The 72,089-nt window shown below is 51.6% G+C and overlaps 2 protein-coding genes across 2 annotated transcripts in view; one reads left to right on the forward strand and one right to left on the reverse strand.

Annotated features, from left to right (window-relative positions):
• The first annotated feature begins 14,306 nt into the window (after positions 1-14,306).
• On the forward strand, positions 14,307-24,752 carry LOC133347610 (corticoliberin-like). The gene is made up of 4 exons (XM_061560034.1): positions 14,307-14,351; positions 15,538-15,603; positions 16,134-16,291; positions 21,328-24,752. The coding sequence occupies exon 4, from the start codon at positions 21,343-21,345 to the stop codon at positions 21,907-21,909; it is 567 nt and encodes a 188-aa protein (XP_061416018.1). The 5' UTR covers positions 14,307-14,351; positions 15,538-15,603; positions 16,134-16,291; positions 21,328-21,342; the 3' UTR covers positions 21,910-24,752.
• Positions 24,753-65,374: 40,622 nt separating this feature from the next.
• Positions 65,375-72,089, reverse strand: part of LOC133347601 (myristoylated alanine-rich C-kinase substrate-like) — a 14,735-nt gene continuing 8,020 nt past the window's right edge. Inside the window, exon 2 of the mRNA XM_061560021.1 lies at positions 65,375-67,119. Within this exon, the coding sequence (XP_061416005.1) occupies positions 66,145-67,119 (975 nt within the window). The 3' untranslated portion in view covers positions 65,375-66,144. The remainder of the gene's footprint in view (positions 67,120-72,089) is intronic.

Genomic DNA, 72,089 nt, shown 5'->3' on the forward strand with positions numbered 1-72,089 from the left:
AGACAAAGGCGGCCGTGCGTGAGTGGTGAGGGAGGGAGAGTGGTGAGGGAGGGAGAGTGGTGAGGGAGGGAGAGTGGTGAGGGAGGGACTCAGCCGCAAAACGAGTAACTGGTGTGGCGTATTAACATCGCCACTGGGGAGACAAAGGCGGCCGGCCGTGGTGGATACAAGTCCCGGGCGAAGCCGGGTAGTACAGCTAGTTTTAAATATAAACATTTTAAAAGACACGGAGGAAAAAATAGGCCTCCGTAGCCGTCATGTGTCAGACTGATTGATCGATTTTACCAATTAGTTATCCACAGCGCGTCTGACTTCCACAACAAACACAATCGTTGGTGTGTGTCTGCGTGTCTGTACGTCTCCGTGGGCGTGTGGCTGTGTGCGGGGAACGGTGGCGGAGCGGTTAGTGCGCTGCGCTGCGAACTCGGCCACGCGAGTTCGATTCCCGCTCACGGCCAACACCAAGCTGATTACCTGGTGCGATCTGTCAACGTCGCCGCTGGAGAGACAAAGGCGGCCGGGCGTGGTGCTGGCCACCCACCCCCTCGCGTGCCGTTCCGACCTTCATAGGTGCTCACTAACAGCACTTTCCCCATCAGTCTGGTTAAGGCTATACGGAGTGTATTTCTCCTTGAATGTTCCCGTGTATGTACGCCTGTGTGTGTGTGTGTGCGTTTGTATTTCTAAATAGGTTGTGTGTCTGTGTCAAAAGCGACCGAGCGTGGTGTTTGTCACACTATCCCGTCGGGCACCTCGCTCGCAAATATAACTTTTCCCCAAAAGCCGATATCGAATAAGCATCATATTATGGGTACGTATCTTTACGTCCATGTACATCTGCTTGAACAGTACGTATTTGTGTGTACATGGAGTGCAAATAAATACCACAATTTTGTATTGCGTGTGAGATTCAGGGACGTAAATATCTTCTCTTGCGTTTTTTACGCTCGCGAAGTTTTCAACTCGTTTACAGAATGTACAAATAATTTAAAAAAATCACTTAAACCCACTGGCAAACTCCACTCGGTAATGTGTGACAGCATCTGTCTCGATCTGATATGGGCTTTAAGAATCTCACATGCAGGTCGCATCACACGAGTCTGCAGAATAAGCACTCATTACAGACATTTACTAATGAGAAATATAATAAATAAATAACATATTATAGATGTGATGTCTTAGCCCTGACATTTCTTATCGCGCTATTGCTGATGGAAGCGGTGAGCCCCTTCCTGATATCATTGGGTGCCGCGGTGGCGAGATGTTAACTACCTTGCTTGGTATACAGGAGGTCGTGGGTTTCTATCACGACCCTGACGCATGTGTATTTGGAGTTTGCGTGTTCTCGCCGTGGCCGCGTGGATTTTTCTCCTGGTCCTCCAGTTTTCTCCCCCACATTTAGAATCAACGTCACGCGTTTAGAGCATTTGGCCGTTTTTAATTTCCCACATGATGGGCCACTTCGTTGAGCTATCATTTGTGGACAGGTCGCTTCTGAAATAGAGCTACATAGCTTTAGTGGGGCTTAGCTGGTGAAAGTAAGAAACAACGTTGAGTTTTCTATTGATCCTACTCTTCCATGCCGTGCAGGCAGCTCGGGAAAGGTGGGATTACCCACAACCTTCTCCCGCCACGTGCAATTTGTCGGGAGCACACCCGGGGGTGCCCATTTGTGCTGCTGGGTTGACAGGAGGTTGCAGGGATTCAAGAGGCATGCACTGTTGTTGTTTCAACTGCCGTGCCCGGAGATCGAATCCGATGACATCTGGATGGCACGGCCAGCACGCTAACTCATTAAACCGCGACAACATTTTTTTATTTTTGAACAAAGGCTTAAATGCACGGCAATGCCACCGGCTTACGTGGAGGATGCGTTCGTGAAAGTTGCTACGACGAATTTCGCAACGACGTAAATCCGAGGCGATTGACGGGGTGAGCAGTGGGCGGTGGAGGCGAAGGCTGAGGGGCGACGGATAACGAGAGAGGACGGACGATGATGCTGTCAGCGACGTAAGTGTGGGGTCAAGGCGACGCAAAATCGGGTCGTGGTATTCGTCGAGTGACCGCGTATTTGCGAAATGACGTCATACTCTGCGTACAGCGCTATAGGCTCGAGGCAGACGTGGATAAAACTAATGCCGATTCATCATGAGCATCATCATGAGCCATTGTCTATCCACTGCTGGATGAATGCCTCCCTGCAAATTAGTGACCAAGAAAGAACTCACAACGAGTCTCAAGGCCATATATTGCTTTTCTTGTTATACAATTTTTTTGAAATATATATTTAGCTAACATTAACTCCCGAGATGCCCTGCAAGCACCACACTTCACTCCTCGAGATTTGGCGATGCCAACGTCAGAAGCGGTGGTCTGTGCAGGGTATTGGGAAGACGCCAAATAGGCTGGACAGGAGACGCAACAATGAGGCCAATTTCGAGTGGTCTGGCTTGGTGTGTGTGGGAGGGCACCGGCGTGCTCGAAAGGAGAAAAAAAAAACGGACCACGCGTCTGAGAGGTGTGGTAACAGTCAGAGCCGGCTTGTCCATCGTCACACCTCGCCAGCTTCCGGGCCTACAACTATTCAACAACTTGTTTTTTTTGTATTTTACCAGGTAAGGCCCACTGAGCTCTATAACTCTTTTTCAAAAGCGACCTGGCCACAATTGATAAGCTCAACGCGAAGTGGCGTACCACCATGTGGACATGTATAGCAGCCAAATACCCTAAACGTACGTTGATTATAAATGTGGGGGGGGGGGGGGGGGGGAATTCGGAGGACTCGGAGAAGGATCCACGCGCGCAGACGGAGACCGCAAACTCCAAATATACAGCAGGCAGTCAGGGTCGAGATCGAACCCACGACTTCCCTGCATGGTTAACATTGCGCCACCTGGCAAGCACCAGCACACCCAAAAGCTTTCTACAATCCGCCGGGATTGGGCGCATTTACTGTGATTTGGTTGATAGGCGTGGGGCACTTCAGATCCCGGACGAACAAATGACGTTCTTGCATGCGTCGCACGATTTCTTATTACGACGACTACCACTGCGCTCTAAAAGATAGCCGTTGCCTCAATGGACTCATCGCCGCTCGGAGAACTCGGCGGATGACTGGTTGAGTGACTCACTGTTCTGGCTGGATGAATGCAGATTGGCAGATTTATGCTCGTCGTGGGTTATGTAATTGATTGCGAAGCTGGGTTCTGTGTCATGCCGTACTCGAGACGCATGGGCCGAGAAAGGCCCCGTGAATGGTAGCAGACGCACGACAGCTGACAGCGGGAGGACTCAGCATCACGATAAATGAAGATAGGCTGTCATTTTAACACGTAGGCTTTCGCGACCAATATTATTCATAATATAGGTTTTTGGGTCAGATCACGTTATTTATAAATGTGTCGTAACCCTCCACCACCCGACACGGCCAAACAGTAAAAAATGTGTCACGTTTTCAAAGGACAAAATAATCAGCGAAACGTCGTACTCAAATTTAAAAATGCTGTTGATTCTCTCTTCAGCACACCGGTGGGCTAAATAAGTGAATTATTTTGTCCTTTGAAAAACGTGACACATTTTTTACTGTTTGGCCGTGTCGGGTGGTGGAGGGTTATGACACATTTATAAATAACGCGATCTGACCCAAAAAACTATATTATGAATAGGCTGTCATGTTTACTGAGCCAGCCACCCATGACAACATCCCACAAACAACATCAATGCAACGTGATCAACCATATGCACCAAGACGCAGCCACCCGAACTTTACCCGACATTCCACCAGCTCTCCACTCACCCCGCCACGTCTTTCCACGTTATAAAATTGACTCCCGGTGTTAAGCTGTTCAAACAACACGTAGATAACTATTCCCAAGGAATCATGCCTGCACTCACCACACGTACTTGTGGTGAACACGCAAACAAGCATGCTCTGATTATAATATATGCATTGCAGGAAGGGTAAAATCTATTTTTATTTTTCATACTTTGATTCTGGCACTAAAAAGTCCCATGACACAATGGACTTCCAATTGAATGAAGTCGTTCCACGCAGCACGCGCCCAATGATTGTTAAACACGTCCCACGTGACGCGATCAGCAAATTAACGTTGTGTGTGTGACAGGTACACACGGAACACGCGGACACACGGAACACGTGGACACACAAACACACACAGAACACACGGACACACACACAATGAGATCGAAATCTGAATCGACTACACTGGTCAACACACTTTTTCTGGCATAAGGTATTCCAACGTTTTAAATGTAATTTTGGGGTGCTGATTCCAAATCTGGTATCAGTTTTTGTCTAACACATCAGGTTTTTGAGATATCAAATATTGCATTTTCAATAAAAACTGCTGACGAAAAATATTAAATAAATGTGGATATCTACATAAAATTTTATTATGAACACACTATCCTAAAAATGCAGCACCATATTTGAACACTAAAGCAGTCACTGACTCGCAACAACTTGCAATCATAAGTGACAGAGTTAATTTCTGGTAAAATCAATGAAAATGGGGTATGCCGATAGCATTAAAATGAGATGTGATAGAGCACATCTGAGATCATATTTGGAATCAGCACCCTGAAATTAGTCTAAAACAGCTGCAAAAGTCCAGGCCAGAAAAAAATATTTTTTTTGGTTAACCAGTGAGTTATTAACGCAGACAGTGTCAGCCGCTTCGCGCTTCACGTGGGACGTGTTGAACAATCATCAGGCGCGTGCAGCGTGGAAGGACGTAACTTGTATTTATGGGTACACCAAGAATGTGCCGGTCTGCGGATCGCGAGTGGTGGGGCAAAGTGTGGCTACTCCCACATCGCTCAACACGCCTTGTCAGGGTGGAAAGGGAGAACAATTACCCTTCAGAGCTCCCTCGAGCGGAGATGTCTTTCCTCCAGCAGTGGCGTGAGCAAAAGTTTGTATGATTATTTTAGAATTTTTATTTTCGTATTATTATTATCCATAATATTTATTTATTTATTATTGACGTGCTCCAGAGCCCAGTGCAGCTTATTTCATTTTTTTTAGTAAATGTTCTTTAAAAAATGTTGTATTCCTCACGCTTTTCAGGTTTGACTTCTTGCGTGAATGTCCACGGAGTAACAATCGAGAGTACCGTTGGGAGCTATTGAAGGCAGATGGGGACCAACGCCATGGAATTGAGTGGCGGGCGGTAGCATACCTGAGTGCTTTCACAGGGGGAGAAAAAGCGAACTTGGTAATTAAAAGCAGCTTGGCAATGTCTCTGAATGAGAATGTGTTGAACACGTGCGCGTCGCCTGCTGGTGGCACGTGGATTGGGAACACAGACAGAGGCGAAGGTAACGGGGGCGCCGAGAGCTACAACGTGTGCCAAGACACGTGTGCTTGCGGTGGCGCATGTGTAATGGCGACTTGACAAACTTCTCTTGAGATGGTACTTTATTGAAGACACGTTCACTTGACACAGGCGCGGAGACCCCCCCACTGCAACAGCCCCGAGTCTCCCGCGCATCTCCCCCTTTTATACCGACACGAGGCCACGCCCCCCTTCTCGAACCTTCTCGCTGGATCTGGACGCTCGCTCCACCGGCAGACTCCACCGTCCTCTTCTCTCGCCTGACCACACCCCCCTTCTCGATCGTTCCCGTAGCCACCAGTCCCTTCGCACTCACAACTGACTCCCCTGTCATTACCTCCCGTGGCCACCAGTCCCTTCGCACTCACAACTGACTCCCCTGTCATTACCTCCCGTGACCACCAGTCTCTTCGCACTCACAACTGACTCCCCTGTCATTACCTCCCGTGAGAACCAGTCCCTTCGCACTCACAACTGACTCCCCTGTCATTACCTCCCGTGGCCACTAGTCCACTCACACCGCATGCAGGCTCGACAGTTATTACACATGCAAACTCAAGAGCTACGGGGCCATCCATTTGGTAGCTACGCAAAAATCTGTCAAAACTTGACCCCCCCTCCCTGTATGCACGCGTACTCTTTACCCCCCCACCTGCGTACGTACGCTTGACGCATCCCCACTCCCCCGAATCCTATAGAACGGCCGATATTTAATCCACGCAGAAACGATCAAGGATTGATAATATTAACGTATTTCAGCAAACAGATAGTCCACCGCCGGACTATCTAGCTCATCTGAAGGCCAATGTAGACAAATTATCATCGAGGCTTCACCCCCGTTTCCTATGCGTACGTACATTGTCAGTAGACCCCCATTCGCAAGCGTACGCATCCATGCGTACATACTAAATGGATGGCCCCTACGGCGAATCGGGGCGACTGACTCGGGCCCCGCGTTTTAAGGGTGGGGGGGGGGGGATTGCCCGCAACCCCCATCGACGTCCCTGTATGCAGTGCTTGGTATTACACTCGAGAGTTCGAGAGATGATCACCGCGTGCCATCAGCGATCGTGAAGTGGACGTCGTCGTGTTGTCAGGGCCCGGTCCCTCCAAGGGATTGGTGGCCTTGTGGTCGAGACTGACGATTGGTGGCCTTATGATCGAGACTGACGATTGGTGGCCTTATGGTCGAGACTGACGATTGGTGGCCTTATGGTCGAGACTGACGATTGGTGGCCTTATGGTCGAGACTGACGATTGGTGGCCTTATGATCGAGACTGACGATTGGGGGCCTTATGGTCGAGACTGACGATTGGTGGCCTTATGGTCGAGACTGACGATTGGTGGCCTTATGGTCGAGACTGACGATTGGTGGCCTTATGATCGAGACTGACGATTGGTGGCCTTATGGTCGAGACTGACGATTGGTGGCCTTATGGTTGAGACTGACGATTGGTGGCCTTATGGTCGAGACTGACGATTGGTGGCCTTATGATCGAGACTGACGATTGGTGGCCTTATGGTCGAGACTGACGATTGGTGGCCTTATGGTCGAGACTGACGATTGGTGGCCTTATGATCGAGACTGACGATTGGTGGCCTTATGATCGAGACTGACGATTGGTGGCCTTATGGTCGAGACTGACGATTGGTGGCCTTATGGTCGAGACTGACGATTGGTGGCCTTATGGTCGAGACTGACGATTGGTGGGGTGGCCTTATGGTCGAGACTGACGATTGGTGGCCTTATGATCGAGACTGACGATTGGTGGCCTTATGGTCGAGACTGACGATTGGTGGCCTTATGGTCGAGACTGACGATTGGTGGCCTTATGGTCGAGACTGACGATTGGTGGCCTTATGATCGAGACTGACGATTGGTGGCATTATGATCGAGACTGACGATTGGTGGCCTTATGGTCGAGACTGACGATTGGTGGCCTTATGATCGAGACTGACGATTGGTGGCCTTATGGTCGAGACTGACGATTGGTGGCCTTATGGTCGAGACTGACGATTGGTGGCCTTATGATCGAGACTGACGATTGGTGGCCTTATGATCGAGACTGACGATTGGTGGCCTTATGGTCGAGACTGACGATTGGTGGCCTTATGATCGAGACTGACGATTGGTGGCCTTATGGTCGAGACTGACGATTGGTGGCCTTATGGTCGAGACTGACGATTGGTGGCCTTATGATCGAGACTGACGATTGGTGGCCTTATGGTCGAGACTGACGATTGGTGGCCTTATGGTCGAGACTGACGATTGGTGGCCCTATGATCGAGACTGACGATTGGTGGCCTTATGGTCGAGACTGACGATTGGTGGCCTTGTGGTCGACACTGACGACGGAGTGGCGGCCAGAGGAGGTTAAACAGGCACGGGAGTGCGTCCATCACAGAGATGGAGGAGTGCAACAAAAATGTATGGATGCGTGTTGAACTTCTTTCGCACCGTACGTAGCCCACCGTGCTAATCGGATCGCTCTCGTGCTCAGTCGCCCGCGGTGGGCTGCTACATCGAAATATCAGGAGAGAGGTGGCGACAGCAGGTGGCGAATCCACCTTCATCCAGCAGTGGATAGATCACGGCTGCTGCTGATGCTGCTGCTGATGCTGCTGCTTTCACGTCGCGAGCTTTTGAAGCGTGTTTTCACAGATAAGCGCTTCGTTTGAAGTTTAAAGCGATCAGATGGCTGCTTTTAAGTAAAGTGGTTTCTGCGTTCAAAATGTTGTTCGTAGCCTTGACACGAAACGAAAGCCCTACGGGCACAGGCTGCGTGGAACGGTGCACGGCGGACAGCGGGAACGCGCCCGCGATCGTCCGCTGGCGGATTCATCTCAGGCGGCGGGATTGTCTTCTCGTGCGCGCCGCTCTCTCCCTTACCAACCCCCTCCTTGGACTGCCACTCCGTCGCCAGTCTCAACCACCGGCCATGCATTCATCCCTCCAATCGCTCCCAACGACCGCCCACCGCCCCTACCTCACCCCCACCACCACTACCACCACCCCCACCACCACCACCACCCCCACCACCACCACCACCACCACCACCACCACCACCACCACCACCACCACCACCCCCACCACCACCACTACCACCACCACCCCCACCACCACCCCCACCACCACCCCCACCACCACCACCACCCCCACCACCACCACTACCACCCCCACCACCACCACTACCACCACCACCACCCCCACCACCCACCCCACCACCACCACCACCACCACCACCACCCCCACCACCACCACCACCACCCCACCACCACCACCCCCACCACCACCACCCCACCCCCACCACCACCACCACCACTACCACCACCACCCCACCACCACCCCCACCACCACCACCCCCACCAACACCACTACCACCACCACCACCCCCCCCCCCACCACCACCCCCACCACCACCCCACCACCACCACCACCCCCACCACCATCCCCACCACCACCACTACCACCCCCACCACCACCCCCACCACCACCACTACCACCACCACCACCACCCCACCACCACTACCACCACCACTACCACCACCCCCACCACCACCACAACCTGCCTGCACAAGACACGAGGTTGGAGAGGCGTGCAGCCCCTGCAAATTGGGGGAGCAAGGGGGGGGGGCTCGGCAACCCAAAAAACGAACAAGGAGAGAGGCATCTTTTTGTTCGAAGTCGGTAAACGACAACAATAATTAATCAATAATAAAGGTTTTTTTTGTTTAGATCGCGTAAATATAAATTGGCCGTTAAACCCGCCGCTACCACCCGACTTAGCCAATTATTGAGGGGTTATCACGTAAACAAAACGTGGCAATTCCTTACTGGTATAGCACGCCGATGTATCGGGGAGTAAACCCACAAAAACACTCAAACTAAACGACTTTTTCACTTACCAAGTAAAGCCCACTGAGCGACACAGCTCTTTTCCAGCAGCGGACTGGACACATATGATAGCTCAACGAAGCGGGGGCGTATTGTGTGGAAATGTCTCGCAGCCAAATACACTAAACGCAACGTTGATTCTAAATGTGGAGGGGGGGGGGGGAAACCCAGAAGAACCCGGAGAAAAATCCACGCGACCGCGGGAAGAGACAGAGAGGCAGAGAGAGAGAGAGAGACCTCAAATTCCAAAATATACAGCAGCAGGCGTCAGGGTCGGGATCGGGATGGAACCCCGCGACCTCCTGCGTACCGGGCGAGGGTGACAACGTCTCTCCACCGCGACAACTAACCGCGGGTCACCGTGGACTCCCCGTAGTGGTTGCAGCAACTCTGCCGGTTGCTTCAACTGCCGGCGACGTCTGGATCGCACGCAGGGCCCAGTGTGGGTGACTACTTTGACCAGGGCAAGCATCGCGCCTGACGAAGGCAGCAGGACGCGTCCAAAAATAAGTCGCGTCATAACCCGCCCGCTGCCGCTGCTGGGTATTTAAAAAAAAAATGTTACGGCAATTTTTGTAAGTAGCGCAAGTTTGTAAAAGTGATGCATTGTTCATTTTATTTAAAGCACTTACCTCACCCCCCCTCCCACCCAACCGCGCTACGAACATCCGTCGCCTCTCGTAATTTTTGCAGACATTTCATTTCTCACAGTTTACTGGAGCAAGACGCGAACGCGTTCAGATTTCACCCCGTTGTTAATGTTATTAAAAACTGTTCGTGTATTAAAATCAAGTATAAGTGTGTCTCTCTCTCTCTCTCTCCCCCCTTCTCCCTCTCTCTCTCTCGTGGCCAGCATCCCTCGGACATTGGCATTGAGCTCATGAACCACGTGGCTGCAGCCATCACGGACAGTGATTGAGGTGGCGCGTAAAAACAATTGATCGCGCACAGTCCGCACTCCTCCGCTGGAGCACATTACGCCACTCAACCCGATAATTAGGCGCATATCAGCAGCTACGCACACCGCTAATTCACTCGGGCGGGTGACGCGGCTCAGCGGGAGCGCGTTCGCCGCCTGGCGTGAGCAGAGGTTCGCGGTTCGGCGCCTACAGGTAGCCCTGGTTAATACTCTGGGTTTTTATTAACCTAAAAAAGAAACCGCGTCGTCTGCTTTACGGTGGACGTTAAAGATCCACTGACGTCATTTCGCAACAAAAAAATGTATCCTCTTAAATACTCAATTATATACGCAGCAAAATCGCAACCCACTGCAAAAACGAGCCTCCCCGAAGTGAATTGCGATGCGGAGAGTCGGCTTAACTCGGAGCAGCGTTCCACTCGCGTTCTATGCATGCATTTAGGTCTCGTGCTATGGGGCCGTCCATAAATGACGTCACGCACCTTAGGGGGGGGTGTCGAACATTTGTGACGATGTGTGACGAGGTGGTGGGGGGGGGGGTGAAAAATGTGACGTCACATCAAAATGCGCAACTTGAATAAATATAGACAACACGTTCCACTTATAATAAATGTTTTCTCCTACAACATCAGAGTGCAGCGCCACATTAAATACGCACTACAATGACAATAGTTTGAAGCGATTTGAAGCATGTTTTATTTTTTGGGGGGGCAGAGCTTTGTGACGTCATATTTGAGGGGGGGGGTGTGGGGGGGGTAAAAAATCGTCCAAAATCGCGTGACGTCATTTATGGACGGCCCGTATGAACACGAGTAAATCGCCTCCACAAACAGACATTGCATCCACCAAACCCCGCTAGAGGCCTTCACAGGCTTTGTGGTAGCAAGTGCTATTTGCCGACACGGCACACGAGGGGTTGGGTGGCCAGCAATCACGCTCGGCCGCCTTTGTCTCCCAAGTGGCGATGTTTACACACCGCAGCAGCTACTCATTTGAGGCTGAGTCGACCTAGGGGAGGCTCAGGACCGGTTCCGGTATTCGTCACCGATGTTGGTCGTGAGCGGGCATCGAACTCCGGTCGCCGTGTTCGTAGCGCAGCGCGCTAACCATTGTCCCACCGCTCACACACACACACACACACGCGTTATCTCACACACGCAAAATCCACGTAAACTAAAAAAAAGCATCAATCACGCAGAAAATTAAATATGGCCTCGCGCGGCTGAGTGTGTGTTTTGTGTAAGAGAGGACATCATCTTTCCGGTAGTTTAATCAGCCTAATGCGTGCGTCTCTCTTCCCCCCCATGCATCACCACCACCACCGCCACGCGTTGGCCGCCGCGTGCTACGAATGACGTCTCGAACTCATCTTGAACACGGCGCGCCTTCATCATCACAAGCATGAGTCGTGCTAAATCCACTGCTGGATGGATGAAAGTCTTTGATGACCCCGCGACGATCACAACAATCCGATCGGCTCGGTTCGCGGTTTGTCACGCGTTTTTGCTCGTGTGGATCGGTTGCACACATTGTCACGCGCATCATAGGTGTACCATATTATAATGGTATTGCGATAGATGGTGATGACGATGATGCTGATGTCACAGTGTGGATCTACATTCATTACATATTTCAAACGACAGCACAGAGAGCGGACTGCGGTGATCCACATAAGATAGGTCATCATCAACTATCATCATCATCGGACGGGATCAATCCACTGCTAGATGGACGAAAGGCTCTTCAAGAATCCGCCGCGACAAGTTTGTCACGATCCCTGTACAGGAGGGCGATTCCATCGCTCCATCCCATCGCTCCATCTCCACGCTCCATCGCATCGCTCCATCTCCACGCTCCATCGCATCGCTTCATCTCATCGCTCCATCTCATCGCTCCATCCCATTCCTCCATCCCATCGCTCCATCCCATCGCTCCATCCCATCACTCCATCCCACCACTCCATCTCACCGCTCCATTTCACCGCTCCATCGCATCGCTCCATCTCATCGCTCCATCCCATTCCTCCATCCCATCGCTCCATCGCATCGCTCCATCCCATCGCTCCATCCCATTCCTCCATCCCATTCCTCCATCCCATTCCTCCATCCCATTCCTCCATCCCATTCCTCCATCCCATCGCTCCATCGCATCGCTCCATCCCATCGCTCCATCCCATCGCTCCATTCCATCGATGAAAAGGAGGACGCTCGAAAGCGTTGTTCCATCCCGTGGCTGCCACTGTTATTATTGACCATCAGCCATCAGCTCCATCAAATAGCCATGACGTGCCCTGTCCGACCATTGCCCCCCACTTGATATTATTAGCGGGTTGAATTATGTCAATAACCTGCGCACGTTCTCTGATACGCGTGTTCCTCTCTCTGACTCTCTCAGTGGAATTCCAAGCGTTCACCAACCCACGCGTCTCGCCACGCACACTTCAGTGTTTGTTGCTCTATATTTGTAGTTATTGGCCCATTCAAAATGAAGACTGATATCTCAGTGCGTGAGTGTGCGTGTGTGTGTGCAGTCATCTTTAGTCAGTCGACCCACGGCCCGTGGGTCTGTCCCGTAACCTCCTGCCAGCGGCAGTTCGACACTTCTCGTAGCCTTAGCGTGCACATAGCCTGGCACAAACGCCGTGGTGACGTCACCGCCACTTAGTGGCGAATGGCGTTTTTTGTTGTGTGCACGTGTTCCACGTGACTTACACAGCGCCAATTGCTGACGTGTTTAACAATCATCGGGCGTGGAACGAGTGGATTGGAATGGGGAGGACTAAATTTGTAAACGTGGGAAAAATGTGTCGTGATGGTGGGGGCGGGGGAGGGCACGAGTTGGGAAAACCCTGCAGGAGTGATTATGGGACGCCGCGGTGTCGAGATGTCATCTCCCTCGCCTGGTATGGAGGAGGTCGTGCGTTCGATCACGACCCTGACGCCTGCTGCTGTATATTTGGAGTTGGCGTGTTCTCGCCGCGGTCGCGTGGATTTTTCTCCGGGTATTCCCTCCACAAATACAATCGAAGATCGGTGGAGGGAATATTTGTTCGAAAACGCTAATATCACCCTGAATATTATATTTGTATTTTACCAGGTAAGGCCTTGTAGCTCTTTTTGAAAAGCGACCTGGACACAAATGACAGCTCAACGAAGTGGCTTATCATTTGGATATTTATAGCAGCCAAATACTCCAAACGCAAGTTTATAAATGTGGAGCGGGAGAAAAATCCACGCGACCACCGTCAGGGTCTAGATCGAACCCACGACCTCCTGTATACCAGGCGAGGTAGTTAACATCTCGCCAGAATAATCGCCTCATTGTGGATCCCGCCACTACGCAGCCATCAGCAAGTGCACTGCTCCCCCAACATCGGGACTGGCCGAGGCCTGTGCAATCAGTCACCTTCTCCGCAAACGGGAAATAAAAGAATCAGCAAATCATCCAAACAATCAGGACGCTCACTGCTCCGCAAACAGCGGGCTCCCTTACATCGCACCCGCACTGGGCAGGGCAGGATGGGGGCGGGGGGGAGGGGTGGTCCAAACCAATCATCACCTTTCGGAGGTCCATCAAATGAGTGCGACTGAGAATAGGTTTTCCCCTTTTTTCTGGCAACAAAACAGGTGTTAAGATGTTAAAAGACCAAATTGAAAGATTTTACAAGGATTCATGTCTGCTTTAACCACAATCATTGTGGTCAGAATGCAAAAAAACCTATTCCGATAATATATGCATTGTCTTTGAAACTGATTGGTCCTCACCAGAACAGCTTTCTATTGAGCCTCGTCTCAAACGGTGTTAGACCAGAGGACGCCAAAAGGCGACTAAAAAAAGCTGTCTCTGGTGTGGACCAATCAGTTTCAAAGACAATGCATATATTATCAAAATTTATCAGAATATATTTTTTTATTTGCATTCTGACCACAAGTATTGTGGTTAATGCAGACAGGATTCCTTGTAAAAGGTTTCAGTTTGGTGTTTTAACATCTCAACACACCTGTTTTGTTGCCAGAAAAAAGGGGAAAACCTATTCTCATATTTTTGGGTACTGGCAAAGGAGGTCCCGTGATGGGTACGACTTTATAAAATTCTCACCACCCCCAACGAAAAAAACGATGCGCCCCCTCACGCCCGAGTGACTTGACGCGAACTTGGACAGGATGCCACTCGCAGGGGGTGAATGAATCGACGTGATTTTTGTTTCTTCTCTCGGATTTCGGAAACCACCGCTCGTCACGCTGCGCGCCGCCGTCCCCGATTCGTTGAAACGTGTTTCGTGGTCCCGATTTTCGGGGCCCGCGAATCAACCGGCGAAAGCATTGGTCGCGAAAGCCTTAGGTGTTTAACCTTTGGGGTAAGTTCACGGTTCGAGCGGCAACTCCCACGAACATCAGGGCCACCATCAGCTGCGGTCGAGATGACGGCCGTACGTGCCCGGTAGGAGATAAGCGGCGAGTCGTGTGCCTTGCAGTGATTTAGCCGTCCCGTTCCGAGGAACCACGTCTTAAACGGTGGCGCCCTTTGCATGTTTAATACCTGGCAGTTGACCACCGTTGGTTCGAGCAATCCTGACTCCGCTGATGAGACCACTGCGTGTCGAAACGCGCTTCAGAGTTTCGGGTGGGTGGGTGGGTAGGTGTGTGTGGGGGAAGGTGGCTGAATGAATCGAGGCTGGCCCCAATTATTCACTCGCAGAAGGCAGGTGGGAGGCCTGCTGGGTTGTGTGACGAATGCTCTTCGGTGTCCACGTGGAGGGACGGATACAGGTAGAGCTGTCCATAGCGGGATGCGGGGCCCAGGGAGAAATCCAACTGCGTGGGACCCCCGACGCCTTCAAACTAAACCAGAAGTTTTACATCTGACACCGCCACCTCGAAGCGCCCCCCCCCCCGCGGGGCCCGGGGCGGTCGCCCCGATTCGCCGTACCTCCTAGTGACTGCTCTGCTCTAGGACGCACGAAGGAGGCGTGCTGCTATCGTCTTGCATCGTCTCATTGTGCCACCCATTCCGTCGACCGCCCGTTACGTTCCGGCTTACTGCACCTCTGATTGCCGTAGTTGGAATTCGACAGTTATAATAATAATCGTCGTGATGATGATGGTGGTGACGATGATGATGGTGATGATGATGATCATGATTCGGATGCCCTTCGTTTGCACGGGAAAGTCTTGCACCAAGTCTCCAGGCTCGTTATAAGAAGGGCGGGGGGTGGGGGCTTTCTGCTTCTGCGATGTTTGACCAATGGCGTTCACGTCACCCGTGTACGTGATGAATCATCGTCGTGTCGTTAAGCTTCTCGCGTAGACGCACTGCTGGATGTATCGTTCGCACCGTGTTTTCCCCCCTTTGCTTACCACCGCAGTGGAGGAAGACGGAGAAACCCCGGGTGGAAGAGACGGGAGAAGATGGAAAACAAAAAGCGCCACGTGTAAGCCAAAGAGGAGACGTCGTCAGAGACAAAGTTCACGAACTCACTTCCACTCCGCTGTCCTGCCCAATCTTGGCCGCCACCTCTCCACTCATGGCCGAGGGTGGTGGCGGGTGGCGGGTGGGGTTGGGGGGGGGTTGGGGATTTTCATTTAAAAAAATCTCGGTGTGGTCCACCAACCCCTTGCCTTCAAAAAGGGTCCCGAATCGCACCCGTGCGCCACTCGCAAAGTGATCAGTTAATTTATTATTTATTGCAGCATTATTTATTTATTTGTCCGTTGAAGGAGGGGGGCGGGGTCCTGACCCCCCCCTACACCCCCCCCCCCGGATGTTCTACGTCAATCAACCCCCACCTCTCATCCCTCTCGCTCTCTCTCTCTCTGTGGGGCTGGCAGAGGGGGAGAGGAGGATGGAGAGAGGGTGGAGAGAGGATGCAGGGGGTGGAGGTGTTGGTGGGGAGGGGGACCTGACGTGTATTTAAGAAGTCGCGACTCCACGGCCACTCGATGTTCATCTGCCCGGCGTCAGGAGCGAGCGAGCGACACAGAGAAGGAAAGAGAGCCTACAGAGAGAGCGCGAGAGAGAACGGGAGCGAGGGACAGCGACACAGAGAGTTGCCGCTGAAGATTTAGTGTGAGAAGTGACGAATTAGATATACTCGATACAGACCCACGTGTACGCAAACGGTGAGTGTACGCCATGGATGCACGCACACACACACGCGCGTGCACTTAAGGCGCAAAAAAACCCACAACTGTGCACATGTACATATTGATATGAGAAGTTACGTGATGTTACGTCCTTCATGTATATGTTACGTCATTATCATCGTCGTCATCATCATCACCAGTATTATTATGAATCATCGTTTGTGTTTTGTAACGCGTTGTTGCCAGATTAGACGTGACGCCGACACGTCCTAAACACGTGGTCACTGACATCCGTGATGTGTAACACGGGAGGGGGGGGGTTCCCCCTCTTATTATTATTTTCAGTAAATTAATCGCAAAATGTCATTTTAAATGAAAAACGCGTTAAGTGTAATCACTCCCGTGACATAATTTAATACAACGACAAAAAGGCAATTACAAAATCTACACATATCTTAATGATCTCAACGAGAATGATTACCACGATGTACAGCGCCCTTTGCCAATCCACTGGCGTTCGGGGGGTCCATCCCCGCGGCCTGGCTGCGGGTCGTCAGGGGGGCCGTTTCACTATGCTTCACCACGCCGGTCGCTGTGGATTGACGGACGGATAGGAAACACCTGGGAGCTTAGCGCACAGTAGGACGAGACTGCGCATGTTGCTCTTCTGCCCTGTGCTGCATCGAAAACATTGCCCCCCCGCAGGATGCTGTAACCACCAGGGTTCGTGCGCGTGCGTGCCGGTTGCTCATCCGTCAGAGCGCTATCCAGGCTTAGTCCTGATTAGCTTCCCAGATCTGATGAGAATCCTGAAATATTCCAGGGCGAATAGGCCGCCGATGCTCAATGCGCGTCAAGTTGAATAGCGTCGAGAGCACGGAGGGGAGGGAGGAGAGCCTTGAGTGGCCCTGGTGGAGCCGAGGTTATTTTTCTGCAGTTGGTCCCACACCATCATCATAAACATCACCATCAATAATCACCAACATCATCATCATCGCCAGCATCACGACCATCATCATAATATCACATCTCACACACACATGCATCATCACCACATCATAATCACGCATCACAACATCATCCTCATCATCACATCATCTCATCATCACCACAATCAATAATCACCACCACCAACATCATCATCGCCATCATCATCGCCAGCGCCAAGACCATCATCATAATAATCACTGTCATCCACAGCATCACCATCATCCTCGATCATCACCACCATCATCATCATCACCATCAATATCAACCATCAATAATCACCACCACCAGCATCATCATCGCCAGCGCCAAGACCATCATCATAATAATCACTGTCATCCACAGCATCACCATCATTCTCATCATCACCACCATCATCACCACCAATAATCACCATCAACATCATTATCATCGCCAGCATCACGACCATCATCATAATAATCACTGTCATCCTCATCATCACCATCATCCTCATCATCACCACCATCATCATCACCACCACCAATATCACCACCCCCATCATCATCATCATCGGTCCACTATCATCATCGTCGATGTCCCAAGGCTTCATGTTTTTGTTTTTTGTTTGTTGCGGTTGCACCTGATTCAAGAGCCGAATGGCTCACATGGCTATACCTAATAAATGAACTTGAACTTGAACTAGTCCTCCACCACCCGGAGCTCACGTCTCACGTCGCTCCATCGCCTGCACGAGCCAATCGCGGCGTCACGCCCGCGAGTGGGGCACGTGGCAGGCTCTGGGAGCCACGGCTGACGAGCGTGGACTTTCCCTCCACATTTCAATGGATTATTTTTAAAATATATCTACATATACATACACTTTGATCTCCAGATATCACTGCAGTTTGTTTTTGATGTTTTCGTTGGTTCGACGTGCGGAGTCTTCTCATCGTGGGTATGCGTATATAGAGAGAATCATGTGCGCTCTCCACTAAGAGCACAGGCACCCGAGTTCGAACATCAGTGGCGATAGCTGAGCCGGTCCTGGGCGCCCCCCCCCCCCCTCGAACCCTAACAACGGTTGCCGTGTGAACAAAATCGGCACTGACAATTGTTTTTTTACCCTTCTATCTGGCAAAACAAAACTGACACCTTTTTAAAAGGAGTCATGTTTGCATAGACCACAATACCTGCAGTCATAATACAAACAAAAGAACATAACTCTGATGATGTGCACTGTCCTGGAAGTTGATTGGTCCACACCCGAGACAGCTTTCCTTAGAGCCTAGTCTCACATGGTGTTGGACCAGATGACGCCAAAAGGCGCACAACTCAAAGACAATGTACCATCAGAGTATGAGAGCTCGGGGCAAGCATCTACACTATGGGAACGTCATTTGCCAGTAAAAATATGATAATTGGTTTTTACCCTTCTATCTGGCAACAAAACTGACACCTTTTTACAAGGAGTCATGTTTGCATAGACCGCAATACCTGCAGTCATAATACAAACATAAGAACATAACTCTGATAATGTGCACTTTCCTTGAAGTTTATTGGTCCACACCCGAGACAGCTTTCCTTAGAGCCTAGTCTCACATGGGTTGGACCAGATGACGCCAAAAGGCGCACAACTCAAAGACAATGCACCATCAGAGTATGAGAGCTCGTGGCAAGCATCTACACTATGGGAACCTCATTTGCCAGTAAAAATATGATAATTGGTTTTTTACCCTTCTATCTGGCAACAAAACTGACACCTTTTTACAAGGAGTCATGTTTGCATAGACCGCAATACCTGCAGTCATAATAGAAACAAAAGAACATAACTCTGATAATGTGCACTGTCCTTGAAGTTGATTGGTCCACACCCGAGACAGCTTTCCTTAGAGCCTAGTCTCACATGGTGTTGGACCAGATGACGCCAAAAGGCGCACAACTCAAAGACAATGCACCATCAGAGTATGAGAGCTCGGGGCAAGCATCTACACTAAGGGAACCTAATTTGCCAGCAAAAATATGATAATTGTTTTTTTACCCTTCTATCTGGAAACAAAACTGACACCTTTTTACAAGTAGTCATGTTTGCATAGACCGCAATACCTGCAGTCATAATATAAACAAAAGAACATAACTCTGATAATGTGCACTGTCCTTGAAGTTGATTGGTCCACACCCGAGACAGCTTTCCTTAGAGCCTAGTCTCACATGGTGTTGGACCAGATGACGCCAAAAGGCGCACAACTCAAAGACAATGTACCATCAGAGTATGAGAGCTCGGGGCAAGCATCTACACTATGGGAACCTCATTTGCCAGTAAAAATATGATAATTGGTTTTATACCCTTCTATCTGGCAACAAAACTGACACCTTTCTACAAGGAGTCATGTTTGCATACACCGCAATACCTGCAGTCATAATACAAACAAAAGAACATAACTCTGATAACTTGCACTGTCCTTGAAGTTGATTGGTCCACACCCGAGACAGCTTTCCTTAGAGCCTAGTCTCACATGGGTTGGACCAAATAACGCCAAAAGGCGCACAACTCAAAGACAATGCACCATCAGAGTATGAGAGCTCGGGGCAAGCATCTACACTATGGGAACCTCATTTGCCAGTAAAAATATGATAATTGTTTTTTTACCCTTCTATCTGGCAACAAAACTGACACCTTTTTACAAGGAGTCATGTTTGCATAGACCGCAATACCTGCAGTCATAATAGAAACAAAAGAACATAACTCTGATAATGTGCACTGTCCTTGAAGTTGATTGGTCTCTAATGGTGCATTGTTTTTGAGTTGTGCGCCTTTTGGCGTCATCTGGTCCAACCCATGTGAGACTAGGCTCTAAGGAAAGCTGTCTCGGGTGTGGACCAATCAACTTCAAGGACAGTGCACATTATCAGAGTTATGTTCTTTTGTTTGTATTATGACTGCAGGTATTGCGGTCTATGCAAACATGACTACTTGTAAAAAGGTGTCAGTTTTGTTGCCAGATAGAAGGGTAAAAAACCCATTATCATATTTTTACTGGCAAATGAGGTTCCCATAGTGAACATCTGCACTGAGACGACAAAGGCGGCCTGGCGAGGTCCTGGCCACTCCATCCGCCCTCGTGCCGCGCCAGACGTACTCAGCGCTTGCACACAGAACTCAGTCGCAAGAAGACGTGACAACTATGGAGGGGCATTTGTCGTTGTGTCAACATAACGAAAACCTTTATTTAAACTGGAGGAATCCGATGTAAAGATCTTTTTCACAGGTGTTCAGTAGTTTCACAGATGTCCATACACACGCTAGCATATGAGTATGGATGCAAGGGTGTGTATCCGTGTAACTGCGTATGAACGTGTTTGGTCCACATGTGTTTCTTTGGCCACACCACGTCGTCGTTTTATGCAATTTGTCGTGTCATTAACCCTCCACCACCGGACGACATCCTCTTGGTTCTTTCGGTAAAGTCACGTAGAAGGGAAATAATAAAATAATAAAAATAAAACATAATAAAATACAATTCTCACGACGTTTCGACCACAACGCAAGCAGCCGTCCACGGACGGCTGCTTGCGGACGGCTGCTTGCGTTGTGGCCGAAACGTCGTGAGAATTATATTTTATTATGTTTTATATTTTTATTCTTTAATTATTTCCCTTATACGTGACTTTACCGAAAGAACCAAGAAGATGAATCCCTGCAGTCACAAAAGCTTTAAATAGAAATTTAACCACCGGACGACAGTTCGCCACGATGGTGAGATGGTAACTCCCTCGCCTGATATACAGGAGGTCGTGGCTTCGATCCGGACCTTGAAGGCTGTATATTTGTAGTTTGCGTGTCTCTATCCTCGTGATCGCGTGGATTTTTTCCTCCGGGTCCTCCGATATTCCCCTCCAAATTCAAAATCAACGTTGCGTTTAGATGATTTGGCTGCTGTACATTTCGACGTTATGATAAGCCACTTCGTTGAGCTATCTTTTGTGGCCATGTGGCTTCTGCAGAAAAAAAAACTAGCTGTAGAGCTCAGTGGACCTTACCTGGTAAAATAAAAAAAAACAATGTTTATAGTTTGAGTTTATAATAGTTTATGTATTTGCTCGTTTGTATTTGCGCACGTGGGCAGGACCCGGCACCGATCATGAAGCTCGGGACGCTCCTCCTCTTCGCCGTGGCGGTGATGCTCCCTCCTCGCTCGGCCATCTCCGTCGCTCAGCCTCGCTCCCTCCGAACACTCATCAAGCAGCAGCAGGACCAGCAGCAGCAGCAGCGAGAGCATCGTCAGCAAGAGCAGCAGCAGGGTCTGACCTCTCCGTGGCCCCGAGTATCGCTGCTCCAACGTGCGGTGCAGCGACCTCCTCCTCTGTTAGAAGCGCACGGAAGTGCCGTGCCCTGGGACCGCTTCTCGGCATCCGCGCGCCTCCTCCCCTCTCTCTGGCGAGTCGGCGACGCGGGCGGCGGCTACGCCGAGGACGGTGGCGATTACGGAGGGCAGGGGAAGGAGACGGAGGATGGGGGTGGCGAAGAGGTGGGGGAAGCGGAGGAGGAGGAGGAGCGGCGGCTTCTGCTGGAGAAACGCGGGGAGGTGCCCACGTCGCTGGACCTCACCTTCCACCTGATGCGGGAACTGCTGGACGCGGCGCGCGCCGAGAAGATGGTGATCCAGGCGCACAGCAACAGGAAGATCATGGACTCTGCGGGGAAGTGAATGATGATGATGATGGCGGCGGTGGTGACACGTTGGGTGTGTAGGTGCGTGGGTGGGTGTCTAGACGTGAGTGTCTTTGTGCAAGGGATACTTTTTTGGCAGACTAATGCCCTATTGTAGGCTTGTGCCGCGTACAACATAATATTATCAATAGCACAGGGGACAGCTGCCACTAGGGGTCCCCTTGGCTTGGCTGCAGTCGAGAATTTGAATGCTTGATATGGGACAGGCGCGTTGTGGTGTGTTTGCGTGGGAGAGTGCGGTGGGTGCGTGTCGGTGTGTCTGTAGGAGTGTGTCTGTAGGAGTGTGTCTGTAGGAGTGTGTCTGTAGGAGTGTGTCTGCGTGTGCGTATGTGCGCTGCGGTGGCGCAGTGGTCCGTACACTGCGCCACAAACCCATCCGAGTTCGACTCCTGCTTGGGGCCAACATCAGGAGGGAATAGCTGGGCCTCCAATGAAGATAATATTGAGTCGACGCCTAGGTCGACTCAGCCTTCAATGAGTTCCCGAGATTGTGTGTAAACATCACAACTGCTGGGACAAAGGCGGTCGGGCGTGGTTCTCGCCACGCCAACCGCCTTGTGTGCCGTCTTGGTTTTTGCACTGATGGCAGTTGCCCTCCCAGAGGGGACTAATTTGAGGCTGTAGTCGACCTAGGGGAGGCCCAGGACCGGTTCAGATAATCGTTGCTGGTGTTGGCCGTGAGCGGAAATCGAACTCGGGTCGCCGGGTTCGTAGCGCAGCGCGCTGGACGCTACACCGCAGCTCCCCGAACAAACACACACACACACACAGACACTGACACACCCATACACACCTACATACACACAATCGCACACATATACATACACACTGACACACACACACGCACAACCACACGGACGCACACACACGCGCACTAATGAGTGCACACGAATTTGAAATTCGGCCGAGCGATTGACGGGCAAATGTTCTACGAATGCATTTAAACATTTAAACATAAACCCACGAACGCGCAGATCTGTGATCATCCAGCTGGTTACAGCATTCACGTAATATTATCTACAGGGGAGATTGATTCATTTAACGGCATTGTCTCCCTTTCGGATTACGGTAATCCGACAGATTAAAAACGACGTCTCATCAGTGTGAGTTTGTTGAATAATATAACAATGTTCCTGGTTTCGACTGTGCTCAGACTCATCAGCAATGGTTGGAATCTCAGACAGCCACGCGGCCGGGTCCCCTGATGTTATCAGCAGGATCCTTCAAACGGCTCCATCTTCATTGGGTATCAGCAGCAAAAGTGTAGCCTTTTAAACCAATGCCCATCGGGTGGCACTGATGTTATGGACAGGATTCCTGAACCGGGTTCATCTTCACTGGGTATCATCGGTAAAGGTGTAGCCTGTTAAACCAATGCCTACCGACCAGACCAGTCGTTTTTAACATGCGGTAGCAATACCGCCTTCCGGTTCCTTCCGGTCGGCACGAGCCTCAGCTCAAGGGAAGCGCTGCGACGAACGACCGACCGACGGACGGACGCACAAAGTTATTTCTAATATACGAGGAGTTGCATTTATTTATTTATGTATTTATTTATTTATTGAATCTGTTACACGCGAGCGGGTGGGTGGCCAGCACCACGCTCGGTCGTCTTTGTCTCCTCCCTCGTGGCGGTTACAGCGCTCGACTCACAGATCCGTAAGGTCGCGAGAGTTCAAACTTCTGGTCAGTCGCCAGGTCACGCGACTCCGCCTGGCGTCGATGAAACACGTGTACCACTTTGCGCAAAGGTCGGCACGCTACAGCAGTTTTCCCCTTTAACATTGCGTCGCTCTCCAGTCCCCCACACCCCACCCCCTCCCTCCCCCCCGCAATGGAAACGTGGAATTTCCACCACCTTTGTTTCGCGTGAGCTGAAGAAGGCGGGAGGTGTCTTGGTGGCTGAAGCCATTGATTGCCGCAATGTTGATTTATTATAAGCAAATACATCAACATCGCTAACACCACGCGACTTTTTGACCAGTTCCACAAACAAAAAAACCCTTAGATTTAACACGTACAGTAATAGTAGTAGGCTTTCGCGACCAATATAATCCATTAGAGGTGTTTTTGGATTAGATCACGTAAATATAAATGCGTCGTTAAACCCGCCTGGATATCTGTTGATTGTTATTTTTATGACGACATTAATGCCCCTCCCTCTGGCCTCGGCACCCGATTGGCTCACAAGTGACGACATCACATTTATATTTATCCCTCGATTTAAGACCGAAGCAGGGGGAGGACTTCTCCACAACTCTGGCTGTCGCCTGATGATGCTAGTTGTAATTACCGGCGAAACGTTGTACTCGGATTGTAAACGCTGTGTGTTGTACGAGTAAAGAATTGGCATGTTTTGTTTACGTGACAAACCTTACTAATGTTGGGTGGTGGCGGGTTTAACAACACATTCATGTTTATGCGATCTAACCCAAAAATCTGTATTATCTCCCTTTTTTCTGGGTTCATAGTGCATTGTGCTAACCATTGTACCACCGCTCTAACCGCCATGGAAAAGGTAACGACATCTAATTAACTGGGACATACACAGAAAACAAGCTACCGCTTTGAAACGAATACTGTATTATTATCGCGCTGGTAAACGGACCTTCAACAATTGTACGTAAAAAAAATCCCCAGTTTACTATTAATGCAGTACAAACAAAAACGGGATGGCCACGATCATGCAAGCCTTCATCCAGCAGTGGCTAGAGCTTGCCTGCTGATAACGATTGCATTAAATTATCAATGTGTCAACTGTTTGGCTCTTATAGTAGTAGGTTTTTACCCTTTAAACTGGTACAAAAACTGACACCTTTATACAAGGCATCATGCAGTCAAAATGCAAACAAAAAGAAACAACTCTGATGATGATAATGATATGTATCATTGATAATGATATGTATCATTATCATCATCAGAGTTGTTTCTTTTTGTGATGATAATGATATGTATCATTGATAATGATATGTATCATTATCATCATCAGAGTTGTTTCTTTTTGTTTGCATTTTTACTGCTTGTGTTGTGCTTATTGCAAACATGATGCCTTGTATAATGGTGTCAGTTTTTGTACCAGTTGAAAGGGTAAAAACCTACTACTATATTTTGCCACTGGTAAAGGAGATGTCTCATAGTGTTTGGCTCTTATTCAGTAAGCACGCACCAACCCCCCCACCCGACCCCGTTCCTATTAGTCCGAAAGCGATTCTGGATGGGACCACGTGGTGCAGGGTGACCGGGACGAGCAATGCAGCAGCGGAACCAAGGGGTCAGCGACCAAGGGGAAGGCCTCAAGCCAGATCGATAGTGATGGTGTTGAGACCGTGAAGGCGGCCCTTTGGAAGCACCACATTGACCGCGAAATATCGGAGGAAAACCTCAACCCAGATGGTAGCGGCGATGATGATGATGAGACTGCATGCCAGAGTGGTGGTTGTTGAATGTGGTTGTGAGGAGCGGTGGTGGTAGTGGTTAGCAACTACGCTGTGCCATGAACTCGGCCACCCGAGTTCAATTCCCGCTCACGGCCACCAACACCAGTGACGATTATCTGAACCGGTCCTGGGGCTCCCCTGTGTCGATTCAGAATGAGTACCTGGCGGTGCGCTGTGTAAACATTGCCACTTGGGAGACAAAGGCGGTCGAGCATGGTGCTGGCCACCCAAGCCGGCCTCCATAGCTGGTGCTCGCTAACAGCACTTGCCACAACAGTCTGTTAAGGGTAGTCGGATGGGGGGGAGGGAATCGTTGGTGAATGTGGTGGCGATTGAGGGGGGGGGGGGTAAATAGGGCAACGCGTTCTCTGCCACCAAATAGCTCTGTGTCGTTGCTGTTGCCTGCGGCTTTTGAAACTTCACTGCATTGCGTATAAACGTCTGTGCTGCATACCACTTCGTGAATATTGTAACAGTGTCCCATACACACCACATGCACGTATGGGGCTGCTCGGAAAGTTCAGAGTCTGGCATTGTCTCAGGGAGGAAGGAGACACGTTGACAACGCGCAGGACAAATGGGGAATGTTGAGTTGCATGTAAAGTGTATTTTTTTAAAGGAAGGAATTTTTCAGAGCAGAACATTTCAGTTCCGGGTTGTCCGTGTTAAAAATTGCAAATGCAAAAATATGAAGGAAAAAAAAATCTGACAAATTTGACGTCGACAAAAATCTGTGAAAATGCCGTAACATTTTGGGGTTAATTCTGAATACATGGAGAAAAAATGTGGAGAAATTCCACACAACAACCAGGTAAATTTGCACACGTGAGAGGTCTGGAGAGAAGAATGTGAAAAAAGTCAGTAAAGCATGATTAATAACGAATCTGAGAAAACAGAAATCTTGAGAGATATCACACTCACCAGACCTGGCTCTCAGTGCCTTCTACATGTCTCCACAGAGAGTGAAGTGATTTTATAGCGATGACGATGATGACGTGGCGTGAGCCGTGATCTCTGAGAGGTCCAACGAGAGGGAAATGTATTCCGAGCTGGGATTTAAACTTTGGGACATCAATAATGACGACGATGATGATGATGGCGATGAGGACGATGGTGACAAGGAGGATGATGATGGTGGTTGTGACGGGTGGTGACACGGCCGAGCGGTAACACGTGTTCGTCGCTTGCTGAAGATGTTCCCGGTTCAAAATCCAGCGGCTGCCCCGATTATTACCTCGGGTGTAATAACCATAAATAGTAACAATACTATGCGCCGTCTGCTTTACGGTGGACTTCAAAGATCACGTGACATCGTTTGCAAGAGCAGGCCATTTGCATGTCGGCGTCATGGTCCATGACTTGCCAATGCAAAAAAAATAACAACCCGCAAATGAACTCAATTGAAAGCTACGTGGAAATCATCGCCCCCTACTACGAAAACGTGGCAGGGCTCTCCTGAAAAAAATCCGTGACAACTAAACTTAACAATTTTATTACATTTTACCATGTAAGGCCCACTGAGCTCTATTTCAGAAGCGACCTGGCCACAAACTGTAACTCAGCGAAGTGGCTTATCACGTGGAAATTAATAGCAGCCAAATACTCTCAACGCGTGTTGAGGACCCAGAGAAAATTCCCCGCAACCACGGGGGGGGGGGGGGGGGGGGGGGAGAGAAAGACATGCAAACTCCAAATATCGAGCGGGCATCAGGTGTCATGATTGAATCCACGGCCTCCTATATATCCGGTGAGATAGCTAACATCTCGACACACCTTCCTGGGGTAAACAGGAGTAATAACAACAATAACAATTCATGGACCGAGTGCTCCTCACTCCGAACAAGCGCGCTTCGTCAAATCTGAGCTGTCGCTCGATTGGGCCATGGCACGAACGTCCCCATTGGAAGTCGACGCCGGTGTTCTCCATTGCAAGGCCCCTGGTGACACTTTAGTGCGGGCCTCCGACAGGACACGAAACGTGGCAGCCCTCGCACTGATGATGTCTTATCGGCGAAAGTTCCCACCACCACCACCAACCTCTGAAAATGAGTGAGGAAATTTCGATTTAAAGCTTTCGCGACTGCAGGGATTCATCTTCTTGGTTCTTTCGGTAAAGTCACGTAGAAGGGAATTTGCATATCAAGATATCCAAATTCCTTTGTCAAGGCGCCCCTTCCCCCCCTCCAACCCAGCTTAAATATACGCTGCCAAGCTTGGTGGTGCCCATTCAGACGCTGTCTTTCCGGCAGACCTGTTCTTCACCTGAGGACGGCTGCTTGCGTTGTGGCCGAAACGTCGTGAGAATTATTTTATTATGTTTTATTTTTATTATTTTATTATTTCACTTCTACGTGACTTTACCGAAAGAACCAAGAAGATGAGTGAGGAACATTGCTCTACGCGGCATCTGTACAGAGATAACATCTCGCAAGTAGCAAATTAAAGAGTTTCTTCGCTGTGCGTAGCGTGTGTACGAAAGCGCCGCTTTCTAAATGTCTATGGCGTGCTGTGATAAAAAAAAATATATATACACAAAGAATATTTACATTTTATAATAAACTCTGCCACCTATTTACGTTCTCTAGCGATAGGCACCTTGTGCAGTTGGTGACGAACGGTTTGCGCCTGAGGGTGAATAACGTGCATCATTGACGCACACACACACACATAGTATATAGATGTACCATGTTATCATGTTATTCGAGTAAACGACGATGACGAGACGACGATGCTGCTGCTGCTGATGATGTCGCTGTGTGGATATTAATCGATTAAACATTTGCAATCGGCTACACGCAGCGCGGACTGTGATCGAGATCGTGGATTTGTTATAGCCGCTGCGTACGGGCGGGGGGGAGGAGGGGGGGGGCGAGCAATGGACAGGAGTGCGATTGGTCATCATCACTCTTCATCATCAGCCAGGATCAATCCACTGCTGGATGAAGACCTCCACATGTCACCGCCGCCCTGTACGATCGCGCGTTGCAATAATCCACCCAGCGCCGAGCGAACGCGCTGTTAATCTTCTTAATCGCTCCGCCTTCCGCCGGGTGGTCAAACCTCTCGGACGCATTCCATCCCTTGGCTGCCAGCCACTCCGTCACTAGTCTTGAACATCGAACATCATTCCCTTGCAGCGACGAGCCCGGCCCTGAACGACGTTGACCCTCGCCTGTAATCTGCGGGTGATCTCTCACCCCACGTGTTCCTCTTGCCGCGCCTCTCGGTTCAATTCCAAGCGTGTGCGCGTCTCTCTCTCTGTGCTTCTTTGCACTCGGATACGTTCAGAGAGTCAAGCTGCATCGTATACTCTATTAAACCCCGCGTCTGCATTCTGTCTTCAAATAATCACCGTTGATTGAACGGCTCGTGTGGTTTTGTTTTAGCCATTCCCGGGTGACAATCGCTGCAGACTGTAATCACCTTGTCGCGATGTTAACAAAACTCAAGAAAATCTATTCCGTCCCCGGCGATCAATTCAACATTTACGAAGCCATTCCACCCCACAACCCCACCACCCCACCCCACCACCCCACCCCAACGCACCACCACACCACACCGGCCGCTTGCTCTACTTCTCCACAATCGGCCACCCTTAAACGACACCAACCAAAAAACGGCCTCTCTCTCTACTCCGCAATTTTTCCCAATACCCTTCTCAAAATAGGACCCATCTGTCCGACCGCAGCCCACGAGAAAACATTGCCCGTGTCACTTGGAGCTGTGGGCCAGACGACCGCAACTTTTCCGCCGATACTGACGGCTCTAATCGCTCTTTCTCATAGGACAGAGTGCTGGTGTGTCCAGGGCGGGGTGGAGAGATGGTTGAGGATGGGTGACAGGGGAAAACGTGTGGCACGCGTGGGTGCGATGGACCCCCCCCCCTCTCCCGCGCCACCCACGGCCCCCTCCTCCAACCCCCAACCCACCCTTGTGGAACTTTGCTCACCACGCACGGAAACGATCAGAGGAGAGAGCCACGGAGAATGTTTCGAGTCGAAAAGCCAAGCGAGTGGCTGTGATGCGGGCTGGACTGCACGCGGAGGGCTCGTAAGGTCAAGGGTGGCCGCACGCGCAGCCGGGCACGGCGCTCCAGCTTCTGTCGGATCGGGTGGTGATTGCATCTGGATTGGGGGGAGTGGGGGGGGACAAAGCAATATTTGCTCCCAGTAGCATCCCCCCCCCCCCCCGCCACCTTAACGCCGGCCCTATGCCCTTTGATGTCCGTCACGTAGTCCCGCAGCAGCATACAACACCTGTCATGGCAATAATATTGTAATGTAACAATAGAAATTGTTTAAATCTGTAACATGCCACACACTATGCGCTCAGAGAACGAGTCAAGAGGCGCGAGGTCGAACCACAGACGAGCGGGAAGCAAGCTGACAGCAAAGCGCCAACAATTATCCACGTTCTGCAATCCTCTATCTCTCTTTTCATCTATATATAGACGCGTTATCGGTCAGTCAATCGGGGGAAACCGGAGCACGCGTGAGAAAACCCGCGCGTGTGAGGGTGAAACGCTCTATCCCCCGCACAGACGGAAGAGTTGAAGGGCCACGGGGTTTTGCTGTTAGCCTATTCCAGCGGCGTTCGGGCTCGCGAAACCTGCTGAGCAGACCCACATCGGACGAGATCGGGCACATTCCGTGTGGCCAGGCCCATGCAAAACGGGTCCAACAGCTCTCGCGCATCTTCCCACTCACCCAGTGACATCTCACCACCAGCCCGCACACCCCTCCCACCCATACATCTCTCTCAGTCCCTCAGTATTGTTACACTATTCTCCGAATTCTGAGACGCGTGTTTTTTTGGCCCTGCATTTTTAAAGCGAAAGTTGGAGGGTCGCGTCCTATAAACCGGTGGCTGTGTGTGTGTCCTGTCCGTGTACAGATTTGTACTTTCTTTAATCAACACCGGACCCCCTCGCCTGCCCATGGGGTATTGTTGACCATACTTCATCACGCTGGTCAGGGTGGGTTGGTGAAAATAGCGGTGAGCAGGATCGATTCTGACATCAGCTGTTCGCCGGATTCATATCGCGGCGCCCGAACCACTGTTCCACCGCTCTCATCGCACGGTAATGATTATCATCATCATCATCAGCAGCAGCAGCTATTATCAATCCACTGCTGGATGAATGGCTCACCTATTCCCAGGCGGTCGCCATCTGTCACAAAACCCGTGATGTAATAATTATCCACCTAACACCTACACGCGTGCCGATCCTAATTGCAACCCACGGCAAATTGAAGCAATTATAAATCAATTGCCCTCTACTCCCAGCCCCCCCCCCCCCTGACCACATCCAAACGCCACTTTGTCCGCGACCTTTCCATTGAGCTGATCGCGAGGCCTGGGGTCACGGGCGCATTTTAGAAATCTAAATTTATCTTCAGAGGGAAGGAGGTAGGGAGAGAGAGAGATAGACGGCGAGAGAGAGAGTGAGAGATACAGCGAGAAAGAGGGAGTGATGGAGAGAGAGAATATCGCAAATAACGACATCAGAATTGCACCCCGGGCGGCGCTTCCACGCGCGCCCCGACGCTGCTGATGTGGAGACGCAGAAGGTCGTAAACCCCGGTCCAGGGTGCGCTTGCTTGAGTCTGGTTGCGCCACAGCCACGCGTGACTGAGTATTTGTATCACAGTGTTAAACCCGACGGGGCTGACTCGGACGATGCGAGGTCGAAACTGGTCAAGAGTTTTGCTGATCGCACCTCCGATTTGCACGGTTGGCGACGTACGGTGCGAGAAATTTTCAACATACATACATCGCTTAAACAAATGCTGCTGTGTAATAAAACGTAAAGTTATACACACCTGGTCAAAGACACAGATCCCCCGTATAGCCTTTATCACACTATTGGGGCAAGTGCTGTTTGCGAGCACCTATGAAGGCCGAACGGTACACGAGGAGGTGGGTGGCTAGCACCATGCCCGGCCGCCTTTGTCTCCCCACACACTGCACCACCAGGTACTCATTTGAGGCTGAGTCGACCTAGGGGAGGGCCCAGGATCGGTTCAGATAATCGCCACCGGTGTTGGCCTGTGAGCGGGAATCGAACTCGGGTCCCCGTGTTTCGCAGCGCAGCGCTCACCGCACACCGCACACATTCTCCAGCACGTCTCGAGTTCGAGGAAACAAGACAAGCCTGAATTATGTCCTCGTCATATGAGCGCCTCACCTGTGTCCAGCCAATTTGTGGAGATTCCACATTCCAAATGGCGGGGCGAGGCCGGGCGGATAAGTCTATCCATAGGAGCCCCCCAAAAAAGAGGTTAGAATTTTATCGACCCCTACCTGCAACGATGGTTGGCTGTAAATGTAAAATTGCAAACTTGACAGAGGTAGTAACGAATACAAAACTATGGTACGGGGGGCTGTTCACGAATCATTAACTTCCTTTTTTTGAATCATTGTTCGGCCTTGTTGGCAGTCCGGGAGGATACTGGATCATTGCACCAGTTTGGGCACATACAATTATATGTACGTCTAAACAAAGACAAAGGTCCCCCGCATAACCTTTAACAGACCGTTGGGGTAAAGTGCTGTTAGCGAGCAGCTGTGAAGGCCGGCACGGCACACGAGGGGGGTGGGTGGCCAACACCACTCCCGAGTGGCAATGTTTTACACACTGCACCAGGTACTCATTTGAGGCTGAGTAGACCTAGGGGAGGTCCAGGTCCCGGTTCAGATACTTGTCTCTGGTGCTGACCGTGAGCGGGAATCGAACTCGGGTCGCCGGGTTTGTGTCGTGTTGCCACTCGCGTGATCACATTTTAGGTGCACGGTTCTGCTTCATTCGTAACTGTGAAGGACTCCATGCCGTGCTGGACTTGGGAGAGGTTGTGTGACCGTACGTCACCGAGCAGGTGTTAGTCACCACTGTGCTGGACCCATCCTTCCTATTGGGAGGGGCAGGGGGGGCGCTAGCGGGAGATTGTCCGGTAGGTTCATAGCGCAGTGCGCTAACCACTGCACCACCACTCCTTCCATTGTCAAGTTACACAACAACAACAAAAACTGACCACATTCACCAATAACACTGCCTTAATAATAATAACAAAACTTCAAGTTGTTATTTGTGCACCACTGCACCGAGCAGCATCAATAGAGAATTCGTTTCACGTTGACGTCCAAACGGAGGAGAAGCGCTGAGAGATGTTCGTGATCACAGCGATGCAATGAACACGAGTACTTTTGTAAACACCGAACTTGCTCATGGGAATCAGAGTACCAACGTTACCTGATGAAATAATGACGGGTATGATGCAGGATGATGTGATGGCCGAATAATGATGATGGTCGGACGATGATAATAGAAAGATGATGATTATGATGGTAGGAAGATGATAATGATAACGATGGTCGGACGATGATGGTGAAGGCGATGGTGGTGATCGTGTTTTTGCGGCATTGACTAGAGATTGTCCCGGAATTTGACGATTCCTAACGTCAAAGAACTATCGTAATAATCGCCATCGTCATCATCATCATGCAGTACAGCCCCTGCGAAAAGAGAATGATATGATGAGTACGATAACGATGATGATGATGATGATGAGATCACGATAATAACCGTTTCCTAGCAACGACTTTAGTTGCCTCCTTGGTGATGACGCTGCTGCTGCGTTGGCAATGGTGCACAAGCACAGTTAACAACAACAACAAAACACGCCCGGCAACAACAACAGCGTGGCCTTGATACAGGGGGAAAATATATATATGTAATATAGCATGCGACGTTTCGGGCAATGACCCTCCTTCAAAGAACACACCAAATTAAGTGTATGAAGAATGACCACTACCTGAAACGTCGCCTATTCTATATTTTGCTAACACACTACGGCCACATTATTACTGACAAATGTGTTGATTGCTTTTTTTGTTGTTTAAGTTTTCAAGGTTCACAACTGTTTTTACCTGAACCCGGAAGGTGCGTCCGTGGGTGTGGAGGGAGAGGGGAGATTTTTTTTGGGGGGGGGGGGGAATGGAACGCTACTGGAGTTATGATTACCTCGCATTCACTATCGACATTCCAACGCATTCAAACGCGCCGGGTCGAGCATGCGGGCGCTGCAGAATGTGGACCCGTGGCAGTGACGCGGGCGGCCCTGGTCGGACCGGAGTTGATCGCCCATGGCCTGTTCAGCAGCCACAACTTTTTGGTTTGCTCGTGCCACGGAGAGAGGCACCCCCCGCGCGAGCCGCAAGGACAAAGATCCACCACCCCCCCCCCCCCCTCTGTATCGCCTTTAGCCTTTAACAGACTGTTGGGGTGCTCGTGCTGTTATCGACAACCTATCAAGGCCGGCACGACGCACAACGGGGTACGTGGCCGCAGCAAAGGCAACGCACCTGTAGCACACGCACGGAGCCGCCATTCTCCACTAAGCGATGTCACCACGGCGCCTGTGCCCAGCCAGATGCAACTTTGAGGCCACGTGGAGTGTCGAGGGCTCGCTGACAGGGAGGTCTCGGGACAGACCCAGCAGGTGCTACGGGTTGGCTGACTGAGACGACTGGTAGATGCACTCCCACCGTTCAACACACACGTGCACACAATCTCCACCGTGTAGCCGCTATGGAATGTTCTGCGGCAAAGCGCGGAGGCGCACAACGGGGTTGTCCTGGCTAGTACCACGCCCGACCGCCTTTGTCTCCCCAGTGCTGCTGATGTGTACACGCCGCCGCAACCGCGCAGATGCTTGGACGGAACTGAACTTTGGTAGTGGGAATTGTGGCGCCGCGCGCGATAACCTTCGCACTACGGCTCTCCTCCACACCGTGTCTCGCGGGCAAGCGTGCAAATACAAAGATACCTTGTAGAGAGAGAGACGTTTACAGTCTGCCGGGTTTAAGTGCTGTTATTATTATCGTTATTGCACAACAAGACACATATCCTCTGTACAGCCTTAAAAAGTGCTGTTAGCGAGCATCTATTAAGGCCGGCACGGCGCGGCACACTGAAAGGGTGGGTGGCGAGCACTACAACCGGCCGCCTTTGTCTCCCCTGTAGTGATTGTTTACACAAGGGCACAAGGTACTGATTTGAGGCTGAGTTGAGCTAGGGGCGGTACGGGACTGGTTCAGATAATCTTCGCTGGGGTTAGTGGTGGCCGTGAGCTGGGGATCGAACCGGGATCGTAGCGCAGGGCGCTAACCAGTCACTGCACTACCGCTCCCCATATCATGACGACACAAACAGATATCATGACGACACGAACAGATATCATGACGTCACACACACATCATGACGTCACACACAGATATCATGACGCCACACACACATATCATGACGACACATATATCATGACGACACACACACACATATAATGACGACACAAACAGATATCATGACAACCAGTCCCTCCAGAAAAACGCGATTATGCGATCGCAAGATTCCACGCAAAATCAGCCAAAGTCTGCATATTTATGCGCGGGGCGCGTTTTTTCAAATACGCCGCACTTTCGCCGCATAAATTGCAGATTTCCGCGCGCAAAATATGCGGGCTTGCATGATTTCATAATCCCCGCATTTTCGTTGCAAAAAGTCACATATATCTTAGCAGAAAGTTGAAAAATGTTGCGTTTACTTCACACAAGCGCAGCCATTTCCCCTGTTGCCATGGGAACGTTATGAAGTGACGTCACTCATTACAGTTGTAAGATTGCACTTTTTTGTTAGTAGTATGTACATTTACATTACTGTAAGACTGTACTGTTACTGTATTGCTTACGTTACTGTGCACTGAAAAAACACTTATTTTAACAGAAGATGTCTGTTTTTTATATCTACCTCTGTAAAACAGGAAGCACACATTTTATTTTTTAATATTTTATTTATTCATTTTTACAGAAGTTGTAGCATATTCATTTTGTAAAGCTACAGAACTTGTTCGACTCAATGTTCTGTAAGTTTGAGCCATCTGTTTGTTAAGGTCTGAAATAAAACAAGATGAGAACTTAAATATTCCCAGCACTTTCTGTGATGTAGTATGCTTGCTTATCATAGGAAGTAATAAGAAATGACTCTTTACATTAAAGTAGTAGCCTAGTGAATAGGGTGTTGGGGGAATCACTTTTTTTTCTCTTTTTCATCAAACCGCAATTTTTGCAAGTTCCCGCAATTTTATCGCATAAAATTGCATAAATATCCCGCATATTCCATCGCATTTTTTAAGAAAACGTGCCGCATAATCAACGATTTTTGCCCGCAACAATCACCAAAAAACTCCGCGTTTTTCTGGAGGGACTGGACAACACACACACATATCATGATGACGACACACACACACATATCATGACGACACACACATATCATGACGACACGCACATATCATGACGACACACACACACATATAATGACGACACAAACAGATATCATGACAACACACACACATATAATGACGACACAAACAGATATCATGACAACACACACACTATCATGACGACACACACACATATCATGACGACACACACACATATCATGACAACACACACACATATCATGATGACGACACACACACACATATCATGACGACACACACATATCATGACGACACAAACAGATATCATGACGACACACACATATCATGACGACACACACACATATCATGACGACACAAACAGATATCATGACGACACACACACATATCATGACGACACACACACAAATCATGACGACACACACACATATCATAGATATCATGACGACACACACACATATCATGACGACACACACACATATCATCATGACGACACACACACATATCATCATGACGACACACACATATCATAATGACGACACACACATAGGGACACACAGCCGTCGGCGCTTGGTGCCAGGCTAGGTGCACTTGCGCGCACCTCCTATGAGCAAGGTTGGCTACGTACGGCGCGAGAGAAGCTCAGCACGCGGACTTTGAGGCCACGTAAATGCGTCGAAAACTCACTGGCAGCAAGTCACGGGGGCCAGGTTATCACGGGCTGTTTTATATTTAGTGACGATGATGATGACTTAGGTGCACGCGCGCGAGTGTGTGTGTGTGTCACACACCTACACGCGAGTGTGTGTGTGTGTCACACACCTACGCGCGAGTGTGTGTGTGTCACACACCTACGCGCGAGTGTGTGTGTGTCACACACCTACGCGCGAGTGTGTGTGTGTGTCACACACCTACACGCGAGTGTGTGTGTGTGTCACACACCTACGCGCGAGTGTGTGTGTGTGTGTCACACACCTACGCGCAAGTGTGTGTGTGTGTGTCACACACCTACACGCGAGTGTGTGTGTGTGTGTCACACACCTACGCGCGAGTGTGTGTGTGTGTGTCACACACCTACGCGCGAGTGTGTGTGTGTGTGTCACACACCTACACGCGAGTGTGTGTGTGTGTCACACACCTACGCGCGAGTGTGTGTGTGTGTCACACACCTACGCGCGAGTGTGTGTGTGTGTCACACACCTACACGCAAGTGTGTGTGTGTGTGTCACACACCTACGCGCGAGTGTGTGTGTGTGTCACACACCTACACGCGAGTGTGTGTGTGTCACACACCTACGCGCGAGTGTGTGTGTGTGTCACACACCTACACGCGAGTGTGTGTGTGTCACACACCTACGCGCGAGTGTGTGTGTGTGTGTCACACACCTACGCGCGAGTGTGTGTGTGTGTCACACACCTACGCGCGAGTGTGTGTGTGTCACACACCTACACGCGAGTGTGTGTGTGTGTCACACACCTACACGCGAGTGTGTGTGTGTCACACACCTACGCGCGAGTGTGTGTGTGTCACACACCTACGCGCGAGTGTGTGTGTGTCACACACCTACGCGCGAGTGTGTGTGTGTCACACACCTACACGCGATCTTACATCTCCTGCAGTCGACAACACGACGCAGCCAATCGTGACGTGCGCCACCTGCATTGTGGCGAGCAATGAGCGGCCGATAAGGTACAGGGGGGGTGGGTTGGCTCCTTCCTTACCTGTGTGCGTGTCAGTGTGTGTGTGTGTCAGTGTGTGTGTCTCGGTCTGTGGCTCAGTGCGTGTGTGATTGTTACGTGTCTTGATCTGTGTGTGTTGTGTGTCTCGGTCTGTTTGTGTGTGTCAGTGTGTGTGTGTGTCAGTGTGTGTGTCTCGGTCTGTGGCTCAGTGCGTGTGTGATTGTTACGTGTCTTGATCTGTGTGTGTTGTGTGTCTCGGTCTGTGTGTGTGTGTGTCAGTGTGTGTGTGTCAGTGTGTGTGTCTCGGTCTGTGGCTCAGTGCGTGTGTGTTTGTTACGTGTCTTGATCTGTGTGTGTTGTGTGTCTCGGTCTGTGTGTGTGTGTCAGTGTGTGTGTGTCAGTGTGTGTGTCTCGGTCTGTGGCTCAGTGCGTGTGTGATTGTTACGTGTCTTGATCTGTGTGTGTTGTGTGTCTCGGTCTGTGTGTGCGTGTCAGTGTGTGTGTGTCAGTGTGTGTGTCTCGGTCTGTGGCTCAGTGCGTGTGTGTTGTTACGTGTCTTGATCTGTGTGTGTTGTGTGTCTCGGTCTGTGTGTGTGTGTCAGTGTGTGTGTGTGTCAGTGTGTGTGTCTCGGTCTGTGGCTCAGTGCGTGTGTGATTGTTACGTGTCTTGATCTGTGTGTGTTGTGTGTCTCGGTCTGTGTGTGTGTGTCAGTGTGTGTGTGTGTCAGTGTGTGTGTCTCGGTCTGTGGCTCAGTGCGTGTGTGATTGTTACGTGTCTTGATCTGTGTGTGTTGTGTGTCTCGGTCTGTGTGTGTGTGTGCGTGTCAGTGTGTGTGTCAGTGTGTGTGTCTCGGTCTGTGGCTCAGTGCGTGTGTGTTGTTACGTGTCTTGATCTGTGTGTGTTGTGTGTCTCGGTCTGTGTGTGTGTGTCAGTGTGTGTGTGTGTCAGTGTGTGTGTCTCGGTCTGTGGCTCAGTGCGTGTGTGATTGTTACGTGTCTTGATCTGTGTGTGTTGTGTGTCTCGGTCTGTGTGTGTGTGTGCGTGTCAGTGTGTGTGTCAGTGTGTGTGTCTCGGTCTGTGGCTCAGTGCGTGTGTGATTGTTACGTGTCTTGATCTGTGTGTGTTGTGTGTCTCGGTCTGTGTGTGTGTGTCAGTGTGTGTGTGTCAGTGTGTGTGTCTCGGTCTGTGGCTCAGTGCGTGTGTGATTGTTACGTGTCTTGATCTGTGTGTGTTGTGTGTCTCGGTCTGTGTGTGTCAGTGTGTGTGTGTGTCAGTGTGTGTGTCTCGGTCTGTGGCTCAGTGCGTGTGTGATTGTTACGTGTCTTGATCTGTGTGTGTTGTGTGTCTCGGTCTGTGTGTGTGTGTGCGTGTCAGTGTGTGTGTCAGTGTGTGTGTCTCGGTCTGTGGCTCAGTGCGTGTGTGTTTGTTACGTGTCTTGATCTGTGTGTGTTGTGTGTCTCGGTCTGTGTGTGTGTGTCAGTGTGTGTGTGTGTCAGTGTGTGTGTCTCGGTCTGTGGCTCAGTGCGTGTGTGATTGTTACGTGTCTTGATCTGTGTGTGTTGTGTGTCTCGGTCTGTGTGTGTGTGTGCGTGTCAGTGTGTGTGTCAGTGTGTGTGTCTCGGTCTGTGGCTCAGTGCGTGTGTGTTTGTTACGTGTCTTGATCTGTGTGTGTTGTGTGTCTCGGTCTGTGTGTGTGTGTCAGTGTGTGTGTGTCAGTGCGTGTGTGTCAGTGTGTGTGTGTTGTGTGTCTCCTCGTGTGCCGTGCCGGCCTTCATAGGTGCTCGCAAACAGCACTTATCCCGACAGTCTGTTAAAGGCTGGGGAAGGGGGGATTCTTCGCCTTTGTTTGCGTGTCTCGGTGTGTCGCGTGAGCACGTGTGTTGAGGCCACACGTGGGGTGGGTGGTGGTGAGGGTGTTGGTGGGGGTAGTAGCCTCTGTGGCTTTACCTTTGGTACGAGCGCGGATCGTCGACGACCTCGCCGTGCCGCATGGCCCCCCCGGCTGAGGGGCCCGGACCGCCCTTGAGCGGCTGGGCGCTGCTGCTGCCGGCCTCGCTGCTCGCCCTGCTCGCCGCCTCTCTCGCCCTCTGCGCCACCTGCCGCAGGTACAGCAGCGACTCCCCCTGCCGCCTTTGTCTTCCTGTCAGTAGCTCGCGCCGAGAGGACGATTGCCCTGGCGTCGAGTTCTCTCTCTCTTTCTCTCGGCTGGATGAGCGCGTGGGCTTGCGTGTGTTGGTGAGAGAGGGGGTGGGTGGGCGCAGGTGAATTTTAAAAGTTTTTTTGCTGATACAATGGGAAATCAAATGAGGGCAGACTCAGAGTTAATATGTAGAGAGTGTGTGTGTGGTATAGTGCGGCCAAAATCAGTGACGATTATCTGAACCGGTCCTTGGCCTCCCCTAGGTTGACTCAGCTTCAAATTAGTACCTGGTGCGGTGTGTAAACATCGCCACTGGGGAGACAAAGGCGGCCGGGCGTGGTGTTGTCCACCCACCTCCCTCGTGTGCCGTGCCGGCCTTCATAGGTGCTAGCTAACAGCACTTGCCTCTATAGTCTGTTATGTCTATACGGGGGAGCTTTGTATTTGCTTTGTTTGTTTGGTAGTGTAGCGGTAAACGCGCTTCGCTACGAACCTGGTTACTCAAGTTCGATTCCCGCTCACTGCCAACACCAGTGGCGATTATCTGAAACGAACCTGGGCCTCCCCTCGGTCGACTCAGCCTCAAATGAGTACCTGGTGTGGTGTTTAGTAAACATCGCCACTGGGGAGACAAAGGCGACCGGGCGTGGTGCTAGCCAGCCACCCCTCGTGTGCCGTGCCGGCCTTTATAGGTGCTCGCTAACAGCACTTGCCCCTACAGTCTGCACGATGGGTCTTTGCCTTTCTGTGTTTGTGTGTGACGGGACAAACACAGTGTTGTCTGAAGTCGCTTGGGCGGAGGAACTTCATCCAGCAGTGGATTGGCCATAGCTGATGATGATGACGTGGAGGGACATTACCAGTGTTATGTATTTATGTATTCATTACCGTAATTTTACACGGCGCGCATAATGCGTGTGTGTGCGTGTCTCGAGGGAGGGTGGTCGTATCAAATGAGTTTTTAATGCCGCGTATTTTGAGTGTGGACCTTAATTAAACACCGCCTCTTCCCCAACATTAACCCCTCCTACTACCAAATAAAATACGTAATTACCACAACAATAATGCCTTTAATTGCCTTACAGGACAGCGGCAATGAGTCTCAAGACTCGCTCTCAGAAGGATGGGATGTTTGGTCCCGTTAACGAGTGACTTGGTTCGGGTGGGAACTGGAGAACCCAGAGACAGCTCCGCACAGATGGATTTAATCCACAACAAAGACAAAGTTCCCCCATGTAGCCTTAACAGACTGAAGGGGCAAGTGCTGTTAGCGAGCACCTATGAAGGCCGGCACGGCACACGAGGGTTGTCAGGGCCATGCCCGGTCGCCCTGGTCTCCCGAGTGGCGATATTTAACACACTGCACCAGGTACTCATTTGAGGCTGAGTCGACCTAGGGGAGACCAAGGGCCGGTTCAGATCATTGTCACCGGTGTTGGCCGTGAGCAAGAATCCACCTCGGGTCGCCGGATTCGTAGCGCAGCGCGCTAATCGCTACACGACCGCTCTCGTGGAAGTATTAAGAATGCATGTTGACCTTCTTTCGCACCGTACGTAGCCAACCGTGCTAATCGGAGGTGTGGGGGAAAGACAACAAACTAAACACACAAAAATAAGTTGTAAAAAAAAAGGAGTTTTCAATCTCGAGGATTTCAAAGTGCGTATCTCCCAGTGGCTCCCTGATGTCGGAGGTGACGAGCGTTGCAGGCGGCCGAAGAAGCTCATCTGAAAGCGCGCGATTCAGCGAAGCCGTCTTTGTCCGACGGCTGAGCCAAAGGGCCGTTGCTGCTGCTGCGATGACGACGGGAGGTCGCGTGATGACGACGATGATGGTTTACGCTCCTTGACGATGATAATGAGGAGGTGGGAGGCTGGAAGAGGACGAGGCGGCGGTGGGGAGCGGGGGGGGGGGGCATGCACGAGGAGTTATTTTTAGTCGCGGCGGGTGCAACATTAACACATGCATTTATTCCGTGACATTTACACGCCCCGAGCCTGATGCATTCGCGTTATTTTGTTTTAATAAGGGCGACAAGCGAGCGAGCGAGAGTGCGCGCGCGCGCGCGCGTGTGTGTGGGCACGTCAGCATTGGGGAGTGTGTGAGTGTGTGTGTGGGAGCGGTGGTGCAGCGGTTAGCGCGCTGCGCTACGAACCGGGCGACCCGAGTTCGATTCGGGGCTCGCGACAAAATTTAACGAGGCGAATATCTGAACCGGTCCCGGGCCTCCCCTAGGTCGACTCAACCCCAAATGGGTGATGTGTTAATATCGCCACTCGGGAGACAAAGGTGACCAGGCGTGGTGCTGGCTACCCAGCCTCTCGTGTGCCGAGCCGACCTTCGTAAGTGCTCGCTCGCAGCACTTGCCCCAACATTCTGTTAAGACTATACGGGGGTGGGGGGGTCTTTATTTTGTGTGTGTGTGAGAGACAGCGAGTGTGTGTGTGCGCGTGCGCGCGCAAGTGCGTGACTCAGTCAACTCATAACACCTGGGTCTGTCCCGTGACCTGCAACGGCGAGGTTTTCCACACTTCACGTGATAGCCTCAGAGTGCACCTAGCCTGGCACAAGCGCCGTGGTGACGTCGCCGGCAGCCACTTCGCGGTGAATGTTGACGGTCTTTGCTGTGTGGTGAGAGAGTGCGTGTGTGCGATATAGAGTGTGTATGTATGTGAGAGAGTGTATTTATGTTGGTGTGTGTATGTGGCAGTATGTTAGTGTGTGTGCGTATGAGTGTGTGCGTACGTCTGGGGAGCGGTGGCACAGTGGTTAGCGCGCTGCGCTACGAACCCGGCGAGTCGAGTTCAATTCCTGCTCACGACCAATTAACAGCAGTGACGAACATCTGAACCGATCCTGGGTTTCCCCTGAAACCGGTAGCTGCTGCAGTGCGTAAACATCGGCATTGGGAAGACAAAGGCGGCCGGGCGTGGTGCTGGCCACCCACCCTCTTCGTGTGCCGTGCCGGCCGTCATAGGTGCTCGCTAACGGCACTTGCCCCAACAGTCCGTTATAAGGTTATACGGGGGACCTTTGTCTGTGTTGTGTGTGTGTGCGCGCGAGAGAGATTCCGTGTGCGTGCGTGTTATTTTAGGACATGCGGAAAACATGGTGGGCAAAACATGGGCATGATAGCAACGGAATTCTTAAATCTATCTGTGCTGACATTTGAGTGTTATCTCCTCGCTTGCGTGTGGGTTTTCTTCCTACGCTGGACTCTTGGAACAAAATTAAAAATAAATATCACTCCCAATTATACAAAAACAAACTCCCAATTATACAAAAACAAATTTCATCAGAGAGTTTTTGGGTTAGATCGCGTAAATATATAAATGTGTCGTTAAAACCCGCCACCACCCGATACAGCCAACTAGTAAGGGTTGTCACGTAAACAGAACGTGGCCAATTCGTCACTAGTACAGCACACCGGTGTGTTGGAGAGCAGTGGCGGCTCCTGCAAAATCTCTCAGGGGGGCAAATGTCTGGATGATTGATAAGGATAAGGTCCACCCATGCAATGGATAAATTAACAGCTTAAGCATGTAAAGGCAACTTCACTTCTTTAATATTAATGAAAAATAAAGTGACTCTTACAATACATCTTGTTTGTTTCTATACTCACTATTAAAACAAACCACTCAAGTTTATTTTATTAAAGATTCCACTAGATTTTTATTTTAAACTTTCGTGACTGCAGGGATTCATCTTCTTGGTTCTTTCGATTAAGTCACGTAGAAGGGAAGTAATAAAATAATAAAAATAAAACATAATAAAATTATTCTCACGACGCTTCGGCCACAACGCAAGCAGCCGTCCTCAGGTGAAAACCAGGTCCGTCGAGGCGACAGAGTCTGAATGAAACAGCACACGAGCTTGGAGCATATATATAAGCTGGGCGCCTTGACAAAGGAATTTGCATATCAAGAGGATTTTAGCATATTTATGGGAAATGCAGGAATGTGATTAGTACTGCATATGCATGTGCATTATGCAGGATTAACAGCATCAAAGGGAGCTGCAGTTGCTGCTGCTGCTGCAGTTGCTGCTGCTGCTGCAGTTGCTGCTGCTGCAGTTGCTGCTGCTGCTGCAGTTGCTGCTGCTGCTGCATTTGCTGCATTATCCATTTTAATTTAACACTATGTATTATTCTACCCACCCTAATGTGTATCACACTGCTATATATTTACTATACAATTACGACACCATACATTACTCTGCACACTGCACCATGCCAGTGAGTGGAACGTTGTGGCCGAAACGTCGTGAGAATAACTTGCGCTGTGGCCGAAACGTCGTGAGAATTATTTTATTATGTTTTATTTTTATTATTTTATTACTTCCCTTCTACGTGACTTTACCGAAAGAACCAAGAAGAAGATTCCACTAGGTGGCGATAAATTATATTGTTGGATGAAACGTGCTTACGTATAATGACGTTAGCACGTATGATGACGTAAGCACGTTAGTGCATGCCCTCCCGGAAGCCATAGAGAATGCATTGGAGCGCCCCCGTTCGAAAAAAAACATCTTTGAATGTAAGTCTATGGGGCCACTCGGGGCGATTCTCAGCCGGAGTGAAATCGCCCAAAAAGAGGCGGTACTCCACAAAACGTGACATGACGCTGATTGGACTATATCCAGAGGCTGACAGTGACGGATAGCGTGACTCTGTGGTTCAATGACATTGGTGGTGCGTCGCCCAATCGCCCTAATGAAGAAACCGCCCCTGTTGGAGAGCCAAGCCACAACATTTACAAACTGAGTACGACGTTTCGCCAGTAATAACAACTAGCTTCATCAGGCGACAGCCAGATTTGTGGATAAGTCCTCCTGTTTCGTTCCTTATTAATGGGCGGAGATGTGGTTACCACGCTTCTGCGCTCTTGCACAATGTGGGGGGGGGGGGGTGGGGGAGCATTACTGAGGCAACGTACATTGTACATTATGCGAGCCCTTTGAACATGTCCTTTCTGTCTATTGTGTTTATTAAAATAGCCCTGTCAACGGTAATCCCTATTGAAGTAGTCTGCCGTTTGTAGGCATGCATGTAAATAATGTATTATTTGATGATTCGCCTCCACGCAGCACTAAGGCGGTAGCTATCCGAACGGTTAAAGTTATTTTGATTTCTTTCAATTTCGATAGATTCTCTCATTAGTCTTGGCCAGTAGCAGCTAGTTTTGCACAACACTTCAACATTATCCAAATCAATTGAGTGTCCTTGTTGGCATGCGTGTTCTGCTACTGCTGACGGTTGCATTTGGGAGAATTTAATATTTCTCTGATGTTCTTTTAGTCTCGGGCTGATCATATTCATTGGTCAAACATCTCAATGTGGCAGTACCCTCCTGAAAAGGGCCTCACCGCTCAGTGAGTCTGTAGCTGGGTAATTAAAAGGATAGCCATTATAACATCATCATAAAATAATATAATAACATTTCAGCAGGGGTCTGGTGTTGTGGGAGTGGGGCGTCAGCAATGATCTGTATGTGTGTGTGTCTGTTGAAATTCTTTCGCACCGTACGTCGCGAGCCGTTGCGAATCGGAGGTTTGCGCCAAAACCACTGCAAGTGCAGCTGCCCTCCAGCGTCCGGATATATCTGTGTGGAAGTGGAGCAAAACCAAGCACATTTGCCATAAAATGCCTCGCTGGAGCCTCCACGAAGCTCATTATGCGCGCTGCGTGAATAATCATGAGAAGTATCCCCTTAATGAGGAGGTTCCGTCCAGTCGTGGTGGGGGTGGCTGGGAGAGAGAGAGGCGGGTTGGGGGTGTGAATTCGCCAGCCCTGCTGGGAGACGCGCGGCGTTGTGCGGACCACACCGCCCCCTCGCGTGCGGTGGCGGAAACCCTCGCAGGAGGTCAAAGCGAAATCCAGAGGTCACTTCTTTAATTCATGGTCCGTTCTCGGTTCGGCTTCGCAACTCCGCTTAGCACGGTCGGCTCCGCACGGTGCGATGAGATGGTCGACGTACCCTACATCGGGGCTAACGGTCTCATTCATTGAGAGACCCGGGGTAAAACGAAAAATATACGGTTACGTTGCAGAAATAGAGAAAAATTCGATTTCTAGTTGTTGTTCAATTTATCGCATTTGCTGAGCGGAGGCCCAAAGGCCCGCAAGGAAAATCACGGGCTAAGTAGCAATCGAGGTCACACCTTGCTTGAATGCCACGGGTCATTAGCCGCGGCCGGGAATCAAACTTTGAATTCTGCCATCGTGAGCTGGAGGAGCGAGGTCGCGCATTGTTGTTGTTGGTGTGTCGAGTCAAGAATGTCTCTCTCTCTATCTCTTTCTCTCTCTCTCTCTCCCTGCAGGATCTTCCCAAAGGCATACAATACATTCCAGGTGAGATGCTGCGGGTTCCAGTCATCACCATCATCATCATCCTCCTTTGCCTATTAGCCCAGGGGGTCGGCAACCCGCGGCTACCGTAGCCGCATGCGGCTCTTTTAACGACTGCTCCGTGACGTTCATCCCATTTATAAGATTTTTGTTGTTTTATAATTTTCCCGAATTCGATGAAAAAAATGTGTCGTCTTGTTATTTTGGTTTGCCGACCCCCCCCCTGTCCATGTTGGATCTTCGCCGCGAGATATTGTGCCCCCCTCCCCTCCCTCGCCCGACCCGAGGGGGGGGGTCTGACAGAGCTAATGAAGTCACAGCTCAAGAACCCTAAATGGTAACGGAGACGGAGTGTAAAAGCTGATGCGTGGCTCACGGAGCCGGGACATTTAACCTCGTAACCCATAAACAAACACACCGGCACGGATGGGCCTGCCCGATGCATTATTCATCGTTGGTCTCATTAGGCACCGCATTCAGTCGTAAAACACGCGCAGGCAACGATCCATCGGCGTCAGCTGAACAGACTGCTGGGGCAAAGTTGCGCCTTGGAGCGAGCACCGGTGGCGGTGGTTAATCCTCTCCGCATTACAATGGAGCGCCGTGGGCTTCCCGCAAGAGTGAGTCTCACGCCAAATGCGTGAGACGGTGACAGTTCACCCAGCTTCACACCCCCCCTCCCCCCACGTCCCCCCCCCCTCCTCCCCCCCCCCTCTCCCAGGGGGATCCGGCTGGAAGAGGGGGGCGGGAACCCCGAGGGCATCTTTTCACATCAAACCACGGGTGAGTCTTAACGAATTACTTAATTGAAATAAGAAATCGCAAAGATTCCAACGTCGCCCCCCCCCCCTATTGACAAACTGGCAATGCGCACTCGCAGGGCAGTGCCTGCGTTGTAGCTTGTGCCGTGCAGGGACAGCTGTTAACAGGGGGTCCCATGGGCTAAACAAAGATCTATAAACACTACAGCTGGCCATTGCATCGTTTGAGATGCAAGGGAGGTATTCGGTTGAAACTAACTTTTGTGTTCGCACCGTATGTAGCCAACCGTGCTATTCGGAGGCTCTTCCGCCAGCAGTGGCTTGAGGAAGCAATAGCAGGGCCGCACCTTTACCTGGCTCCCTGCTAGTCAAAAAAGAAACACTTAATTTTAACCGATGCAACAATTCCCCAAGATCTGCGGTCCTACATCTGGATGTTTGGTCAAATTCAATACGCACGGGGGGAAAAACCCCCATATTAAATCCATGTAGAGATGGCCATCAATCCACTTGCTGTACTGCCGTACCCTGGCAAGCCAAGAGATGACTACGACCTTGACACCCACGGTTAGGGAGTTCAACGATACCTCTGTGTGTGTGCGTGTGATCCACTAACCCCTCGCCCCCAAGGCGCTCGATTGTAGGCGTGCATAGCCACCAGCGCCGGGCAAACGGGTGGAGTTTGAGAAGCCCCCAGTATTAAATTGGGCAGGTGTGGCGGTGTAACATGTCAATCCACTGCTGGATGAGGGCCTCCCCACACCGTGTCGTTCATGTGGGTTGTTTGACCATACTTCACCACGCTGGTCAGTGCTGGTTGATAAATGGGGGGCGGGGAGGGGGGAATGGGGAGGGGGTATCCGTTGACACATCACTTGCCGGCGATGTTCACGGTAGCGAGATGTTAAATCCCTCACCTGGCATGCAGGAAGTCGTGGGTTCAATCCCGACCCTGACGCCTGTATATTTTGAGTTTGTATGTTCTCCCCGTGGTCGCGTGTACTTTTTCTCCGGGTCCTCTAATTTTTCACCTCCACATTTAGAATCAACGCTGCGTTTCGAGTATGTGGCTGCTACACAATTCTACGCGATAAGCCACTTCGTTCGGCTACCACTTGTGGCCAGGTAGCTTCTTTAATTGAAAAAAAAGCTATGTAGCTCAGTGGGGCCTCACCTGCTAAAATTAAAATAGTTTCGTTTTTTAAAGCTTGGTTTAATATCACTCGCCACTAATGTTCGCCGTGACCGTGAATCGAAATCGGGTCGCTACGACCGTGCTTTTGAAGCGCACACGTGCTCTTAAACCACTGCGCCACCGCTCCCATTGCTGTCACCTCATACGGTTTACCCCGTATTCTTGTACAGGGAAATTGAGTTTTTCAGGTCCACACGGCGTACAAGCGTTTCAATACGGGCAGCATTTTTTTTTGTCTATTTTGTTTGTGTTTCTCCCCCTTGTGATGGGACTTTGTGGGCTGAACGTTGATATTTATAAGGGGCGCGGGGTGACCAATAAGGTCTGAATTGGTCTGGAATAAGGTAGGGCACCGGTATGGGGTTAGCAGGTATGCGTTCCCCACACTTGGGACGTGACTCAGAGAAAACAACGGCAACTGTGGAGGAGTAGGAGAAGTAGAAGCGGGGGGGGGGGGGGACAAGCCCCCCCCCCACCCCTTGAGCAGATTAACGCGTAATCAGCCCGCACCACGCGGCCACAGTGGCAAATCTGGTGAAAGAAATCTACGTCCCCTCCTCCATCATCGATTGCTAACTATTGCTTCCTGCCCAGAGCCGTACGAAGCTGCGCTCTGCACACTCAGTAAGCAATCGCGCGGAGGCAGGTGCCACCCAGGCCACGTGTTGGGTACAACGCCTCGCATCAACTGGTTGCTGTCGTTGTTGTTGCCGTTGGTTGCTGTCGACTGTTGAGTTTTATTTTCGAGCGCCCTGCGATGCAATTGAATCGTGTGCGTGGTGGTTGGACACTCGAATCCAGTGGTTGAACTTCACTCATTGGTTCTCCTAGCCGTGTTGAAGACTCGGTTGACTGCGCCCGTCTCACCCCCGCGCTATGTTCAAACAAAAACCCGAGACAAAGATCTCCCGTATAGCCTTTAACAGACTGTAGGGGCAAGTGCTGTTAGCGAGAACCTACGAAGGCCGGAAGGGTACAAGGAGGGGGTCAGTGGCCAGCACCACGCCCGATCACCTTTGTCTCCCCCAGTAGCGAAGCTTACACACCGCACCAGGCACTCATTTGAGGCTGAGTCGACCTGGGAGATGCCCAGGATAATCGTCTCTGGTGTTGGCCATGAGCGAGAATCGAACTCGGGTCTCCAGGTTCGTAGCCCAGGGCTCTAACTGCAGGTCACCTCGCCTCTCTTTCCGCCGCTTCCATCACACTGGACCGCTCTACACTGGCATCCCCTCCCCTCCCCCCCATCATTGTCTCTATCCCCCCCCCGCCCACCCTCCTAATGTTCTTATCCATAACCTTTCTCGATTCAAGAAACGTGTTGCACTCTTATTATCTATCGTTCCTTCAAAGAGCGCTGCCTACTGCTGCTCGCTCGGCGTTGTGGGTGCGATCACCACAACAACAACAACAACATCAAATAGCAGCAACAAACTAAAAATAAAATAAAACTAAAAATAAAAAAATTATTACTTCCCTTCTACGTGACTTTACCGAAAGAACAAAGAAGATGAATCCCTGCAGTCACGAAAGCTTTAAATCAAAATTTAAACTAAAAATACATTTAAAATATTTTATTTTTCTCCGGTGTCTCTGTTCAGACGACGCCTCGTCCCGGCGTGACTCTGCGTCCAGCGCCACGATCCATATTCCCCGCGCCCGCGTGGCCCCACAGATGCCGCTCCCCGACAATGGCGATAACAATAAAGACAAAGGCGGCTGTGACAGCGACGCCGTGATGATGGACAACTCCTTGTACCAGTCAGTGGATGAGTTCTCGGCCCCCGGAGTTCCCTCCACCGCCGCCACCGCCCCGACGGAGCTCTACGCCACGGTGCTCAAGCGGCAAGGGCCAGCGCCGGCGGGGTCAGCGGTGGGGTCAGGAGTGAAGTCAGGGGAGGGTTCAGTGAAGGTCAACCCGGTTCAGGACAGGGCCTCCCGCAAGACGCCCGTCCCAAAGGTGAAGCGCGTCACCTGCGGCATGCCCCGGCTGCGCTTCTATCAGCTGCGCGCACCCGAAGCGCTTCGCAGCTGCGCGCACCAATCGCGTCTCTTTGTTTTGTTTAACGAAGGCCCCCGCGGCGCTCCCTCTCTCTCGCTCGCTTCTGCAGGTGGCGGCAGACACGGGCGACCTGTACGCCACCGTGGACAAGTCGAGGTCCCCAGCGCCTCGGCGTGGACGTCCCAGCGAGGTCGCCCCCACGGCTCGCCCCGACCTCGACGATTCCATTTACGAGGCCATCCTCGAATGAGTCGCTCCGCGCGACGTGGTTTGAGAGCTGTGGCCGCTGGGGGGGGGGGGGGGGAAGGGGGTGACGTTTAATACACAACCAGGACAAAGATAACCCGTGGATTATCTTTGTCGACTATTGGGGGGGGGGGGGGGGGGGGGGTCAAATGTTGTCCGCGAGCACCTCCTATAAAGAGCAGCCCGGTGCACGGCGGGGTTGGTGTGGTGAGCCGGCTCTCTTTGTCTCCCCCAACGCCGATGTTTACGCAGTGCACCGGGTAGTTGAATAGGGCCGAGAGGATCGAGGGGAAATCCAGAGCTGGTACCGGGTAGTTGAATCGGGCTGAAGAGAGTCCGAGACCGGTGCTGATGTCACTCCTGATGTCCGCACTCGGCCCTTGAGTGAGTGCCTGGTGCGGTGCGGAAGCATCGCCACTCGGAGAGACAAAGACGGCTGCGCGGAGCCGCTGGCCACAAGCACCCCCTCGGTGTGTCGCGCTGGCCTTCGAGAAGGCACTCGCTAACTGCACTTGCCCCAACGGCCTGTTTAGGCTACACGGGGGATCTTTGCCCCTGTCTTGTTTGCGTGTGCACCAGGTGACCTTGCGGAGGCGCGCCACGTGGGAGTGCGAGCAGGTGTGGTGCAGACTTCCACACCACCCATCCCACACAGAGGCAAAGATCCCCTGCGTAGCCTTAACAGACTCTTCGGGGCAAGTGCTATTAGCGAGCACCGATGAAGGCCGGCGTAACACACGAGGGGGTGGGTGGCCAACAACACGCCCGGCCGCCTTTGTCTCCCCAGTGGGGATGTTCACGCACCGCACCAGCTACTCGCTGGAGGCTGAGTCGACCTAGGGGGAGGCCCAGGATAGGTTCAGATAATCGTCACTGGTGTTGGCCGTGAGCGGAAATCGAATCTGGGGCGCTGGCTTCGTACCTACAACAATACACAGCTCGCCGATGTGGGTTCGGCTCGTGCCGCGTGTTGCTCGGCGTGACGTCCGACGTTTCGCCGCGCGTGCTGGGAGCCACTTCAGGAACTGTGCAGCACAAACCCCTACGCGGGCGGTGGTGGCTACGCTGCTGCACGCGGCTGCCTGTAATGCAGCGCCGTGGAGGTAGCAGCGAGGGTTAGTGGATCACGCGCAGATGTTGCGAAACTCCCTTCCCCCGGAGGCATCGAAGATTTGCGGTATACTCCTGGCTCTGCCACGAGAAGGCAGTACAGCAAGTGGACTAATCGCCATCTGTTTCCATCAGTACCGGGATGAAGCGTTGTATAAGAATAATCATGAGCGCACCTCGTCATTAATTGGCTGTAAATATTTTAGAATGAGAGCCCAATGCAGGATGCTCTTGAAAAAGGGTCGTACGACTCAGTATGGCCCTTCTGGATAGACAAATAAAGAACTCGATAATTAACTTAACTTTCGTAACTCCTTAACCCCATGCCCCCAGACTCATTAAGCCCAATGGGGTCATCGCCGCGGTCATTTGCTGCTGATGCCACTGCGTCCTTCTGCAAAGTGGACACGTGATGTTCGAGATGAACTTTTACAGACTCATCTCCACCGCCATCTGCCTTTAGGACTTCCTGATTTTTTTTGTTTTCCGTGAAGTGCGCGTGGGTTTCACATCCACATTCATAGTCACATCACCGCCATCGCCGCTCGGGTCTTCTGGTTGATTGGCGACCCTCCCGAGTGGCACTGCAGGTGCCCGTCTCGAAGACAAAGGTCCCCCTGATAGCCTCCAAAGAGTGTCGGGGCAAGCGCTACACGAGGGGGTGGGTGGCCAGCACCGCGCCCGGCCGCCTTTGTCTCCCCAGGTGCGATTGTTTACACACCGCACCAGCTACTCATTTGAGGCTCGCTGCGCTACGAATCAGGCCACCCCCGAATTCGATTCCCGCTCACGGCCCAACGTCAGTGGCGATCATCTGACCCGGCCCTTCGCCTCCCCGAGGTAGACTCAAGTGATGACGGCACGTGGTTGCGACGTGTTAACATCGCCTTACTCGGGAGACAAAAGCGGCCGTGCGGTGGCGTTGGCCACACACTGCCTCGTGTGGCGTGCCGGCCTTCATAGGTGGTTGGACGCACTTGGTCACTGATCCCCCGGCAATATGAGTTCGATTCCAGGCCACGGCTATGACGTCAGTGGCGAATGATGTCTGGTGGAATCGGTTCTGCCCCCCCCCGCCCCCACCGCTATCCCCTTTCACCAACTCGCACTGGCGGCCCGCTGGAGGTGGTGAATGTGATGCATCACAGGTGGCATAGGCTGCTGCGGCTTGCGTTGAGTACAGCGCAGCAAAATCAGTTGTACTGTACCAACCTCTCACGTCTATGCTCTCCGCATTCACTAAACTGCACTGACCAGCGTGTTGAAGTATGGTCAAAAAATCTTTTCCATGACTCGAGACGGCGCGGGGAGGCTTTCATCCAGCAGTGGATCGTCGTGTTAATTTCTTGCTGTACATTAGTTTGACTATTTAAATGCAAAACTGTTCCCATGGAAAACGAATTATTGGTGCGTAACGATTCGCTCCCATCGAAATTCAAATATATTATCAATTGTTTTGTTAAACATTGCGGGGTTATATCCAGTATATATAGCGGCCTCCAGTGGCTGGAAGGGGTTAGCCACTCACGTGAATACGCATTGTACAGCACACACGGTTGCAAAAAAATCGATTATTGTACTCGGTTCGATGTATGTACGTTATGGGTCGTTTAATAAATAAAATCAGTCTAGTATTCCAATCATCGAATGGTTCTTGGAGATACTTATCCTTCGATGCATGTACATACCTGTCAACCCATACCGTGTATCCGTGTTCTTGTACAGGGAAACTGAGCTTTATTTTTGTTTGTCTATTTGTTTGTTGTTCTTCCTTGTGATGATGGGAATTTGTCGGATGCACGCCGAGATTTCTCAGGGCATGAGGTGACCAATAGGGATCTGAATTGGTCTGTGATAAGGTAGGGCACTGATAATAGGTTTACAGCTGTGCATGTAAGTATGTATGTTGAACCTTCTTGGTTCTTTCGGTAAAGTCACGTAGAAGGGAAATAATAAAAATAAAACATAATAAAATAAAATGCTCACGACGTTTCGGCCACAACGCAAGCAGCTGTCTTTCCGACAGACCTGTTCTTCACCTGAGGACGGCTGCTTGCGTTGTGGCCGAAACGTCGTGAGAATATGATTTTATTATGTTTTATTTTTATTATTTTATTATTTCCCTTCTACGTGACTTTACCAAAAGAACCAAGAAGATGAATCCCTGCAGTCACGAAAGCTTTAAGTCGAAATATGTATGTTCAACTTCTTTTGCACCGTGCGTAGCCAATCGTGCTAATCGGAGGTGCGGGACCCCGGGTCTCGTGAGCTATCACGTGGCGCAAACTCTCCGTAATAACATTGAACATCGAAGCACAAAATGATGGATTACATTTTTTTTTAAACAACTTCAATCGCGACGACCAATTCGTGATAATCGAATCGAGTGGGGGTATGGGTCTGCTCGGATCTCCATTGGCTGAGCGAACGATGGGTTGTGGCGTTACCACGTGCTATTCGTCGTAAGCGCTTTGTAGATATTTTGATTGAACGTCTTTGCTCGTAAACGACGACAACAAAACATTCTCCAGGACAAAGAGCGCTTATAACGAATCGGCGTTCTACGGGGTGGGGGTGGGGGGGGGGTCTGCGTGCACAGGTACTTTAAACATTCAGAAACGTTTGTAACCGTGGCACAGCGCCACGACAAGTGGGGGGCGCGGGGGGGGGGACTAAAGTCAAGGATGTTAGTGCGTGGGATAAGAGAGAGAGATGTGACAGGGAAGACGAGAAGCTGAGAGGGGTTACAAGATGAGCGGGGGGAAGGGAAGGGATGCCGTGATGGTAGTCGCCAAGACGGACGGCGAGAAGGAGGAGGATGGAGGAGGAGCGAGTAGAAGATCACGACTCAAAATGCACACCAAAGTGTTTGCCGCAAATGAACCACGGCACCCTCGCTGCTCTCGTCGAGGAGCATAAACTCGGCTCATCCTCGCACACGGCAGCGGTGTTTGTTGTTTTTTGGGCTCGGCCATCGAACAACGACGTGGGGCACCGCATCGCACGGCGCTTCCAGTTGCGCTTCTGGAACGCTCTTGCTCGCGATGCTAGGAGGCCACTGCAGCGATGCACTTTTAAACTCATTTATTTAGAACTGCTCTTTGTGTTTTACTTCGTTGTCCTTCCCCCGCACTTCCGATTAGCACGGTTGGCTACGTAGCACGGTTGGCCACGTATGGTGCGAAAGAAGTTCAACATACATGCAGTCCAGGATGAGCGGCGGGGAGAAAAAAATGAGCGGCGCCCGTGGGGGGGGGGGGGGGGGTGGCAAGAGGATCAGGAGGAGGTGGGAGAGGGCCGAGATGGGTGATGATGAAGACAAAGATAGTCAGTTTAACACGTGGGCTTTCGCGACCAATAGCATCCATAATAGAGGTTTTCTTGGGTTGGATCGCGTAAATATATAAATGTGTCGTTCAAGGCCGTAGCCATGGAGTCAACATTGCGGGTGACCAAATCATCCAGAATGTCTGGGGGATGGACGTTTTAATTATTTTTGACAATGTCTAATAGTGTATTGTATTACATTTCTTGTTTCACTGTATGTAATGGCAGAGATTAGGGATTAATAAAGTACAACCATAACCACAATCATATCAACAGAAATCTATGCATTGATTTATATGAGGACAAGTCAAGATATTGTGGCCAAGGTTTAGCAAATTGTTATTTTTATTTACATAGCATAGCAAACATTTTTTATAGCAATATATTGGGGGGGGGGGGGGGCATTTTGAGCATATTTGAATATCGGGGAGGATGTGTCACCCCCAATATATATTATAATTACGGCCTTGGTGCCGTTAAAACCCGCCACCACCCGACACAACCAACTAGTCATGGTTATCACGTAAACATAACATGACGGGTTTTAACGCCACATTTATATATTTACGCGATCTAACACAACACAATCTCTATTACGTTGAGAATCACAGTGATTCTAGCAGGTAGTCCCAGATCCTCTCCCCCACCCCTCTGATGGTCGGTCCCGTGAGATGTCAACGTCGCCCTCTCGCCGGTAGAGGGCGACATTGGTCCTCCGCTCGTGGCGACGTCGTGGTCGAGGTAACGAAGCCGCCGGGATCAGTCGCGCGCAACCCGATCGCTCTCGGGCATCTTAGGCGTCGCCTGCAACTGCTTTGACCGCGTCCGAGCGAGGAGTTGCGCAACTGGTGCATCAAACAGAGTATTCAGGATTGAAATGAACTACAGGTCCCAAATGTGCACCACGTGGTGGAGCACGTGGCGACAGTTCGCCGAGCAGCAGCAGCAGATCCATGATTCAGGAGTCGAGGGAGTTCGTCTCTATCGTATGCAACCGGTTGCGCAACTGATCGTAACCGGTTGCGGAGACTTTCACGCGTAGTTTCATTCAACTTAGGTGTGGGCCCAACTCAGGTGGGGGTGGGGGCAAAGACATTCTTTGCTGAGGGCTGTATGAGACTTTCAGAATCAATGTTTTGGTCTAGTTTTATTCTGTTCAATCAGCTCAGAATATAAGTCACGAGGTCAAGATGAGTCTCATTTGCAAGAGTGACCTGGGACTTCAGTCTGCCAGTCGGGCAGCGATGACTGCTGCTGCTGCTCCGCGTGCGTGCAGTAATCCCCCAAATTGAGCATTCAGCAGCGTAATTTTCGAATTTTGACAAATTGGTTCACCCTGAGGCCGGCACACATTTGTCAGCTTATTTTTCAGAGGCGACCTGATCACCCGCACGCGATAGCTCATCGAAGTGACTCACTGTGTGTGGGAATGTATAGCCGTCAACTAAATATTCTTAACTTAAAAATGCTCCGTCGATTCTAAACGTGGAGGGTAACGAAGGGAAAACACAGAGGACCCGGAGAAAAATCCACGCCACCACGTGGAGAGAGAGACACACAGCAAACTCCAAAAATACAGGGACTGTATCGGGATTAGGAATCGAACCCATGATTCCCCTCCTGTGTCACCTCGCGAGCGAGATACCATCTTGCCGCTGTGGCGCCCGCTCTTGTGAATTACGTCAGGGGAGTTTTTTGTTTTACGTCCGCTGTGAAGCAGACGGCCCATACATTCACCGTGATGCAAGGCCGTAGCCATGGAGTCAACATTGGGGGGGGGACCAAATCTTCCAGGGGGTATGGGGTCCCCCCCCCCCCAGAAAAAAATCTAAATCCAAAACTAATTTCCTGCCTAAAATATAAAAAAATTCACTAACACATAGGATGGACTTTTTATTTATGTTTTACAATAATGTCTAATAGTGTATTTATTACATTGCTCTGTTTTTTCTTTTTTACATTTTCTTGTTTCATTGTATGCAATGGCAGAGATTAGAGATTAACAAAGTACAACCATAACCACAATCATATAAACAGAAATCTATTTTATAGCAATATATGGGGGGGGGGGGACATTTTGAGCATATTTGAATATTGATGTTAAAGTGGGGATCGATTCTGGTATTGAAACCCAGCCAACCTGAAACTAAACTAATTTATTTTATTTTTACCAGGCTAGACCCATTGAGCTGTGCAGCTCGTTTTCCGAAACGACCTGGCCACAAATGATAGCTCCACGAAGTGGCTTATCATGCGGAAATATTTAGCAGCCAAATACTCTAAAGGCATGTTTATATTCTAAATGTGGAGGGAAAAACCGAAGGACCTGGAGTAAAATCCACCTGACCACGGGGACAAGGACACGCGAACTCCAAATATACAGCAGCAGGCGTCAGGGCCGGGATCGAATCCACGACCTCCCGTATACTAGGCGAGGCAGTTAACATCTCGCCACAGAGACGCGGAGGGGGGTGGTGTTGGGTGTGGCGGGGGTTGAATATTTCTACCCTTAATCACGCTGAGCCAGGATACAGGTTCAGATACCAAACACCGATTATAAATACTCTTTGGTTCTTTCGGTAAAGTCACGTAGAAAGAAAAATTAATTAAATAATAGAATACCACGTTTCGATTGCAACACAAGCAATCGTCATCAGGTACGAATGGATAAGAAAACAAACCTAGTAAACTTAGAAATATAATGCAATACAACACAGAGAGACGGCCAACATAACAGTCAACACCCTACCTGGTTGATTACGTTCTTATAAAGATTGCTACATTTGAGAGAGAGACAAAACCGAGTATACTTACCAATGAGTGTTTGTGCAAGGCTTTGTGTACTTTGGTTCAATGTCAAGTGGCGAAGGCTGCCCGGCAGGATGTCACAGGACAAACCAAGGCGTGATGGGATTACCAACCTGGTTTTATTGGCAGACGTAAACACACGCACCCGACCGCCTTTGTCTCTCTGGTGCTAATAATGTTGACAGCGCCACCCAAGTGGGATAACGCTCCTCATTTTACAGCGATTCAACGTCGGGGATGTGAATTGTGTGCCAATGGTGTGCGAGACCGTACGAGGTACATGCTCGCTCACAGTACTTGCCACCAACGGCCTATTACGGGTAAGCGGTGGGTATATGTCCGTGTGTGTGTGTGTGCTGGTAATGAGTGTTTACATATGGGAAGAGTAGGGAGCGTTAGCGCAAGTAATGTTGTGGAAACTCTCTTGCCACGGGCGTCGAGAAGGAGAGGTTCGCCTGGTTCACCAGAAGGCAAGAAGAGCAAACACGTGGGCCGCCATCTGTTCCGCCCGTATTGGGATAGAGCGTTTCCCCCTCGCGCGGGTTTCTCCGGCTTCCTCGCCGTATGTCACTTTGATCCTTTATCCTGTTGCAGCGTGGATGGTGCAATGCTAACGTGCCGTCTCATTGAGGGACTACAGCTGGTGTGGTCTGTGATTGTTTTGTAGGGTTTGTTTTGCTGCTGCTGCTGCCCAAACTTGCTGAATCGGACTAAATATAATCAGTGTATTTAAAATGTATTTATATTTAGCGACTGGCTTACCGTTTTCTCTATCGTTGCACTGATGTTTTGTTTTTTTTGGGGGGGGGGGGGGGGTGCTGTTGTGACACGCTCACGCACCCCATGCTGCACATCTGTGTGACTAAAGGATGCCTCCTCCAGTCCAAATATAGATTCTAATCCTGACTCGAAACGATATTTTTTTTCATTGCTCGTTACCACGTTGCTCTCGAGTGCTGTTAGTTGCTGTCCGCTTTGTGTTTATTTTATTGTTTTTTTCGGGCCTTATTTTGGCACGTGCTCAACAACCGTAAATTCTGTAAGCACTCATTCATTGGCTGTAAACACATTCAACGTTATATAGAGATAGATAGGGGACCGCGGAGCTTGGGCAATGGTTGGCGGCGGCTCACCGCCTGGCTGCTCGCTCGTTTGTTGTTCCTCTTCGCCTCTCTGAGTCGTCCTCTCTCTCTCTCGCTCTACGAGGGCGAGCGAGCGAACGCTGCGGTGGTGCCATGGCGCGCGTGACTAGCTGACATTATTTATTATGATTATGAGTAATAATAAGAGTACTACTGCTACTACCCCTTTGTGCCCAACGTTGACTACTGCCATTGGCGGTGAGCGAGACGTTGTTCAGCGCTGCACTTTTGCCTTTGCTCTCGATGACACGAGGCCTGCGAGGAGGAATCCATTAGGGGGTTTGTGTAAATGGTGAGTGCGACCCACGTGCGTTTAGAGCGTATGGCCGCTGTAAACTTCCACGTGATAAGCCACTTCACTGAGCTAACATTTGTGGACAGGTCGCTTCTGAAAAATAGCTTTCGTCGCTCAGTGGGCTTTAATCTGGTCCAATCATCGGGGTTTTTTTTCCATCCACATTAAGAATCAAGGTGTGTTTAAAGTGTTTGGCTATTATAAATTTGCACGTTAATTATAAGCCATTTCGTTGAGTTATCATTTGTGGCCAGGTCCATTCTGAAAAAAACAGTTATATAGCTCCGTGGGCCTTAGTTGGTAAAATAAGAATAAAAAGATGAATGCTTTGTAGCTTAAGTGGTGTTGGAAGTTGTCGTTATTCGTGATGGCGCACTCACGATGTCTGGTTGGTTATTGCTGTTCGTGTTGTTATGGTTATTGTTATTGCTATTGTTGATATAGTTGTTATCGTTGTTGCTGTTGTTGTTGCTATTTTTGTTATTGCTGCTGCTGCACAAAGCGGAAACCTGTTGCCGGTTTTAAATGTGTACACTTTTCACTGGAAGGTCCAGACTGGAGGCAAAACGAGAACTTTCGTCCGTGAAAGCGGAACGCGCGACAAAGAGGAAGCCTCTCTCCCCCTTTGTCGGCATCTCGTCCTCCGCACGGCAGTCGAAGCGAACTGCGCCCACGAGTCGGCAAGAGGCGGCGCTCCGCACGCCCGATTTTGACTCAAATGAACCCCCCGTTTGGGGAATTGGAAGACAGATGTGGCGAACCGCGCTTCTTCGGGCTAAAGGTGCAGCCCCTGCAATTGCTCGCTCACGCAACTGCTGTCGGAAGAACCTCTCCGCTAGAGGAAGCGCTTGGTGCAACAACAGCACGTGACTGTATGCGCGTTGAACCGCTTTCATGTGGCGCGTGGATTTATCGAAAGTACAACTTTAACCACATCGTGATGGAGCTGCTCACCCCCGAGCTCTCAACGCCCTGATAGTGACAAATTATTTGTGCTGGTCGTCTTTTGGTGTCCTCTGGTCTAACACCGTTTGAGACTAGGCCCTAAAAAAGCTGTCTTGGTGTGGACCAATCAGTTTCAAAGACAATGCATCAAATACTACCAGAGCGTGCTTTTTGTTTGCATGTTCGCCACAGGTATATGTGGTTAATGCAGACATGATTCCTTGCAAAAAGTTTCAGTTAGGTGTTTCAACATCTTAACACAACTGTTTTGTTGCCAGAGAGGGTAAAAACCCCTATTCTTAAAACTTTAACCACGTTACGTTTGAGTTTCGATTTAAAGCTTTCGTGACTGCAGGGATTCATTTACTTGGTTCTTTCGGTAAAGTCACGTAGAAGGGAGATAATAAAATAATAAAAATAATAGAATTCAAATAACTAAATTCTCACGACGTTTCGGCCACAACGCAAGCAGACGTTGTGGCCGAAACGTGGTGAGAATGTTATGATTTTATTATGTTTTATTTTTATTACTTTATCAATTCCCTTCTACGTGACCTTACCGAAAGAACCAAGAACACGTTACGTTTCTTTTTCTGGGAGAGTATCACCGAGTGTGAAGAACTATTTTCCGGAGAGCCATGCCACTCCATTGGGATGTTTGGCCAAACCCCTTCTTTTGTAACCGCAATCCAAGTCTGGTCAAAGGCGTGCGCGACATCCGCGCTCTTCCTCGTCCGCGCGTCGCAGGTGGCGCGGCGCCTCTCGCCGAGACGATGCAGGACGAACGAACCCCCGAGAACACAAAGCTGTGTTGCCCTTGCGGACGGACTCCGTTTAACACGAGCCCAATTTGGTGAAAGGAACCTCCGAATCGTAGGAGACACGACGACGACGACACATCACGGGAGACACAGCGACACGAAAGAATGTGGGCATACATCAAGTTCCACGTCGATTGCTGTTTCGCCGGGTGAGGATTGAAGAGTGACCACGCAGGGTTCATGCTCTCGCTTGCAGCTTCGGCTTGCAGCTTCGACTTGAACACACAGTCGCATGTTGCCCTGGCAGCTTACGCATGTCTTCTTGTAACCGGCAACTGACTCTCGACGCTTTACTGCGCGCCAGAGCGCCGCGGAAGCTGGCAGAAGGCGGCCCGGGTCCCGAAGAGGGGTGCCACCTCATTCACAGCAGGAGGCATTGGGACTCCCAAGGGGAGGGGGGAGGGAGGGGGGTGGAGGAGGTGCGCTAAGCAGCGACGGAGAGGGCGCGAGAAGCGGCGCAACCGGGTCTGGTGGGGCGAGGAGACGCGGGGGGCCTGGGATACATTGGGCCTAAGGAGACAAGAGTAGAGTAGGCTGTTCAGGAGGTGGTGGTGGTGGTGGTTGATTAAAAACTAAACAGCGATGGGGTGTTTGCAGATGGCGAGGTTGGGTGCGCAATGCGACGTTGCGCTGGAGACCGGGAGATCGATGATCGATGTTCGGTCGCCGCGTTGATGGTGTTCGTCCGTGATTTCTCACATGACAGAGTTGGGGGGGGGGCGTGATGGCTGCTGTCATCTTCCACTCCAAGTGTGCAGTGGCCACGAACGAGAGTTTGGTGGGGGGGGGGGGGTGATGCGATTTGGAGAGATCCATCGATTCAAATGGTGACTGGTAGGTGGTCGAGATGGAATGATATCGATCGTCATCATCAATCGTGCGGAATTCACCCATCATGCGTGAGCGATGACAAGGGAGACGTCTAAATAGGTCGAGGTGAGATCGTGCCGCGGCAGACGAGACACGTAATTCGGATTTGCCTCAAGGTGGACGGTAGGTGGCTGTTTGAGGTTGGGATGGCGGTGGAAGGTGGAGACACGCTGAAGAGGCAAGAGAATGCAAGGTCCGGCTGAGAGATGAGGCACGTTGACTCCCACCTACCCTCTCGGAGACGTCCAGACGGACGACGGAAGAGCAGGCTACGTACCCTGACGTCGGGCGCTCGTCACGAGCAACTCGAAGGCCCTGCCACCAACAGTGACGCGAGCGAGCAATTGCAGGACTGCGCCGTGACGGGGGGAGGCGTGGCGGAGGGGTTGGTTGTGGAGAGATGACAGCGAATCCACTCGGCCTTGGCGGAGCAGCGACAAACTTGGAGGGCTGCGTCGGGGCGAGTGGAGCTCCACACGGGGCGAGTGGAGCTCCACACGGGGCGAGTGGAGCTCCACACGGGGCGAGTGGAGCTCCACACGGGGCGAGTGGAGCTCCACACGGAGCGAGTGGAGCTCCACGGAGCGAGTGGAGCTCCACGGGGCGTGTGGAGCTCCACGGAGCGAGTGGAGCTCCACGGGGCGTGTGGAGCTCCACGGAGCGAGTGGAGCTCCACAGAGCGAGTGGAGCTCCACAGGGCGTGTGTGGAGCTCTGTGGGCCGGAGCTGATGGGTGCCACTTGAGGTGGCGAGTTGTTGTCTCCCTCCGCCGGGTTTGCAGCGGCTCGTGGAGTTCGATCCCGGCCCTGACGATGCCCGTTGTCGATTTGGAGTTTGCGATGTCTCTCTCTCTCTCCCCTCTCTCTCTCTCTCGCTCCCCGTGGTCGCGTGGATTCTTCTCCGGGTCTTCCGGTTTTTCGCCTCCACATTTCGAAACATGCGTTGAGATTATTCCGGCTGCTCTGCATTTCTGCGTAAGCCACTTCGTTGAGCTATCACTTGCTCATAGCTCAGTATTAAGCTTTATCTGGTAAATAGTTCACGTAGTAATAGGTAGCCAAAACCCGAGCGGTAACGATATTTTTCACGTGGTTTTACAATAGTTAATTGCTTGATAACCCCACTTACCGCAAATGGTTATTACGTAATTGGACGTTATTGGACACGTAAGGAAAGTGGAACCCCCTATGGTTATACCACTCAGATGTGTGTGTGGTGAACTTCTAATTTTGTGGGCAGCGTAGCGGTTCGCACGCTGCGCTACTAACCTGGCGACCGGAATTCGATTCCCGCTCACGGCCAACACCAGTGACGCTTCTCTGAACCGGTCATGGGCCTCCCCTAGGGTCGACTCAGCCTCAAATGTGTACCTGGTGCGATGTTGTAAACATCACTACTGGGGAGACAAAGGCGGCCAGGCGTAGTGCTGGCCACCCACCCCCTCGTGAGCTGTGCCGACCTTCAGGAGTGCTCGCTAAAAACACTTGCCCCAACAGTCCACTACAGGCTATCCGGGGGATCTTTGTCTGTCTCCCAGCGAGCAGTGGCATCGTGATCGGCGCACGACACTTGTGCGTTACGAACCCGGCCACCCGGGTTCGATTCCCAACCACGGCCAACATCAGTGGCGATTATCTGAACCGGGTTTTGGCCTCGCCCTCGGCCTTTCGCACAGTCCGTATCCAAACCGTGCTAATCGTATGTGCGGACGGGGTAGGAGGACGAGGGATGGGGAGACGACAGGGGCAGTGTCTGGTCTGGGCCTATGGATTGTCGCGAACGAGAAGTGACTTGGAATCGATTGGACGTTATTGCAGTGCGGAGCGGACAGGTCGGCTACCGCCGACTGTGGAGGGAGCGGCCATCACCGCACGTGCGTTCGTGTGTCAGTGCGTCGTGGGTGCGACTTCATTCATAGGAGGTGTTGAACTCCCCCCCCCCCCTTCTTTTCCACTGCGCAGCCGAGCCACGCCAGGACCGCGCCCAGCAGAGCCAGCCCGGCACGATTGACGAGTCGTCGATGCGCACGCAGATAGATGTCGCGTCCTCGGTGTTGACATCGAGTTATCATAAGTCCCACCTACATGGCCCTGCTTGGCCCCGAGGCAGCTAATTTGAAACGAAACTAGAAATGTTTGAATTTACCAGCTAAGGCCCACTAAACTCTTTAGCCCTTTGTTTTGGAAGCGAGCCGGCCATAAATAATAGCCCAATGAAGTGGCGGCTTATAATCACGTGGACATTTATAGCAGCCAAATACTCTCAGTGCACGTTGATTCTTGATGGCGGGGGGGAAAAAACTGAGCCCGGAGAAAAACTCACGCGACCACAGGGAGACACGCAAACTCCAAATATACAGCAGGCGTCGGGGGTCAGGATCGAACCCACGTCCTCCTGTATACCCGGCGAGGTAGTTAACATCTCGCCACCGCTGGTGCAGCAGTGTGGTGCTTTAAGCACCACGTGGCAAGATCGCCCATTGGCAACCCACAACCGGTACCGTACGGGGGGGGGGGGGGATTGGGGGGGCTGCGCTGGTTCAGCTCGGATGCGCCAGTGGAAAAAGGGGTTTGCGTGTACGGCAATGAACTCGTGCGTGGCAGGTTGCGAGCAGTGGCAGCTTTGAGAAACATCGCTACCGCCCCCCCCACCATTGTTTTTAACGCACCAATTGCACGCACACAACTGCGGGACGCCCATCGCTTCTATAGTTAATATTTATTGATTTCCAAAAAACAAAAAAAAACAGAAATCCTAAAGCATGAGTCGCAGCAACTTTCACAAGCAACTTTAAATGAACAAAGTTACATTCCGATCTATTCGAGGCCATGGTGAAGCAGTTTCAATATGTACAAAACACCAACGATGTCCAGTGGCAGAGTGGGGTGGGGGGGGGGGGGGTGTGCCACTGGCGAATATGGACGACTATCCAACGGAGACCGACCAGTGAAAGTTTACTTTGCGACAACACGGGTGCAATAAGAACTCCCTAATTATAACCGTGAGTTTTTTTTGTTTGTTGCGAGAGATGAAACGTAACCTACTTACTTGCACTACGTAGTTTTTTTTTAGGCTTAGTTAACATGAAATACACAAATTCTACATAGACCGCCCCTCCCCCTCCCACCAGCCCAACCCCCCCCCCCCCCCCGCGCCCCCCCCCCCCCAAAAAAAAAGGTGCTAGCCTCGGCAAGAGCCTGCGATGTGCTTCCTTTTTTTAAATCCTTTATTTGTTTAAAAGCGTCGCGGCGAGGGGAATCACAACCAGCTCGCGGTCACAGCGCGCTCCGTGGACACATCGGCCGCGTCACCGCATCGCCTTAGCTGCCCCCCCCCCCGCCCGCTCCTAACCCCCCCCCCAAAACCCCCTAGCCCCCCCCCAAACCCCCCCTAAAACCACCCCCCCTAACCCACCCCGCACAGAAAATACCACGACCGCCCCCCCCCCAACTTCGTCACACCCCCCCCCCCCCCGCCCCAAAGTCGTCTTCTTCTTCTTCTCAAATGGGCAATGATTCACATTATAATAACGCGGTAAAGCCTAAAACGACGTCTCTGCGTGTCTCGGTTTAAGTCTCACGATGCCCGTAACCCCTAAAAACCTGCCGCGGGAGCAAACCGATGTGCAAACGCCATGACCCACGAACGCCCCCCCCCACCCCCCATCATCCTCCTCCTCGTCATTCCTCCTCCCCCCTCCTCATCAGAGCTCCCACCAGATCTCCTCCGTCCATACCAACCCACACACCTCGGAACGAAACGCGATCACACAGCCACCTCGAGTATGATACAACGGTGTGTTTGTGTGGGGGGGGGGGGGTTGAAGGTCTCGTAAATGCTACGTCGCGCACACAACACGAGTCTTATCAAAAGGGGGTTCAACATGTTACGCCAGGCGGTCATCTTCCAGCACCCCCCCCCCACCAACACCCCCCCCCCCGCCTGTTCTCTCACGTCTCCTCTCTCGCTCCGCACTCCCCCCCCCGCTCGCTCTAAAAAGTCCCCCGCCCCCCCCCCCCGCTTCTTTTTCAAAGCGACCCCCCCACAGCTCCCCCCCCCCACACACCACGTGACGTGTTCTCTACCCCCCCCTCCTACCGTAAACAGTCTCGACACGATGCCCATCCCCCCCACTCACCCACCACAAACACGGGACCAGAGGGACATGGGGGGCCACTGAGGCCCGCGACGCACACACACACAGAGAGAGAGAGACAGGAGAATACCGGACAGCTGTTGGGGGGGGGGGGGGCATAGCGTGTGTGTGTGTGAGGTGGGTTTTTTCGTTACATTTTCTTGTTTTTCCTCTAACACGCACGCAAGAAAATGAACCCCCCCCCCTTTCCGCCTAATCCCCACCCCCCCCCCCATACGTACACGCAACATTCTGTATATAAAAGTATGCAAATCGTATGCAAAAATCGGTAATACTGACAACGCGATGATCAAGGTATACCCATTGCGGACTGCGGTGGTGGGACGAGGTGGGGGGAGGCAGTGGAGGGGGGGGGGTAACAGGGGGGCCTGGCTACCTTTTTTTTTAAATCACTTTTTTTGGGGGGGGGGGGGGGGCGGAGGAGGAGGAGGACACGAGAAGAGGAAAAAAACCGGGGAAAAGAAACGACCGCACATCCCTGGAAAGTCTCTCGAACCCCAGAACGCCGGCCATGGCACCGTGCCGAGAGGGAGAGGTGGTGGGGAAGAGCCTCAGCGCCCCCTCCCCTCTCACCACTCCCCCCCCCTCCTCCTCCTCGTCGTCGTGGCTGCCGTCACCGCTGCCGTCAGCGAGGCCGTCAGCGAGGCCGCCGCCGCCGCCCTCTACTCGGCCTCGGGGGCCGCAGCTTCCGCCCCTTGGGCCGCGCTAGGGGCGGCCTCCGCCTCCTCGCTCTTCTCCTCCTCCGCTTTGCTCGCCGCCGCCGCCGCCGGCGCCGCGGCGGCTTCTCCCGTCGTCTTGGCCGGAGTGGCGGCGGCAGTGGCGGCCTCCTTGCTCTCGCTGGCACCAGCCGCCGCTCCCGCCGCGCCGGCCTCCGCAGCCGCCGGCTCCTCCTTGGCGTCGTCGCCAGGCTTGGCCGCCGCTCCCGCCGCCTCTTGTCCCTTGCCGCTCTCCGCCGCGTCGGGGGCGGCGGCGGCTGCCGCCTCCTGAGCGCCTCCGGCCTCCTCCTTGGCCTCCGCCGGCTTCGGCTCGGCCTCCTTGGCCGGCGTCTTCTCGGCCGCCGCCGCGGCGGCCGCCCCCTCCCCCTCCTCCTTCTCCTCGCCGCTCTTCTTGCCCTCGGCTGGTGCAGCGGCGGCGGCCTCCTCCTTGGCCCCCTCTGCCCCCTCAGCCGCTCCCTCCTTGACGGCGGCCGCCTTGGCGTCGGCCCCCTCGGCGCTCTCCTCCTTGGGCTTCTTCTTGAAGGAGATGCCGCTCAGCTTGAAGGACTTCTTGAAGGAGAAGCGTTTCTTCTTCTTCTTGTTGGGCGTCTCGCCGGACGCGCCCGGGGTGGCCGCGTCGTCCGACTTGGGGGAGGCGACAACCGAGGCCGGGGACGCGGCCGCCGCGGCCCCCGCGGCGGCCTCGGCCTGCGCCGGGGCGGCCGCGGCGGCTTCAACGGCGTCGCCGTTGGAGTCCGGCGCTTTCGCGTCGTCGGTGGCCGCGGGGGCGGCGGCCGCCCCTCCGGCGCCGCCCTCCTCCTTCTCCTCCACCTCCTCCTTGTCAGCGGCCGCGACCGTGGCGCTGCCGTTGGCCTGCACGTCGGCCTTGGCGTCGCCGGCCCCCGGGGACGCGTCGCCGTTCACCTTGGCGTGGTCGCCATCCTGCGTCGCACAGACGGACGACACCCGTGTGACGCACAGAGACAAAAATCCCCCCCGTATAGCCTCGACAGACCGTTGGGGCGAGTGTTGTTGTTAGCGAGCACCTATGAAGGTCGGCATGCCTCACACGAGGGGGGTGGGTGGCCAACACCACCGTTCAAATAACCCGTCATTGCGATTGGCCGCGAGCGGGAATCAAACTCGGTCCGTTAACCGCGACACTCCGCACGCAGACACTCGTGCGGCATGTAGCGTGCTTGCTTTGCTCACTGGGCAACTCTGCTTAGCGCCGACGGCCAGGCCAAACATCCCCCCCACCTCCGCACCCGCCACCGAGAGGATCCTACGAGCTCCCCCTGCAGACGGCTTCCCCTCCGCCAGCAGCGGTGCGAGCACGCAATCGCGGGGCTGCACCTCTGCCACCTTCGGTCACTTGTCAATCTGCTGCCAGATGAAAGCCCCCCCACCCGCATGCCGCGTCGGCCGTGGGCGCCGTTTGACCATACTTCACCATGCCGGGGGGTGTGCCGGGTGGACTGTTTGCCCTGCACGTGGAGGAGGAGGCTGCCACGTCTCTGTGGCTACGTGGGCCGACGTCCAAACCACAATATCGACAAATAACTGTAAGATGGTTCACGTGCTATAAAAGCGTGATCTGAATTACCCCCCCTCCCCCCGCCCGCCACCGAGAGTCACCGCGGCGGTCTCGTGCTCGGCTCGCGGGCTCTGACGTCGCCTGTGCCGTATCGGCCGCGGCCGGGAATCCAACGTGAGCTCGCCGTGTCTGTGTGTGTGTGGGGGGGGGGGGGTCATCGCGCTCGGGTGGTGGAGTGCATGCGCCAGTGCATCACCGCTTGCTTCCCTTGTGTCGCCCTCCAGCCAAGCGACGACACGAATCGTCGCGTTTCGGGGTTCGCGAGCTGGATTTGAAGAATTGCTTCCCTTTAAAAAATAGATATTTCAGTCTGCCGCGAGTTGTTTACCGGTTACGCCGCGGTGGCAAGATGTTAACGGCCTCGCCTAGCATGCAGGAGGTCGTGGGTTTGATCGCGACCCTGACGCCTGCTGTATATTTGGAGTTTGCGTGCGTCTCTCCCCGGTTTTTCCCCCTCCACATTTAGAATCAACATGCATTTTTACAGAGTTTGGCTGCTATAGATTTCCACATAAGCCACTTCCATTGAGCTATCATTTGTGGCAACGTTGTTTCTGAAAAAGAGCTAGATAGCTCAGTGGGGCCCTAGCTGGGGGGGAAAAAAAGTTTAGTTTTTTTAGTATTACTGTGGGCATCATTTTGTTACGTTTTTGTTCACTCTGTGAATCGAAACGTAAAGACGCGCAGCACCGCGTGACCCCGTAGACCGTTTGTCACGCGCGATTCGATGCACCGATTCTAATCGGCGGCGTCTGCCACCCGCGCCATCTGCCAACGGCCGTCGAGGCGAGCGGCTTCACTTTCGTTCGTCCGGGCGAGAAAAACTGAACGAGAGAAGCAGGACACGGTTTCGTTCTCTCGTTTGCAAGAGAGCGCTGGCTGACCAAAATGGCAAAAACGGCACAAAAAACAACCTTGCCACATGGGTCGGCACGCATCACAATTATGGCTGTCGCCTGATGAGGCTGGTTATAATTACGAGCGAAACGTCGGACTAAAATTGTAAATGTTATGGGTTTACTCTCCCGATACACAACTGTGCTGAACTAGTAACTAACTGGCTGTGTCGGGTGTTTGGGTGGTTTAACGTCGCATGTAGACATTTATGCGATCTAACCCCCCCCCCCCCAAAAAAAACCTCTTAAATGGATAATATTGCTCGTGAAAGCCTTCTACATGTTAAGCTGATCGTGGCGGTGTTTGGTCAGCACTATCGCTTATCCGCCTTTGTCTCGTGTTTACGGTTGAGTCTCTGTAAGATTCTCTCCACTGGTTGTTAGCCGTGGCTGGGAATCAAACTTACGTTATAGTTGGGATTGTAGCACGCTACACGGAACCACTCACTGCACATCACTGCCCCAAAGCACACACACAGAGGTACACGTTAATCAAGGCCTGACAGCAGCAGTAGCACTGTGGGTGCATTAGTCAAGGGCGCTTTCATACAACGTACACAAGGTAGATTGGTAGATTTCACGTGCAGTCTAACGGAGCACGGGGCGGGGGGGCGGGGGGAGAAGCGCACCTTTAATAATCGTTGGAAAGAGATTTTATTTTCTTCAACGAGATAATTTAACGTTCGAGGGAGCGAGAGGTTTCAGAACGTGGGAGCGCAGAGGGAAATTAACGCGGAAATTAGAAGACGTTTGAGCTAAACTTAAAACGAGGAGAGAATTCAGCCAACACGCGGCACCGTGAGAAGAGCAAAGTCGGAGACTTGAACGATGGCGGATTCAACAAGAGGAGGAAGATCCGGGTGCCAAGCAAAGCCCGGACGACGTCGGGGGCAGCAGGAGCAGAGGTCCCCACGGGGATAGTGGGCGCCAGGGTGGCTAGGAGATGTTCACTACCTCGCCCGGTATGCAGGTGGACGTGGGTTCGGTCCCGACCCCTGACCCCTGCTGTATATTGGGGAATTTTTGCATGTTCTCCCCTTGTCTGGTAAAGTACAGAAACAAAAATAGTTTTTAGATGGGGGGGAAGTCGGGGGAAATAGCGCACCACGGGGGGAAGTGGGAAGCAGGGAGGGGAGTCCAGCGAGCAGATTGCGGCTCCCGTAGCGATGCGACATCGCAGAGTGCGCGCCGCTCGCTCGCTCCGTGTGAACGAACATTCGAATGTCCCACATCCCATCCTTGTCACTCCACTAAACTATTATAATTTTTTTTATTATTTTACCAGGTAAGGCCCGCTAAGCTGTATAGGTCGAACGGACAGGGAGCTGCTTGGGCAGTGACGTAGCAGGGCTGGCCTCTTATACAAGCACCACGCCACACGCACACAGATATCACGTGCAAAGTTCGACTCCAAAGCGTTGGCCCCACTTGCTAATGAAAACCTTTTTTTTTTATTACCAGGTAAGGCCCACTGGGCAATGGAGCTCGTTTTCAGAAGCGACCTGGCCACAAACGATAGCCCAATTAATTAGTTTAGCACGTGGAAATGTGAAGCAGCCAAACACTCTAAAACGCGTGGTGTTGATTCTAAATGTGGAGGGAGAAACCGGAGGACCCGGAGAAAAATCCACACGACCACGGCAAGAACATGCAAACTCCAAATATCCAGCAGGCGTCAGGGCCAGGATGGAACCCCGCGACCTCCTGCATACCAGGCGAGGTAGCTAACATCTCGCCACCGCGGCGCTCTAATGCAACGGTGATCATTGTCCCTTTTACATATCCAGGAAAGCCTCGCCGAGTCTCAAGACTCGTCGTGAGGAGGGTCTTGCCACAATGTCATGTTTGACTGCCACACTTATGTTTAACTGCAACAGCCTGGAGGGCAACGTGGGGGGGGGGGGGGGGGGGAGGGGGAGGAATCATCTACGAAGCAACCTACGAGTGAGAAATTCTCCAAGCGCCGCAAAGATGGGTACACGAATCCATCGATTTACTGTCATCTCCTGCCAAATTTAATTATTTTTATTAACATTCAATCGAATCCAAGCACGTTTATTAAAATAAATGCACTATGCAAAAAATCTCTGTCCGTGTCTTGACCCGACTTAAAACATGCTACTTCATTCCATCAATTTCCCAAAAACCTGTGCCCCGTGAACAGAACGGCACCAACTCTCTGCAAGGGAGGCAGGCTGTCGATGTGCATCGCTGCCCATGGTGGCTAGAAACTAAGTGGAATTGTCAGAGCCATGGGAGCAGAGCGGCCCCTGCACGTTGCACCACGTTCACCCCAACAGCTCTGCGTCGGCCACAGGGCGATGGACATAATGACAGTGGTGGTGGTTGTGGTGGGTAATGCGTTATTGACCCAATGGGAACACCAGGCGTCGCAAAGCCATCATAACTGTCGCGCCGTAGGCCTTAGTGCTGCGAGTTGGCCAGGACTTTGGCAGCCCAGCACTGGATTCTTGAATCAATCCGTGGAGAGTTTGTCAAGTTCTGAAAAACGGGCGACCAGAGTTTCGATTGTCGGCCACGGCCAGCGCGGTTTTTTGCGAGCGACGCGCAAACCGGTCGGTCCTTGGGGGTCGCCAATGTCAGCCCTCGTCTCCACGGCCGCACTGACCGGCGTGGTGAAGTATGGCGAAATGACACCCGAGGAGCGGCGCGGTGTGGGGATGTGGGAGGCCTTCATCCATTGGTGGCGGGAGAGATGCGGAAAATTATTTATTGCATGGCGAGCCAATTTCACTTTCATTTAATTTCATATATCGACAACTCGCGCTGGGCTTCAAATTGAATAGCAATGGCTCTGTCTTTCCACCCTGTTATCAAAAGACAAAGATCACCCCGTATAGCCTTAAACAAACTGTTGGGGCAAGTGCTGTGAGCGAGCGCCTTCGAGTGCCGGGACAGCTGTTATCGGTCGCGAGTGGGAATCGAACTCGGGTTTCTTGGACTCGTGGCGCGGCACGCTAACCACTGCGCCACCGCTCCGTTTTAACGTCGATATCAGTGAAACTGCACGTTGCTCTTCTTTCGGTAAAGTCACGTAGAAGGAAAGTAATAAAATAATAAAAATAAAACATAATAAAAGAATTCTCACGAACGTTTCGGCCACAACGCAAGCAGCCGTCCTCAGGTGAAGAATGAAACACCACCAAGCTTGGAGCGTATATTTAAGCTGGCTGGGAGGGGGAAGAGCGCCTTGACAAAGGAATTTGCATATCAAGAGGAATTTTGTATATTTATGGAAAATGCAGATATGGGATTAGTCACTACTTGTGAAATGCGTAGGAGGTGGGCGGGGGGTTTCAAAGTTGTTACACGTTGCTGTTCAACTGTGGTGGGGCATGGCACACGGAGGTAGGCGCATCCTAAACAATTAGCATCCTCGCGGAGAACACAAGTAACAA

Source organism: Lethenteron reissneri, chromosome 26, assembly GCF_015708825.2.
Source record: "Lethenteron reissneri isolate LAM-NWPU_2019-01 chromosome 26, ASM1570882v1, whole genome shotgun sequence".
Classification (NCBI taxonomy): domain Eukaryota; kingdom Metazoa; phylum Chordata; class Hyperoartia; order Petromyzontiformes; family Petromyzontidae; genus Lethenteron; species Lethenteron reissneri.

Bases quoted from the DNA above. Each gene is read 5' to 3' on its own strand.
- LOC133347610 (XM_061560034.1), top strand. From the start codon at position 21,343: ATGAAGCTCGGGACGCTCCTCCTCTTCGCCGTGGCGGTGATGCTCCCT.